The sequence below is a fragment of the Chiloscyllium punctatum genome, chromosome 28 (genome assembly GCF_047496795.1).
Source record: "Chiloscyllium punctatum isolate Juve2018m chromosome 28, sChiPun1.3, whole genome shotgun sequence".
NCBI lineage: Eukaryota > Metazoa > Chordata > Chondrichthyes > Orectolobiformes > Hemiscylliidae > Chiloscyllium > Chiloscyllium punctatum.
In genome coordinates, this window is record NC_092766.1 from 18,954,712 (window position 1) to 19,026,800 (window position 72,089).

Sequence of the window (72,089 nt, forward strand, 5' to 3'; positions counted from 1 at the left end):
GAAAAATAGGAAGACAACTGTAAAATTAACTAAACATTTGTTGTCGTCGAATATCATATATAAAAAGACAGAAAAAATTAGAACGAACTTGAAAAAGGTGAATCATTGAAAGCATGGTGTGAAATTTTGAAAACTGAGATTCAAAATGAACATTTTTAAATTGCAGAAATGTAGAATATTGGTTTTCATCAGTCAATGCACTCAACATTACAAATGTACATGATTGTTTCAGCGCAGAAATGCACTATTATTCCCTTTGTCTCTGCATTGTATTTCTAATTAAACTATTCCGTAGCTGTGTATTGGACCAGACCAGGCACACTCAAAATGATTTGAGATGGTACTTTAAAGGTAGATGTAAAGTGCGCATCCCAAATGAAATTCGACTGGTCAAAGTATTCGATGTTATACAAAATGCTATTTTAACATATAACAAAAGGATGAAGAAGTTAACTTTATTGGGTAACTTAACAGAATTATATGTGCAATTGTGGGTGGCACAGTGGCCCAGTGGTCCGCACTGCTGCCTCACAGCGCCAGAGACCTGGTTTCAATTCCAGCCTCAGGCGACTGACTGTGTGGTGTTTGCATATTCTCCCCATATCTGTTTAGGTTTCCTCCCACAGTCCCAAAATGTGCAGGTTAGGTGAATTGGCTATGCTAAATTGACCGTAATGTTAGGTGTAGGGGAACGGGTCTGGGTGGGTTGCACTTTGGCGGGTCAGTGTGGACTTGTTGGGCTGAAGGGCCTGTTTCCACACGGCATATAATCTAACACGCACAAGAAACAAATCAGGATAAAACTTTGCGAGATTAACAGCCAGAAAATATTTATTGACGCTTCCAAGCTTTTCGAAATTTCAGTAGTAACTACTGCTGAATACCAATGCCAAAAACTAAGCATCAGAAATCCTTGTCTGTGAGAGCTGGCTGCACCACATTTAAAAAAAAACGAAGCCAATGGCCTTAAACTGTTTACTTGATGGGCCTTCACTATCAGCTCTGCTCCTCTGCCTTAAAGCCTCTTTTTAAAAATGCCAAAATAAACTTTGTAAAGCCACACCATCGATACAGCTGTTATTCTCTTGCCCACTTCTCATTGAAACATACATCATGCATTGTCTTGTAACAATCCTATTCAGCTGATACCTTCTGCCTGATCCATGTTGCTAAATAATGTGTTTTATGTCACAAAAATCCATTGCATGCAAAACCTATTTGCACATATTAGTTTTAGCTTTGTTGCTTTATAATTTAATTCGTCATTATTTTCCTCAACATTCATTTCTGAATTGGAATAGGATTTTAAAATGTAAAACAGCTGGCCTAACGTCTGATGATTTCGAATATCTCGCTGAAATAGATTTTCTGTCCCCTGGTCCATGTGTGACAGTGCTGCTCGTTTAATAAGGTTTTCTTTCAGAAGGGTCGTAAAAGACACAGACTCCAAAAAGTGCACGTTGAAGGGTTTTAGGACCAATTTGATTATAGCTAACATACTTGGACAATGGAAGGAGAGTGGCAAGTTCTCCCAGTTCAACTTTACTCTGGCTTCATTTGTTTTTTTTTGGCAGTCTGGCTATTCACTACAAGCAGTCACGCAGTTGAAAAGCTGCTGTATCCAAAGAAACAGGCCCGTGATGATCCTCTCTCTGACTGCTCTCTTGTAAGACCCGTGTTTGATTTTATCTTTTGTGTGGAGGCCTTTTTATGAGGATTGTTAAAGTATTTGGGATTAATTTGGGATGATCTGTTCGGTTTTCAGATAGTTTAAGTTATTCAGTATTCTGTTCTCTTTTGTTTGTGTTTCATTTGATAATCTTGTCAAGAAATTCTGTTTTGCTTAAAATTAAATGGTTTGAGTTAGCATCCCTCCTAGAATATTTGCGTTACACTTGCTTAAAATACGAACAAAGATAGCGTCTGGGCGACTTTCTTGAAATGCGTTAAAGGGGTCTGGCCTGATCCATAATGCATTCTATCCTTAGAATTGAAATTCCTCATCATTGAAATATAATCAGAAAACTCTTCTATCCAAGAACTCCTTCCGAAAGAATCGGACAAACCTTTGCAGCTAAGGCATTATATCTATCCAGTCTCCGTACCAGGTACAAAAATTCCATGATCATGAGACCTCACAACATCTTCCAGAAATACTCTATCTGAACGGTCAGAACAGAGATTGCAATTATTTCGGAAGAAGACAGAATTTGTGCTATTTTTCAGGGAAGGAATTGTGAAGGTTTAGCAATTAACCATGAAAACTTATAGAATGTTATATTTTATTGCAAGCATAACAAAATGCAAGAGAAAGGGGTTTATTTGGCAAAGGTGAGATCACATCTGGAGTATTATACACAAGTGGCAGTTACCCTGATTGTGGAGGCATGACAATGAATTGGAAACAGTTCAGTGCAGCGTCACTGGACTCTTACCTGGAATGAACGAATTTTCAGTCAAGGTCTGGACCTTCCGACGCTTACAGGATTCTTACGGAGTGAGTTAGACCTTATGGGTCCCCGGGGGCAATTGTCTGCGTGGTGTCGGAAAGTTTGGTACATAGTTAAACCCAAATCGAACTATTTTGCTAATTCTAAAGATATGGTCTGTTCCTGTCCTTCGAAACGCCTCAGCAAATTTGGAAATTATCTTCAAAACGTAGATCCTGCTCAGCGTTTTTAAGAGCCATTTCTCTCACTTTTAATTTAACCAACCATAAGTAACTACACTTAAAGAAATTGTCTCACCTCCGTTCTATTTTTCGATGGAGGAAACTGATCAGTTCGTATTTAAATCTACTGGGTTCTTTCGTACCACAAATCTGTTCAAATCTGTCCAATACTCAGACTGGATCTGTCTAAACCTGTCTAAATCCTGGACCGGAGCCCCCAAACTGTAATGGCACGGCGGTGACTCCTTCTGTTAGTTAAACCAAACAACGAGAAATGCTCATCTCTTTTCGGAATCTGTTAAAGGATGAATGATAGAGAAGCCCCAACTTCCAGTATTAAAAACAGTACTCTTTAACTCTAAAAGTGAACGTTAAATAGCAACTGTTTCGCACTCAAAGTCTCCTTACTACTAACTGCATTTTATCTGCCTCTAACTCTATAACAATATATTGTTCCAATAAAAAACTCGATTGCAATTGCATCAAATTAATTTCAAAACCCTACAGTGCCTTTCGTCTTCAGTGTCTGTTTCTCTGAGTGTAGATCTCACTTGGTCGTCTTTGGTCTTTTGCTGCAAAGGTGTTTCAAATCAAAAAGATACCTTTGATAAAGAGTGTTGTGTTAACAGTTACTCTGACAATGGCAGTTGATCGCTCTCCCTGGCTAACTCTCAAAACGTTGTTTTCTTTCTAACCGAAGCATAGGATCGTCTCATTGGTTTGACGTTGTCAAAAACAATATATTCAAACTTGAGTAAGGTTTAGTATCCTGGGACAAAGTTTAAACTGATTGGTTAGATTCGAATGGTAGTCAAAACAACTGAGGTATCTAGTTTGCAGTCAAATGTTAGCATTTTCAATTTTCCAGTACACTGTCAGACTGCTCATCAGTCACAAAACAGGTGCTTGCGAGCATGCCATGTGAAATGGCTTTCACTCTCTCTTAACAGTACAGGACACGCCTTCAACTTTATAACAAGACAGAAATTACAACAGTTTTCTCTAACTTAGAACATTGTGAGGTTTTAGAGCTCCTTTCCTCAAAAGGCATTGAATGCAAATAATTGTTCAATTGGTCAATCAGATGAGGATTAGAGCGCCTTAGCCAACCAAAGGAAACATATACCTAAATTTGAAGCTGGTTCGACTGGGTTTTTTGGCCCAGAGGCAGATTGCTACTTTGGAAACTGCAAGTCATGATTATTTGGTTTTATGGTCTGTCATTAATCTCCAGTTATGACTTGTTGAAAGTCATGAGTAAAGAATTAAGCCTACAAAAAACACTCGAGAGATCTGTGAAAGCTGTTTGCATTGTCTAGCAACTTCAGAATTCAAGCAAAATTCCATCTTCTTTGCTTATAATGTAACTCTTCGCATTTTACGATGGTTTGCAACTCATTGTTTAGCGGTTTTTGAACTATCAACATTGGTTCCTTTTTTAAAACATTTACCACTTAACTGTGTCCCTGTGTGCGTTTAGATTGTGTTTAGCTCACTTGTGTTGTGAAGAGGTTTACATTGTTTTAAAGCTTTAAACTTGGTTTCCAAAACCTGTTATATTTAATGATCGGTTTTCATCAAATGAGCAATCTTGAAGTTTGTCAAATGTTTGAAATTGTCTCTTGCGACTTCGGTGTTAACAAGTCTCACTTTCAGATTTTATTCAGGTTAAGGTTTGACCATGGGTACCCACATTTGGTACAAGTAGTTTTGTGGAATACGTGGACAATTCCTTGTCCAGCCCTACTTGGGACCCACCTACAATTGTTTCTCTGGTGCATCGCTGACATCATTGTTCAGCTTCCCTCTCTAATCGGAAATTGCAAAAGTTTATCAATTAAATTACCAATTTTCAAACTGCTGTCGCTTTCACCGCATCCTTCTCTACCAATTCCATCCTTTTGCCTATATCTGAAGATAGGCTGCATACCGATATCAACTACGAACTCGCTGACTCCAACATTACTTGGAGTATAAGCCCTCAACCTGCTTTCTGTAAAGAATCCTTCCATTTCTCTCATTTTCTCCATTTCCATCGCATTGTTCTAGGAATGCAAGATTCAAAAGCGGTCACCAAAAAGTTCACTTTTTTAAATCTCAGAAACCCATCATTATGTTCGAAAGAATTCTCAACTGTGTCCAACCTATTTCCGTCAATTCTGCCTTCACAACTTCTCTCCCCTTCCACAGTGACAGCAACTAGTCGTTATGTACCACGACAGTAGCATCCACAAGGATCATTAGTAACCATTTCTGCCACGTCTTGCCACCACCAGGCACATATTCACCTCCCTCCCATTTCAGCCTTCTGCAAGGACCCTTCCAGTTGGACAACTTGGCTCACTCATCCTCCCATGTCTATCACACAACACGTCATAATTCTCATGCATTCAAAGAAGTTGTCACATCTGACAATTTACATTCACGATTTAAAACCGCTGGCTCATCGTCAAGGTGAAGCAGCAATTTACTTGGACTTCACTCAATGAATCAATGTACATGGCCTCTTGTACCCTGGAGACATGAAACTGCAACTGGAGCCTGCTTTCCTGATTCTTGCCAAACCACCGTGCTTCCTGGCCAGCACGTCTCTCTCAGGCTTGTTGCATTGCTCCAGCGAAGCTCAGCATAAACTGGAAGAATAACATTTTTTTTTGGATTGGGGAGCCAGCGGTCTTCCTGACTCAAAATAAAGAAAATGATTTTGGGACCTGAGCATTTTCTTAACCTTCCCCAGTCACATCAGACATAGCCATCACTTGGGGTGCCGCCACAAAAATAAACTCATTGCTCGGCATTAATCGTGTCCATTCACAATTTTCGATTCTCCCAGGTGGACCATTATCCATCCCGTTGTCTGCCAAACTGCGGTTCTCTCTCTGTTTTTCCTACGTCTTAAACTATCATTTAATCTTACCTCATCCATCCATCTCATCGTCTACTTATATAAACAATATTTACCTCATTGCAATGCGTTCTGTCGAAGATCACTGGACCTGAAAGGTTAATATGCTTTTTCTTCACATATATTCCTAAAACAGTTGCTTTTTGCCCACAGCAGTTTCTGTTATTCTTAACAATTCTGTTTTCGTCTTGCTTGTTAACCCTGGATTGTGACAGTAAACAGATTGATAACGTGCATCTGACAGTCTCTGTGATGGCTTCTCGATTAAGCAGTGCAAAAATTTCAATTAAATAGAATAATTTGAAAATTCATGGCCTCTGTCATTTACACAGAGTTATATTGAATATTTACACAAGAAAAATGCGACAGAACTAATTTGGCTTAAATCGATGTTTCGACTATTCACATGTCTGGCAAGGGTTAGCTTGCAACGCTATATATCACAGAATGAAAAAAGAAGAAATGCAAAGATTTACAGAACTACAATGATCATAGGCACCTACCTGGAATGCCAACGACAGAGATCATTATGTAGTATATTTTCCTGATACTGTGAAATGCATCCATGTTTTTCTTCAGTATATGATCTGCCCACTTCTGCTCCCGTCAGTCTCACTAAACTCAAAACTAAGGCGCTACTCACATACCATTTAATTTATACCCTGTGTTATTTCCGTGGAGACATTGACGCTTCTGCAATTACTACAAATTATATTGACGAAAGCAAATGAGCAAAAAGCTCAGACGTCCGTGTAAAATGTGCGCGGTGGGAGAGAACGGAGTATATTTTGAAAACATATTGAGTAATGGCATCATCATCACTGAAAAATTTGGAACACTTTCTATTTCCCTGAGTAATCATGTTCTTCTTTCATCACCGTATCAAAGTCTCTGTAAATAATAAGGTTTTGTTAATCATTTTTCACTTCTGTGAATTTTGCGCGATTAAAATGCAAAGTTGAAATGCAACCTCAGGCCTGCGTGACAGCAATTCGAAATTGCCAAGGTGAGGCACAATCTCAGGCCTATTCCATAGCAGTTCTGAATATGGATATTTTATTTAGGGCTGATAATGCAATTACAAATTTATATTCCGAAACAATGTATGTAGTTTCTCAAAATAGCATGGACTTCCCAAAGTACAGCCCAGCAAACTAATGCAGTTCCTCAAATCAATGATGTTCCTCACCATAATGCAATTCATGAAGCTAATATAGAGACAAACTAAATCTCTCCTTCATAATTCAATCAGATGTGAGCATCAATGAAGTTATCTGGATTCTATTTATTTGCCTTAAAATGCGATGTCTTACAAATGGCATCGTGAATCAGAACAATCCAATGTTCCATGTGTACGTGCAAACAGTGTATAGGCTGCTCAATGTTTGAAGTTTGGAAATCGCAGGTAGTTTTGTCATTTCAGAGTGTGAAACCCCAAATCAGCAAGTGCAGCTTCCTTTTCAATACTTACTGTTGAAGAGAGCTTTGCTGTCTCAGTACATCAATGGAGCAACAGCGCTTCAAAAGTGGACAACGTGATGATAGTGGCAAAACATGCAAATCATGGACGATCCATTTGTTCTCGTTATTGTTTTTGGTGATGGTGTTCCAGGTTGGATATTCTGAGAAGTGAATTCTGAGAAGCTTTTGTAAGTATCTGGATTCAATTTAGCAAAGTATGTAACATTGTCGTGAGCATGCTTCGTTGTGAAGGAAGTGAAAGGCGAATCGAGTTGATGCGTTCCAACTCAGCAGGCTGATTTTTACAGGAGGCTATCAAGCTTTTCGTGCATTGGTGTGTTGTGCTGATCTCGGCAAGGTGGTAATATTTCAACAGACTCGAGACTGAGGGGTTGGTGGACAGGCATCAGTGATCAAGGGGGTGAATCACTCAGTATTATTCCTAACATTTGACTTATACACTACCTTAAGATTGAAACACGTGGTTCTGTGCTCTCACTTATTTTCGAGAACCGCGTCTCTACATCTACCTGGTTTAATCCGAACAGAATTGTCTGGATTTCCGTGAGATCCCGTCTCAGGCGACTGACTGTGTGGAGTTTGCACGTTCTCCCCGTGTCTGCGTGGGTTTCCTCCGGGTGCTCCGGTTTCCTCCCACAGTCTAAAGATGTGCAGGTCAGGTGAATTGGCCGTGTTAAATTGCCCGTAGTGTTAGGTAAGGGGTAAATGTAGGGGTATGGGTGGGTTGCGCTTCAGCGGGTCGGTGCGGACTTGTTGGGCCGAAGGGCCTGTTTCCACAGTGTAATCTAATCTAATCTAATCTAATCTAATCTAATCCAATCTAATCTAATCTCTCTTCGGTTTTCTGAACTCGAGCGATTATCGTCATAAAGTATCCAATATCTCCTCATATGTCTTCCCGCCATCCACAGAATCAGTCTGGTGAATCTTCCTTGTACTAGTTCAGCAAACATCCTCCATTTATTGGAATAGTTATGCACACAATACTCCAGGTGTGGTTTTAACAATGCCCTGCAGAGTTGTAGTAAAACATCTCTGCTCAATAATTCCGAAGCTTTCGCTATGGAGACAAACATTCCACTTGTTTCCTTCACCGCCTCCTGGACGTGCATGCTTACTGTTTGAACGTCCTCCTTCTTTCCCAAATCTGTCACCATTCAGATACTATATATTCTACCTTTTATTTGGCAAGCAATGTGAATGTGAGTCAGAGTCGTAAAGCACAGAAACGGACCCCTCTCCAACCAGTCCATGCCGACTATAACGAAATAAATCTCACCTGACTACGCTTTTCCCATATGCCTCCAAACATTTCTTATACAGGTACTTATCTAAATGTGTTTTAAACATTGTAACGAGACTCGCATCCATCACTTGTTCTGGAAGTTCATTCCACACACCAACAACTCTCTGTGTGAAGAAATTGCTCCTCGTGTATTTTCATTTATTCACTTTCCAATGCACCTGTCATGTGTTTTCCCACTTAGTTAACTTTTGAAAATCACATTGAAGCTTCAACACATCCTATTCACAGTATTTACTCCCACCCAGGTTTGTGACATCTGCAGATTTGTAAATATGATGCTTAGTTTCCTCATCCATGTTTGGAAGAAAAGTCTCCAAAGAGTTCAGGAATCGACTAAGAAGCATAGAATGCCTACAGTATGGAAACAGGCACTTCAGCCCAGCAAGTCCACACTGAACTTCCGAAGAGTAATCCATCCAGACAAATTCCCCTTCCTCACTATTCTACTTTTAATCCTGACGAATGTACCTAACCAACGCATCCCTGAACACTATGGCAATTTGAGTTGCCTAAATCACCTACCTGGCATATCTGTGGAAGGACACCGGAGCACCCAGAGAAACACACCCTGACACTGGGGATATGAGCAATCTCTACACCGACAGTAGCTCGACGGTGGAATCAAACCCGGCTCTCTGGCGCTGTGAGGCAGCAGTGCTAACTACCGAGCTACTGTGCCGCCCCGACTTTCTGTGACAAAACTAGTGTTTTTGAGCTGGTTGCTACATCTTAAGTGTAAATTGATAATGCTCAGAGTTTCCTTGTTATAGTTGACAAATCTTTGTCACTATTGCTGCAATATTTTTAGCGCCCATATCTTTTGCAATATGTACTATCTTTAGTCATTTATTGATTTTACGTGAAATGAATTAAATTGCTTGAAGTCTGAAAGTTGTGATGCTTCGCAAATCAGCATGAGACCTAATTTAATTATCAACTAGGGATGTATACATAAACCCTGAAAAATTATGCACCTTTCCGTTTTATTGTGATGTACTTGGCTTCCTCATTGTATAATTTTGGATTTTCTCCATCATTCAGAATTGGATGTGCAGTGGGTCCTGGTTTGCTTTTAACAATATATTGCCCGCTGCTTCCATCGTTTGGCATGCATGGAATCTTCTGTTGTACTTTCACCAAACGTATATAACATTAACCATCTGACTGGTGCTGCGCCTGACATGCTAACCTGCATTTGGAGTGGAATTCCCAGCTTGTTGCTAATTGCAAAGCGGGAAGTGTGCTGCTTATGAGGTTATACATTGTGGTTGAACACATTTCCATACTACTGGTGACTCAACGATAATCAGCTTGGGTTTAGTTCGGGAAATTTCGCTCCTTACCTTATTGCACCCTATACTGAAGCTTATGTGAGTTTCAGGGATGACGTGACTGTCATTGGCCTTGACATCATCGCCACTTTTTCTTCAGAATAACAGTGATAAACATTAACCTATAAGGAATCAAGGAAAGCGAGACATAAAATTCTCCTCTCATTAGAGTCAAATATTTTCCGAAGAAAATAGGTTGCACTTGTTGGAAATCAGTCACCTGAGCTCCATAATTTTGTCTGCATTATTCCTCACGGTAGAGTCTCGATTCAAGCTACGTCCATGAAGTCCAATAATTCACTTCCTCCATCTGAAGATCCAAAATGTCAATGCTCAATTCTTATTGCTGAATGTTCAGCTGCATTCACAATTTATCTGGTCGTGAAGACTTCCTTCTCAAATATTTTCTTCCGATTCATGTACTTCATTATCCAGATTTGAGCTGACATGCAACAAGGAACAATTTTGCTACACACGTACCAGTTCAGGATAAACCTCTAACGATCTCCAACAAGAGGAATCTAATCAGATCCCTACTCAAATTCACTTGAATTTACATACTGAAATTACTAATATCAACACCATTGAACAAAAATTTAAATGGAACAGCGATATCAATACTAAGACTTAAGAAATTACCCGACTCTTTCAATCCTGTAGTGAATAACACAATTCCTGAATCCTCAAAGCCAATACATTATCTAATTGTTTGATTGTTTGATTGTCACATGTACCGACTTAAATTGAAAAGCTTTGTTTATGAGCAGTATAAGCAGATGATAGTAAGCAAGAATCTGCAAATCACCAAAAGATTTAGACAGTGGCATACAGGTTACATTGTACAGGGTGTGCACTAGGCGAGATCAACATTAGCAAGATCAGCACGTTTTGAGGCTAGACAATCGATTCATCAGTTTAACACGGCTGGGAAGAAGCTGTTCCTGATCGTGGTGGTCAGTGTGTTTAGGCTTCTGTATCTTCTATCTGATGGAAGAGTTGTAGGAGATCATAATCGTGGTGCAACGGAACTTTGCTGAAGTTGGAAGTCTATGCCACCGGCACAAGTCAGCAGTGTTGGCTTTCCTGTGAGAATGAGAGTCCAACAATAATCATGACACTATCCAAGGCAAAGAAGTCCCTTGATTTTCACCTATTCGATAGTATTTACTGCCTCAAACCCTAATGGGCAGTGGCATCAGGATGCACCATTTGCAATATACACTACTGTTATTCTTGTAAACCCACGATCATTATCATCTAGAACGGCAGGGTAACAGTTCATTGGGTATAAGACAATCCGTAAGGTTTTCTTCAAACCAAGCAGGAAGCCAAAATTGTCATGTGTTACCTTTCTCGAGTCATACAGCACAGAAACTCCCGCCTGTCCAATCAATCCATGGTGATCATAATCCCAAACTAAACTAGCCCTACCTAGTGGTAGAGGGGGTGACGGTAGCGTCATTTAAGATATATCCAGTCTGATACATGATTGGGCAAGGAGCAAAGGGATACAAATCCTTCAAAAATAGGTGACAGGTTTAGATATAGGATCTGGATAGGCACAGATTTGGAGGTCCGAAGAGCCTGTTCCTGTGCTGCAATTTATTTTTGTTGTTTTCATCTTTCTCCTCCTGGCCCATATTCCTCCAAACGTTTCGTAATCCGGTACTTCTGCAAATGTCTTTTCAATGTTGTAATTGTGCCCATATTCAACACTGCCTCAGGAAGTCATTTCACATATAAACCAACCTTCCATTTATCTTTTTCGAAATTCTGGAAGCATTATGTGCACCTAAACCAAATTGACTGCAGCTGGTCAAGACGATATCTCACCAAGAGAGTTTCAAAATCAACGTGTGGTAGAAAATATATGTCCTCAAATCCAGTCCCAGCTGTTTTCCACGCAATTCCGATTTGAGGAATCCTTCATAGACGAGCGCACCTATTAAATTCACAAGGTCTTTCGAACATTTATAAGGCACATATCAGGAACACGATGGACTAATAACTACTTTCACGACTGCTTGTCGAAATAACAACATGCCAAAAAATGATATCATCCAGAATAAAGCAACCAGCATGATTGTCTCTCTTTCACAACTAGTCATCATTATACAACTGACAGAGAGCTGAAACAGTGCATGATTTCTACATATGCTTGACATAAATTCAGCGAGTGTGCTTAGAAAGCACTTTCCAAACCGACGACAGTCACCTTCCAGAGAAACGAAGAGAAGTAGGGACGTGCAAACAACAGCACTTGCAATAACTTTCGTGTTGGGTATATTTCTCATCGTATGAACTATTACTGCAAATGTATTCATTGAATACATTGACGGTTAAAATCCTTGATTGAGTTAAGGGCGAGAAGTTTGATTGCAGAATCAAAGCTAAACCAGAACTTAGGAGTCATACGACACCAGGTTCAAGTCAATCTGAAATCACAAAATTTCAGAGTTCTTGTGAGAGGCGATTTTGGTTCAAACAATTGAGATGTGCATGACCCTAAAGACTAAGGGGAATAGAGCCATAGGGGTGGGGTAAAACAGGCTTCTCTATAATAAAGGACAAGACATGCTTCTTTTGTAAGAACATTTTGTACACTCAAAAGTGGGATAATTTAAATTGTGCAAATGCTGACATTTTGTGAGCAGAGTAAAAAAACAAGTCCTTGATTGATGAGACCACTAACTCTGACAGAGAAGAATAAGTCCTTGACTGATAAGACTACAGGATAGAAAAACAACTCGAAAGACATCTGCTACAGATTGATAAGACCACTAACACAGACAGAGAAGAATAAGTCCTTGACTGATAAGACTACAGGGTAGAAAAAACAACTCGGGAGACATCTGCTGCAGACTTTGTGACAAGGGTGCAGAATGGAAAAATACTGATGGTTTAGAATGTGAACCTCGTGACTCTTTAGAGCCAAAGAGGGGAGGGACTTGTGCTGTATATAATGAGAAACTTTGTAAGCCTCAGTGCGCCTTTTTCTCAGAAGGGTGCCCCACTCTGCAGACTTGCTAATAAAACTTTGTTTTCCTGAATTTGTCTAGAGCGATTATTAAGAAGCGATTTTCGTTTCGAACAGTTGTGTTCTTCCATCAGGTGAAGTGAAAGGAAGCACAAGCACAGAACTGACAGGCGTACAGATCACGAGACAGTACAAATGTGGAGTGTCGATGTGCTAAATAACACATTTTGCAGATGATCAGAAGTGTGAGACAGGATGAGTAAAGTGTCAACAGCTGACTGGCAAGTGAAGGTATTATATTGATCTGATTAGTTGAGGCAGAGAGATAACTACAAAAACTAATAAAAATAAGATAGTGCTGGAGACATACCCAATGGCTGGAATAACACGATGGGCATAAGAGTCACATGCTGAGTGTCTACCCAAAGTAACAGGTAATCCAGAACTCGCTAAAGTAGTGGGATTCATAACAAACTATTGAGGTGGTAGTATCGAAAAAAATGGTAACACAAATTTTACAAATACAGAAGTGTATGTAGAGTTACCTACAGTGTGACATGAATCTAAGAGCACAGCTGAGGCCGTTTCTCATGCCTATGGAACTTGATTATCAGATTTTCCTCGGCGATTCTGCATTGTTGTGTCTCTTGAAGGCTGCTTTAGGGGCAATCCATTCACACCATTTGTACCATTTCTTGATCTCTCCGCCAAAAGTTCCGTGCCTGTGTGTTTCTCTCCACTTTCTGCAGAGATGCAGCGCTCTGAAAGCTTCTGAGTTAAAACAAACCTGCTGGACTGTAACTAGGTGTCATATGACTTATGACCTTGTCCTCCCCAGAACTCTTCCACACCAAACCAGAAGTTACTGAGTGAATGAGTAGCTCAAGAGGCTACATTCCGTGTGTTTTCTATCATTTGTGTGCTCTTATTGGAAAAATAAAATACAAAAGAAAGGTGTGCTGAAAATTTTGAAAAGCAAAGGATAAATAAGTCCCCTGCACCAGAAGGGATATACCCAAGGTTACTATGCGAAGTGAGGGAAGGGATTGCTGAACATTTGGTGATAATCTCTGCATCCTCACTTTCCCCTAGAGGAGTGCCAGATGAATGAAGTGGGGCCAATGTTATCCCTTGTTCAGTACACGGAATAGGGATAACCCTGTAAATGGCTGACCAGTCAGTCTTACGTCAGTGATGGGCAAATTATTGCAGAGGATTCGGAGAGACAGGATTTATGCATACTTGAGAAACTATAGTCTGATCAGAGATCGTCAGCATGGATTTGTGAGAGACAAATCACACCTCACAAGCCTTACTGAATTCTTTGCGGATGTAACAAAACACATTGACGAAAGTATGGTAGTTGATGTGATGTACACGGATTTTAGGACGGCTTTTGGGAAGGTTCCCATGGTAGGTTCATTCAAAAAGTAGGGATGCATGGGACGCAGGGAGATTTGGCTGTCTGCACAGAATTGGCTGGCCCATAGAAGAGTGAGGGTGGTAGCAGCCAGGAGCTGGGTGACTAGTGGTGTTCTGTCGTGATCTGTTCTGAGACCTCTGCTCTTTGTAATTTTTATGATTGACTTGGATGATGAAGTGGAAGGGTCTATCGTAATTTGACGATACCACAGAGGACGTTGGAGTCGTGGAGAATGTGGAGGGCTGTTGTAGGTTGCAATGGGACAATGATAGATGTAGAACTGGGCTGACAAGTGGCAGATGGATTTCAAACTGGAAAAGTGTGTAAGTGATTCATTTGGGAAGGTCAAACTTGAATACAAATTGCAGTTTTAAAGGCAGAATTCATTGCAGAGTTGAGGCACAGAGGGATCATGGGCTCCACGTCCATAGATTCCCTCAAAGTTGCCACCCAAGTTGGTAGTATTGTGAAGAAGACAAATGGTGTGTCGGTTTTCATTAACAGGGGATTGAGTTCAAGAGCCGTGAGGTTGTGCTGCAGCTCTTTAGAGTACTGGTTAGACCACGCTTGAAATATTGTGTTCAGTTCTGGTTTCCTCATTGCAGAAATGATGTGGACGTTTTAGAGAAAATGCAGAGGAGATTTACAAGGATGCTGCCTGGAATAGAGACCATGTCTTATGAGGAAAGTTTGAGAGAGTTGAGGCTTTTCTTATTGGAAAGAAGAAGACTGAGAGGCGACTTGATAGAATTGTACAAAATGATGAGAGGCATACATAGAGTGAACAGTCAGAGAAGAATAGAATGAAATAATAAACATCTAACACGAGAAACAATTGATGTTTAATGCTTGAACTGAGGCTAACAAAATATTTTCCTGAATTTCTTTGTGTAGCAATTATGTTTTTTTTTCTTTTGGTTACATCTTTGTTCGCTTGTGTGAGTGGGGATTTTTACAAAAGTAGAGAAGTTATAGAATCAACTTGCTACATTGTGCTGTTTCTTGAAAACAGTTTGAATACTCCAAATGCTGTATGCATTCCTTGTTAGTTCAAAATACTTGTTGTGCATATTCTTTGTGTATCTGTGTAGCTTGGTCTGCAGTAGACACTGCCGATAATTTGTAATGACACTTCATCAATATTAATTCCAATTATGCCATATAGACTTAGATCGTGAAAGAGACATAGGGGAAGAGATGTAGTTTTCATTTTGATGCCGCACGTTAGATTTTCATAATGGCCTTCCACAATCTAACAACAAATTGTTGGCTCTTTTGAACTTCAGACCTTTTATAGTTAAGTTGGAACTTAATTATTTGTTTGTCTCACTAATTTACTGAACGCAAAATCCAAGTTATCACGTCATGACTTGGAAATTTCAATTTTTATTGATACATTTGTTTTTGTATTGTTAAATGTTCTACGTGAGAATTTGTTTTTGTACTACCAACATTTCCTTATAATACGTGCCTAGTTGCACAATGAGATGAACAAAGTCGATTCCTCTTTCGGAGCTCTGTGTGATTGCCTCCGATTCCTCATCAGGATGTCATCTTTAAAGTTTCAACCACGTGGAGCATTTCGACCTTGAACATCAATGTGACCTTCCTCTATTAGTTCACAGTTTCAAATAGATTGCTGTTGGTCTGGAGTCAAATGTAAACCAGACCAAATAAGGAAGATAGATCTTCTTCTCAAAAGAAGCGTTCATGAACCAGATTGATGCTTATGTCAACATGCATTGATTGCATTGTCATTACACTACAGCCTATCATGATTGGATTCGATCCCATGTCCTCAGAAAATTAGCTTCGGCTCCTGGATCACTAGCTCAGTGACATTATCAATAGGTCACTACTTCGCACATTTAATGAAATTGCAGTCACTCTTGGATGTAAAACTGAGTTTGAAACATAATAATTCAGGGAAGGATTTATTGAAAAACAAAGGAAAGTGAAAAATCTCTATGCAAAAGGTAAAATTTCAGTCACGAATTCTAGCTGTGAGCCTATTCTTCTGGTTCCATGCATACACATTTGGCATTAGTATGTATCAAACTATATTGGCACAGAATAACATTGATTGATATTTGCTTTAAATGTCGCTTAATAACGTATTTTACTTCTTTCTGAATGCGAAATAAAAACAGGAGATGTAGATGAACATTCCATATCTTGCTTTGTTCGATGACATCGTGTTTTTTTTTCACATTAGATTGTCTGTTCTGCTGTAAATGCAAGGTCCGCATAAAGAGTCTAAGGGAGAAAACATATAATATCAATAACCAAAGCAAATAGGAATTGCTTGTTTTCGTTGATCCTTATCCCTGACACTTGGACATTTGTCAATTAATCTGTATATCCATATATATATAATGGCATAGGGTCCCGTGTTATAGTCGTAAATCACTGGGTCTGGGAGAGAAAATCTGCTTTCAGGTCCCATGTACACCACACATGTGTCTGAACATGATGTTTTAAGCAAATAATAAGAAGTTCACTAATTCCTCTGAAGCAAATTTTCGAGTGACAGGGCTACAGAGCACACAAATAACGCCCTTCCGTTAAATGATTCTATGCCAGTAAAAAACAAACAATTCTAATTTTCCCAGTCCCATTTACCAACATGTGCCTCTTGGATTTCTATACCTTGGTACTGCAAATGCACTTCTTAGCAATTCTCATGTTGTGAAGATGTGTATCTCAGCCAGACTTATAGGTGCTAAAGTATAGATTATCGCCTCACTGTATCTGATAAAAGGTAAAATCCTTCACCCAACTCTGAACTTGCTGCCTCTTCTTTGAAATCTATGTTCCCCGTCAATTGTTTGTCCACGAAGGGGAAAAGGTTTCTTCCCATCCATACTGTCTAGTCCCCTCATTGCCTTTGACTTCATTAGCATTCAACTTCTCGATATCCTCTGTTTGAAGGAAAGCGAACATTGTCTATCAAACCTCTCTTCATAATTGAGGTAAAAATATGATTTTGGAACATGATTGGTAAGGAACGAATAGTATTTGCTTTAGTCCAGGTATTTCAAATACAAAGTTTACCTGCCTCGTTCAACATATTTGATTGTGTTGAGTTAAAATGTCTATATACAAAACGGTGTCAAATTGAAAACCAAATGACTATCGTTTAATGTACTGCACCCAGCTACAGATATTATATTAGATTACTTACAGCGTAGAAACAGGCCCTTCGGCCCAACAAGTCCACACGGACCCGCCGAAGCGTAACCCACCCATTCCCCTACATTTACCCCTTTACCTAACACTATGGGCAATTTAGCATGGCCAATTCACCTGGCCTGCACATCTTTGGACTGTGGGAGGAAACCGGAGCACCCGGAGGAAACCCACGCAGACACGGGGAGAACGTGCAAACTCCACACAGTCAGTCGCCTGAGGCGGGAATTGAACCCGGGTCTCTGGCGCTGTGAGGCAGCAGTGCTAACCACTGTGCCACCGTGCCGCCCACCACTTCTACCACTTCTCTTTGTAACAGATCAAACATTGTAGAATCCTGATCAGAATTAAACACTCTATTTTCCTTCGTTACACACAGAAACATTATTCAGATTTTTGCACATTTCAGCAAAATTACAAATAAGGAGAATTCATACCAATGTTTTCAGCTATAGTTGTGGGACCAAAACTTACACAACGCTGCAGTGTGGCATTCATTGTGATTTTATTTTTAGGGAGATTCGGAGTAGCAACAATCTGTCTGAAGTGTTATTTCCCAACATGTAATAAGAATGACAGTCTCCCTGCACTCACCTCCTTTTGTTTGTCACGATGTCTCGAATCTGACAAGTAATAATTCTTGGCTCTGTCACCTAATGCAAAGGGAAATATCAGCATTTGTAATTTGCAGAATGAAATGCGTCTGCTGCCGTTTAAAAACAGCAACAACAACAACAAAAAAATCCAACTGCAATGTGTATGATTTCTATTAAAAACACAGGGACACCACTTCTTACCTGCGAGTTGATTTGTGCAGCTCCATCTGGAATGTGTAGTTGATAAGATAAGGAGCAGAATCATTATAATAGAAGTTCCACAAAGCAAGAAAAGGCAAATGTTACGTCCTGGTTCTGAAGAAGTACAAATGATAACATTAAAAGTTCCATCACTTGAGCTATCACACAATGGCAGAAAGTTTAGGGAAAGCCATGAACATCATTTTGAAATAATGAGTGATTGTAACTTATTAAGTCTCCACAGGATTCGTCAAGAGTATTCTTATGACACAAACCATCAAACTTTTTTTCTGCAATTGATTTCAGTTGCCACAAGTCTTGAAGTACCCATTTGTACGGATTGGCAAAGTATGATGCTCATCTGCTGAACGTGTTTGAAACTAATGTCAGTAAATGTCATTAACTTTCCATCATCAAAGTTTATAAATGATCAAAAATGTCTTCTCGATCTTGGATTAAACATTAAAATTCACACAACGCCAGATTATAGTGCAACAATTTTATTTGGAAATACTAGCATTCGAGGTGTTGCTTCTTCCTCAAGTATTCATAAGGTATAATATCATAAGACGCAATAGTTATAGCTAAATGAGTACAGTGTCATGGAGAAATAATGATACATTAAACAACTTTAGATCAAGTCTTTTACCTTTTATTATAGGGTGTGTTGGTTTATACTCTTTGATACACAAATCCCAGAGCCTCTTTTAAATTACATTTTAATAGCATGACACTGTGAACTTTTGCTATAAATTCTGTCTTATGATTCCGCCCCCACACTAGTTACCTGATGAAGGAGCAGCGCTCAGAAAGCCAGTATTTCCAAATAAACCTGTTTGAGTATAACCTGGTGTTGTGTGTTTTTTATCATTGTCCACCCTCGTCGAACATCTTCCCCGATAAGTCTTGGATTTAATGAAATGACTCCCATTACATGAAGGTCGAAAGCTTACATGTCTAATGAAAGTATCTACTTCTTCTCTATTTGACAAATTCTTAGATCGATTCACTTTTGCAAGGAAGATTAAGGAAATCAGACCCCGGCATTAATTTAAGCCAATGGAGGGTAACAGTGATTCGAACGTTTGGGTTCACAAAGTAATAAATATATTGATATTGCGATAGGAAGTGCAGATTAGTAATCACTGATTTCCAGTTGGAGAACATTCAAATTACGAGGAGCAGAAGCTGCCAAGCATCTCAGGACCACAAAGCTTAATTCACCTGTTGGGTACTGAAAAAATAAATTCGGATTAAAATGTTAAATAGGTGAAAAGTAAAGAACAGTCTTCAATTAATGAATATTTTACCAGAAAGTTGCTTCCTACAAAATAATGTCGGAAGGAAACTGTGGCAAAAAAAAAGTGGTGTGAAACATCGCAGAAATGCCTGGCATCGAAGTAACGTTTAGAGACAGGGACTTGACAGACTCAGGTAAGAAATCGCAGCAAATATTATGCTAAACTGAATACTGCTTGACAGAATGAAGTGCAAGATGTTACCGAAATTCGCAGGTGAAATAGAATTGGATATCTTTCTCTTCTGCTTTTATGATACATTTTTGAAATTTTGGTAATGAGATTTTTTGCAGTAAACTTAGAAAAATACTGGATTTTCCTGTCATTCATCAAAATTGGTCAGGTGAAGTAGTGAATGTACCTTCTCTGTATATGCTTGCGTGCATGGTAAAATAAAATGCACTTACGACTTTTGAGGTTGAGTGTTCGACACACAAACATAATTATAACTGCAGTCAGTGTGCTTAGTTTGAACAATCAGTACGCCACCGCAAAGCTGGTGAGAATAGCTATTTACCACCCAAAGTTAGTGCAACAAGTTGACACAAAGACGAGGTCATTATTAATGTATTGAAAGGAGTAATGAGTATGGTAAGTGTTGAGAAGAGAAGTCTCACTAAATACGCCTATGTGTTTGCAGAATTCGCACAGAAAATTTATGTATGTAAAATCCATGCTGCTTGTATTCACGCAGGGGCTGAAATAAAGAAGCACGCTGTTGATATCCATGTTGAGTACAATGAAATTTTTAAGAAGTGTATAGTAAGGAAAGTGGTATAAAAGAAACAGAGCTACAGTAGTTGAAACGTTTTGGAGTGCTGCATTGAAAATTTAAAGGCAGACAACTATCAAAATAACGTAGAGAATGTTGAAAGAGAGCACACAGTATCTTGAACATAAGGATAAAAATGAGTAATGATTATCACTACGTTATATTTGCAAAAGTGCAGGGAATATAACGCTGAAAAAGAAATTACCATTGCTGGTGGAAACAAACGTTTATTCAAAGATGTTTGAAGAAATAACAGCTGAGTTTGCGAGAAATCAAGTACTCTCCTGCGTAATGAATTACAACAGCACTGGAATGAGAAAGATTGATCGTTTAACAAAAATGCTCGGACCGTGAATATAAGGAGCTGTATTCCGTGGGTATTTCGAAAGTCATTAATTAGACAAGTCCCCAGGGCCTGGTGCTATCCCAGCTTACTGAAGAAGGCAAGGGAAATGCTTGCTGAGACCTTGACAGAGATCTTTATATCCTCTTTATCGAAAGGCGAGGTACCATAGGACAATCAAATACCCTGGATTAATCCTTCGTTCAAGAAGGGAAACTAGGATAACCCAGGAAGTTGTCGTCTGCTGTGCCTTAAGTCAGAGGTAGGGAAATTATTGGAGAAGATTGTTAGAAAGAGGAACTGTTGTAGATTGAAGTAAAATGAACTTATTTGGGATAGACAGAATGGCTTTTTGCAGTGGACTTCCTGTCTTTAAAACTTGATATGTTTTTGTTTGAACAAGTGACAAAAGGCATTGATGATGGTGGATTTTATCTACACGGACCTTTCCAAAACATTTGAGAAGGTTCCTCCTGCTACGTTAGTCAAGAAGGTCAAATAGGATCCAATCATAGTTAGTTTGCAATTATTCAATAAAAATAAAAGCCTTGACCACAGAAAATAGGGGGTAGCTGCGGAGGGGTGACTGGTGATGTGCTACAAGTCTCATTGCTGAGTGTTCTGTTGTTTTGAGATGATTTTGATGAAAGTGTCAGTGGTTTGATTAGTGAGGTTGTGGAATGCAGAAGTTGTTAAATTGTGGGTATTAAGGAAGGATATATAAGAATGCAGCAGGATATGGTTCCACTGGAGGCTGGATTGAGAAATGCCAGACGGAGTTTAATACAAAGTAATGTGAGGTGATGCATTTTGAGATTTCAAATGATGGATGAAAATATACTGTAAATGGCCAGAACCCTCAGAAGATTGATACACAGATGAATCTTTGCTCGCTGAAAATTACATATCAAATGGATAAGATAGAAAAGAAGGCACTCCGCATCCTCGCTTCATCGTCGGGGAATTGAATAGAAAAGTTAACATATCATGCTGCAACTGTATAAGACGTCTATCAGGTCACAGACATTTGAATTACTGTGTGTAGATTTGGTCTCCAAAAACAGAAGAATGACGGGAAGACTCTGGAGACTGGACAGAGGAGATTTAACAGCTATGGGAATTTTCCTCATTGTGTGGTATTGAGATCACAAAGTCACCAGTTGAATGTTGAAGTGGATTTAACAGAGACACTGTTTGAAACACACCAGGGCCAGATAGCTGAAAAAGACAAATATTTTTAGATTAGATTACTTACAGTGAGAAAACAGGCCCTTCAGCCCAACAAGTCCACACCGACCCGCCAAAGCACAACACACTCCCCTACGTTTGACCCCTTCACCTAACGCTACGAGCAATTTAGCATGGCCAATCCACCTAACCTGCGCATTTTTGGACTGTGGGAGGAAACCGGAGCACCCAGAGGAAACCCACGCAGACACGGGGAGAATGCGCAACCTCCACATGGTCAGTCGCCTGAGGCGGGAATTGAGCCCGTGTCTCTGGCAATATGAGGCAACAGTGCTAACCACGGTGTCACCGTGCCGCCCAGATACGTTAACAGAGTCACAGCAGAAAGCTGAAAAATTTCAGCAATTGTATCTAAAGACATGCACAGAAAAAATAATCCGAATGCATGCCTGCATGTTTTTATCTTAACAGTTACATCTTAATCATATATTCTGGAAGATGAGAAATGGGCAGAAGTTCATCAATTGTATTGCCAGCGAGTTATGGAAAGGAGGCAGTGCAAGTGGGGCATGAGCTGCCACTAGGGTGCTATTTATGAATGAGAAAATCTCAACTAAAATACAGCGACAATTTTCCTGTCCTAGACTGCACACGCACGTAATTGACCTCTTCCACGCGTGTCATGAATGTCAGGTATTTGGAAAACAAATGGCGATAATAAAACCCGCACATTTACAAACTATTCCTGCATGGAGGAAGACTCATTCACAAGACTGTTATTGATTGCATAAAACTCTTACCTCAAACAAAAAGTGTGAATCAGTATTTGTTAACATCAATGGATGTGCCTACTAGACTTCCAGAGGCCATTCCATTATGCAATTTCACAGCAAAAAGATTTGTAGAGGAGTTACTGAATTTTCTCATTAGATACGGATTTCCCACAGAGATATAATTATATTAAAGGTCAAACTTTATATCAAAATTATTCAACGAATTTATGAACAACTGAGGAATAAAACAGTTCAAATCCATCCAGAACCGCATGGAGCGCGAGAAACGTGGCATAAGCCATTAAACAGTGAGGGATTATAGTCAGGACGATCATCTTGATAAGGGAATCCCACTATTTGTCATCAAAGTAATCGACCAAATTCAGTCCAGTTGAGTTAGTTTTTTGGCCTGAAGTGACAGGAAAACTGAAACTGTAAAGGAGAAATTGGTAATTCAGAATTCAGAGACCACACATTGGACTATGTGTCAAACTTTCATGAATGATTAAATAGAGCGGGGGAGTTGTCTAGACAATTTTTAAAGGTACAGCAGAATACAATGAAACGTGATGCAGACAAGAAATAAGAAATTCACAACTATGTGATCGGCAGTCATGTTATTTTACTTCCAGTGATAGGTGAACCTTTAAAAGCAAGGTTTCATTGATTTCATTAAGTGAAAAGGAAATTGATTGCGGTGAACTATTTGATGGTGACTCCAGACAGAAAGAAATCTCACAGAGTGTGTGATGTGACTATGCCCAAAAAGTATTTTGACAGCGAGGTAAAGCAAAATGAGACTGTGTTATAGAACAATACAGCACAGAACAGGCCCTTCGGCCCACGATGTTGTGCCGAACCTCTATCCTAGATTAAGCAGCCATCCATGTACCTATCCAAATGCCGCTTAAAGGTGGCCAATGATTCTGACTCTACCACTCCCACGAGCAGTGCATTCCATGCCCCCACCACTCTCTGGGTAAAGAACCCACCCCTGACATCTCCCCTATACCTTCCACCCTTCACCTTAAATTTATGTCCCCTTGTAACACTCTGTTGTACTGGGGAAAAAGATTCTGACTGTCTACTCTATCTATTCCTCTGATCATCTTATTAACCTCTATCAAGTCACCCCTCATTCTTCGCCGTTCCAATGAGAAAAGGCCAAGAACTCTCAACCTATCCTCATACGACCTATTCTCCATTCCAGGCAACATCCTGGTAAATCTTCTCTGCACACTCTCCAAAGCTTCCACACCTTTCCTAAAGTGAGGCGACCAGAACTGCACACAGTACACCAAATGTGGCCTAACCAAAGTTCTGTACAGCTGCAACATCACTTCACGACTCTTGAATTCAATCCCTCTGCTAATGAACGATAATACACCATAGGCCTTCTTACAAACTCTATTCACCTGAGTCGCAACTTTCAAAGATCTATGTACATAGACCCCAAGATCCCTCTGTTCCTCCACCTGACTAAGAACCCTACCATTAACCCTGTATTCCGCATTCTTATTTGTTCTTCCAAAATGGACAACCTCACACTTGGCAGGGTTGAACTCCATTTGCCACTCCTCAGCCCATCTCTGCATCATATCTAAGTCCCTTTGCAAACGACAAATGCCCTCCTGACTGTCCACAACTCCATCTATCTTCGTATCATCTGCAAATTTACTGACCCACCCTTCGACTCCCTCATCCAAGTCATTAATAAAAATTACAAACAGCAGAGGACCCAGAACAGATCCCTGCGGAACTCCACTTGTAACTGGGCTCCAGGCAGAACAGTTACCATCTACCACCACTCTCTGACTTCGACCGGTTAGCCAGTTTTCTATCCAATTGGCCAAATATCCCTCTATCCCATGCCTCCTGACTTTCCGCATAAGCCTAGCATGGGGAACCTTATCAAATGCCTTACTAAAATCCATGCACACTACATCCACTGCTCTACCCTCATCCACATGCTTGGTCACCTCCTCGAAGAATTCAATAAGACTTGTAAGGCAAGACCTACCCTTCACAAATCCTTGCTGGCTATCCCTAATCAAGCAGTATCTTTCTAGATACTCATAAATCCTATCCCTCTGTACGCTTTCCATTACTTTGCCTACCACAGAAGTAAGACTAACTGGCCTGTAATTCCCGGGGTTATCCCTATTCCCTTTTTTGAACGGGGGCACAACATTCGCTACTCTCCAGTCCCCTGATACCACCCCCGTTGACAGTGAAGACGAGAAGATGATTGCCAACGTTATTGCAATTTCCTCTCTTGCTTCCCACATAATCCTAGGATATGTCCCGTCAGGCCCGGGGGGACTTGTCTATCGTCAAGTTGTTCAAAATGTCCAACACATCGTCCTTCCTAACAAGTATCTCTTCTAGCTTACCAGTCCGTTTCACGCTCTCCTCTTCAACAATACGGTTCCTCTCATTCGTAAATACTGAAGAGAAGTACTTGTTCAAGATCTCTCCTATCTCTTCCGACTCAATACACAATCTCCCACTACTGTCCTTGATCGGACCTACCCGCGTTCTCGTCATTCTCAGGTTTCTCACATACGCATAAAATGCCTTGGGGTTATCCTTGATCCTATCCGTCAAGGATTTTTCATGCCCTCTCTTTGCTCTCCTAATCCCTTTCTTCAGGTCCCTTCTGGCTATCCTGTATCCCTCCACTGCTCTGTATGAACCCTGTTTCCTCAACATTATGTAAGCCTCCTTCTTCCTCTTTACTAGACATTCAACCTCCCTCGTCAACCAAGGCTCCCTCACACGACCATTTCTTTCCTGCCTGATAGGTACATACATATCAAGACAGAGTTAATAACCAAGTCAAGAGGACTCTGAATTCGGCATTCCTCAAATTAAATTGGAAAGTGAGGAGGTTGTCAAAAATTAGGATAAATTATTGAGTTACCTTCCCGAAAAAAATCGAAATGTCCTGAGAGAGTTATTACTATCATATGGGTAGGTATGTGGAAATAAGATGGGCAGTACTAAGCTAATTATGCATGATATCGATCCAGGAAGCGCTGTTCTGATTAAGCAAAATCCTTACAGGCATTAGACTGTAAAGTTGGCACAGATTTAATGTACGGTCGAAGGTGACATAATCGGTGACAGTTACAATGACTGGAGTTCACACATTGCAATTTTGCCAAAACCAAGTGGCACTAAATGGTTATGTGTGGACTGTCGCAAAGTAAATGCAGTTTGAAAGATTGATGTATGCATGATTCCCCGATTGGAAGAGAAGGAGGGGTAAGCAACATATATTTCTAACTTGGATTGGCACAGAGAATACTATCAGATACCTTCGTTCGAAAGGATGAAGTCAATTTCGGATATTATAGCGCCGAATGGACTGTATCAGTTTAAATGCATGTTCTTTTGTATGAAAAATGCGCCAGCACCGCTTTAGAGATTAATCAATGCTGGATTACCCTATGGTGCCGTATATATGGATGACCTGGTGATTTTTGGTCATTCATGGAAGGAAAATTTGAAACATTTATCAGACTTGTTTGATCGACTTCGGGAGGCAGGCTTAGTGATAAAGCTGTGTGAACTCCAGTCATTGTAACTGTCACCGATTATGTCACCTTCGACCGTACGTTCAATCTGTGCCAACTTTACAGTCTAATGCCTGTAAGGATTTTGCTTAATCAGAACAGCGCTTCCTGGATTGAATTTGCTAAAACCCAAGTAACGTTCCGAGGCCATGTTATTGGACGTAGACAAATGGCCCCCCTGAATTCAAAATCAAAGGTGATTGGGGAGTTTTCATTACCATTAGCAAAAATGAAACAATCCTACAGTTCCTGGATTTCAGTGAGTTTTGTCAAAACTTTGTACAGAATTTTAGCAGTGTGGCCTCTCCATTCACTGAATTGCTAAAGAAAAGCAATATATTTCAGTGGACAGCAGACTGTCAGAAGGTGTTGGACAGCCTGAAAGCTGCGTTAACCACTCCCCCAGAATTAGCCACATCTAATTACGCAAAACAATTCAAGTTGGCTATCGATGCAAGTACAGTGGGCGTCGTTGCTGTACTCTCACAGGAAGACAAGAAGATAGAAAGACATGTTGGGTATTTCTCCAGGAAGTTGAACATTCGTCACAAGAAATTGTCGACAGTTGAGATGGAGGCCTTGAGCTTGGTGTCGGAGTTACAACATTTCAATATTTCTGTTACTAGTAATGCATGTGAGATAATCATGTACACTGACCATAACCAATTGAAGTTTATGGAGAAATTGAAGGTCAAAAATGCCAGACATTTTAGATGGAGCTTCTTGTTACAGCCATTCAATTTGAAAATTGTGCATGTGGGAAGAGGAGAAAGCGTGATTGCTGACGAAATGTCGAGACTTTAATGAGAAACAGAATTGTTCAGTGGGAGAAGTACAGCAGACGGAACAGAATGAAGTTGTGCATGTTTCCATGTTTACAGTCAATGTAATGAATATGTATGTTGTACGGTAATAACAATTTAAGGTTCAGCAGTTCTAAAATGAAGCCATCTTTGGATATTGATTGTTCTTACTTTTTTTGGGGGGATTGGCGTGTATTGCGATGTTGCTTCTTTAACAAGGTTATGTTGCCTTTGTTTTTTTTATTCACGGAGGTTGTAAAATACACAGATTCCAAAAAGTCTATGTTGAAAGGTTTTAGGGCCAATTCGATTATCGCGAACAGGTACTTTGTCAGGCAAAATACTTTCAAAGTTTAAAAATATCTTGTACAATGAAAAGGCAGTGACCAGTTCTCCCAACTCTACTTAACTCTGATTTGGTTTGGTTTTAGCACAGCAGTGATTTGAAGCTGCTCGATCCAAGGAAGCAGATCCACGCTGACCCTTTCTCTCACTTCTCTCCTGTAAGACTCTGTGTTTGATATTACATTTGTACCAAGGGGTATTCATCGGGGTTCTTATAAGTATTTGGAACAGCAGCATTAAATTGTGATAATCTGTAGGGCTTTCGGACATGTTAGGTTATGCTGAATTCTGTTCCCTTTTATTTGTATTTCATTCAGCAGATTTGTAAATAAATTCTGTTTTCTTTTAAAAAAATAACTTGGTTTGATCATCTGCATCACACCTGAAAAACCCACATTACACTTAAGTAAAACCACTTGAAAAGTTAGGGTCTGGGCCAACCTTCTTGAAATGTTTTGAGGTTGTCTGACCTCGTCCATGACAAATGGAACTGTATTGAATGAGTTCAGAAGAATGACTGATCTACAATAAAAATCGGAGAGTCTAAGAGCCCCAGGCAAAGTATACGAAGTAAAAGTGTTTCCCATGTTTATTTACACCTACAACAGGGGTCAAAGTCTGAGTATAGGGTATAGGATATTAAGATAGCGATTATGATGCAGTTCTTCCTGGACTTTAACAATCAACTAGTTAAATACTCTACCAGGGATGAGTCTGAACGTTGGATCACAAAGAATACGTTTGATCGATGTATTCTTTTAAATATTCAAGCCAGCAAGAAGTACAGAGAGGATGTGGGAAAATGGTGAAGAGATAGATGATTAGCCTTTATCTTACTTGGTCAAAGAACAGACATATCTGACCCAGAAGCGTAAGGTTTTTATATTGGATATCAGGCCATAACTGAGAAATGATCGAATGTTATGTAAAAGAATAACACCATCACATCGACTACCCATGGCCTTAAACCAAAAATGAATTGGCGACTGTTCCAGTTAATTAAAGACGGGAAAAATGATCAGACTTCAATTACACTACATTACTTTTGTCCATCTTTGGGGATAATGCCAACATTAATCTATGAACAACTGGCACTATTGAAACACTCCACACGTGACATAGAAGTAGAAGACATTTGCAGACAGGAAAGTGAAAGGCAATGATTAGGAATGGGGCCAAATGAAAATGCCAGAATTTAGCTTGGAATTGGTTAATTAGATGACAATGTGGCAAACAAATGGATGATGATACTGTCTTTTCCTGCATTCCTCGGACTTGTTTAGATTAAGAGTTGTACATTCTCTCCCTGCGTTTGTTTGATTAAATTATCAACCTTGATTAAATTATCAACTTGAAACTCCTGTGGTATATTATTCGATGTAACCACAGCAGTGCAATTATCATTTTACATATTTATTTTAAGAATGAATATGAAATCAAAAGAATGTCACGACACCGGGTTACAGTCCAATGCGTTTATTTGGGGTAGGGATTTACATATTGATAAATCTAAACTTGCGCCTTCAATCGAATTGATTAAAGACTTAATAGCCATCTATGTATGGACAATACATTCACGAAAGTTATATGACCTTTTGATCTTTTATTATACATTATGTGTCCGATGTATTTCATTAGCCGCCTGATGAAAGAGCGGGAGGGTTGGGGGGGGGGGGGCGGGGGGTGAAGGAGGGGGCTGGTGGCTCCAAAAGTTTGCAGTATCAAGTAAACCTTTTGAACACTAATCCGATGTCGTCGGATATTTGACCTTGTCCACCCTAGTCCAACACCATTCCCTCACGTAATGGATATAAATGAACTGGTGAATGTTGAAAATGATTTGCTAAGTGGAATCGGGCATATAATACTTTGCAATTGTCTGACTGGGATTTTTGTTTTCTTTCCGGAATTGAAAACAGTTTTGTGATTTTGGCAGAGTTCTTCAGATTATTTATGAACTATTATTTAATAGGAACTAATAAGGAAAGATCTTTCCATGTTTAAATCTGCCCAAACCTCGACTCCAATGCATGTACATCAGTTACAAAGGTAACCAATAAGGATCTTTTCAGAAATTTTCTTTACTCACGTGGAGCTTAAAATGTACACATCTCTAGAACAACATTAATTAGAGGAACAAGCACTGAATCACCAAAAAGTAACACAAACGGATAAAAAGAAAAGTAAGGGAAAAATAGCCATTGATTGTGAAGATAATTCCGAAATATTTGTCAGAAGTTTTCACAAAGCAGGACCGCAGAATTGATCTGTTTGTTGAAATCTGTTGTTTTAGAATTTTGGACGCGTTGGAATAGACAAAGCCACAGAGATGTAGGGTGAAAAAACGCCATGAGCAGGATTTTTAATTTAATCTTTGAAAGTATAAAAAGAACCTTGCCTTCAACTGTGCACGTGTGTCCTAGATGCACAGATGAATGCAACCATTTAGAAAGGAAGATAAACGCTACAGAAAGGCAAGAAAGTAAATGAAATGATAATTGGTCATTAACATTGAAAGAAAGCGATTTTTGATATACAAGCAGCTGTTACTAATATTCAAATATCTCATCGGAATTAAATAAAAAACAAACTGATAACATAAGTTGTTACCTGTCCGATGTGAGTAATTTTCACTGATAAGATTTACAGTTGAGTTGATTTGAATTGAGCAAGTACATTCAAACCAATTGCTGTGCTTGTTTGCTTTGAATCTGATTTGACTGCTGACACTGTAAACCCCGGCAAGAATTATTACTTCGGTATCACGCCATTCCTCGTTATTCTGTGATGAAACATTCCAGCGAATGGTGAGATAATTAGTGGGCACGCTGCTCACAAAGCACATCAATCTGATACCTTGCTGTGAATGAATTTCATCTGATGGTGAATGCAAGAGTGTTATGGTTGGCGAACCTGCAGAGATTTGTATGTAAGACATATGTAAAATCAATATAAATATATGTGCATTTACAGTAAAGTGATATAAAACAAGTTTCATTCTTACCTAAAATAAATAATTCAGATCCATTACCAAATATGAAGGGTGTTCCACGAAATGTCCTAGCAGCACAGTAGTAAATGCCTGAATCATTTCTTTGAATATCATCAATTACAAGAGTATAAGTAGTCTCTTCTTCATTAATCTCTCCTGAAAATTTTCCATTGTTACGGATAAGCTTTATCACGGTGAAAACGAGTTGTATATGTTTTCCTGGCTGATATTTATACCAGTGAACAACTCCAGCTGTGAGCCATCCGGTGTGGCAATGCATCTTACATGTACTTCCAATTGAGGCGGTTTGAATGATTGGAGTCTGCGGGTACACTGCCTGAGAGACAATAACTGAAAAACAGGATATGTCATGTGAATTTCTTGTGAAATAGGAAATTATGAACAATTATAGATCAAAATCTTCCGGACAATTAAGACTGTCTTCAGCGTTGTTTATCTTGCATACGTGGAAATGTGGTTGTCCCCCTTTCACACCACAAGATTCCACAAATAAAAGGACGATGAAAGAATCAGCTAATCTCGTTTTGTGATATTACTGAAAGATGCATATTGTCTTTAGACGGTGTTGTGGTTTCAAACGTGCCTGACATATTAGAACATTTGACCTAATTGTAATAGATTAACAACAGTCAAGTTTTTAACACAATGTTAGTATTAAACACTGACAGTCAGAACTTGCCGCATGATTTTTTTTTCCCGTGATTTTAAACCACAAATAGGCCATCAATATATAGAAAATAATCTTACCTGGCAATAGATGGAAAAGTTCAAGCAGAGTAAAGAGGATCATTGTCTGCGACCAACTTATTGCTTTAAATTTCACACTGGCGTTCCGTTTTTCTGCTTTATTGTTCACTCGATCTAGAGCAGAACATTCACGTAAGACACAGATGAGAAAGTGTTACGTTCTCAAAAAAATGATCGGATGGAAATTGAGCCATGATGTAAATGATAATTGTGGGTTTCCTGTTTACGCATTAACTGCACACACAGAATTGTGCCTCAAAATAACATGAAAGTTTAGTTTGATAACGCATTAGAAAAGGTGTGTGGTCCAGAATAATAAAAATAAATTACAAATTAATGACATCAATGTTTGTGCTATTTTGAATGCTGCTTTCACATTCGCCTTGACTTCAATGAATCATTTAAGAAATACGCAATTGAAGCAGTTTTAATAAAGATGAATGATATAGTACAAGTTCATTTACTATTCCAGTAATATGTGAATTTCTACTTCCCGTTTGCTTTTCTGAGTTAGCACTCACGGAGAAGCCATCAGAACTCCTATTATGCTTCATATCAAAACACAATGCCCAATGTAGAGATAAGAACACCAATTTTAGGATGTTTCCACTGTCTGAACTGGAAGAGTTGTCTGAGAGATTAAGATAAGGTACAGTCACATCCGATCTGGTCGTTTTAATATGTCACAGAAAGTGAAGGAGAGTTTCCACAATGGACTGGACAAAACAACATTGTACCATTACAACAATACGGGTAAGGTCCTGTCATACGAACTTGATTTGTTTGAGAAGGTGACGAATGTGATCACTGAGGGTAAAGCAATGGAAGTTGTCGACATGGATTTTTGAAAGGCTCTTGACAAGGTCTCGTATGTTCGGCTCATCATAAGATTAAAATGCATGGGATCCACGGTGACTTGGCTACATTGATTCAAGATGTGCTTTCCTCTAGAAGGTAGAGGGTAATGGTAGAAGTGTGCTTTTATTTCTGGCTGGACGTCTGTGATTGGTGGCGTTCTGCAGGGATTCATACTGGAAAAATGTAATGGGTGAACTACTAAATTTAAAGATGATTTAAAAAAAGTCAGACCTGCAGTAGATAATGTAAAAGGTTGTCAAAGTATGCAGTGGGACATAGATCAGTTGCAGATAACGATGGAGCCATGGCTGATGGAGATGACCCCGGGTGAGTACGAGGTGCTGCACTTTGGAAGATCAGATGTTAAGGACCCTAAATAGCTTTGATATATATAGGGATCTTTGGATTGAAGTCCATTGCTCTCTGAAAATGGTCAGGCAAGAGGATAGAGTGGTAAAGAAGGCATATGTCATGCTTGCCTGTATTGGTCGGGGCATTCAGTACAAGAGTCAGGAAATCATGTTGTTCTTCATAAGTCTTGTTAGGGCACACTTATTTTCTTGCGTGCAGTTCTGTATGTATATTTCAGGAAGTATATGAAGGCTTTGTGGAGGATGCAGAAGAGGTTGGCCAGGATGTTGACTGAATTAGAGCGAGTTGACTGAAGTAGAGACTTGTAAAACAAGGGTTGTTTTTTTTTTCTGGTGATGCGGAAGCTAAGGGGAGACTTGATAGAAGTCTGTAATATTATGAGGTGCATAGACAGGTTTGACGTTCAGAATATTTTTTTCTCAAAGTTGACATGTCGAACATTGAGGGGGGTAAGTTCAAAAGAGTTTTGAGGGGCACGTTCATTTTTATACAGACAGTGTAGGAGTATGGAACACTCTGCTAGGGATGGTGGAGGTGGAAGATATGTAGAGATCCATAAGGGAGCTTAAAGTAAGTATATGAACATGCAAGGAATAGAGAGATATGGAACAAAGGCAGGCTAGTTTAATTTGGCGTCAAGTTTGACACAACATCATGGATACAAGGGCCCATGCTGTCCAATCTATGTTCCATGTTCAATGTAACAACAGCAAAAAAAGGATAATAATTCATTTTAATTTGTCCGAGTTCACCTGGAAAAATTCCTCTCTTGTATTCAGGGACGCATATTTGATGAATAATCATGCATTAAATCGAAAAAGAAAATGTGTGTTTGTCTGGTTAAGTTCATTTCCCGCTCTCTATTGCACGGATCCAGAAGGTGGCCAAAAGCAGCCACAGTGCATGCAGAAAAGTTACCCCTTCGCCTCAAGATATACTAGGTAAAATGGCACGTTTTAAGAAAGATGAACAATAAGTGATGCGAGCCATTTTAAGTTACTCACTTGGAAACGCTGCATAAGTAATATCCTCCACACATTGTACAGTCGTCACTAACATTTCTTCCTGATGGAATGAACAATCGCTAAGATCATAGATTTAAAATAAGGAGCAAAATGTTTCGTGGAGATGTGAGAGAAATAGCTTTACTCACACAGAGAACTGTACGAACTGGGAACTTTTCTCACTGGAGCTGAAAAGGTTGACGGGTGACGTTTCAGAGGTTTGTAAAATCATGACGGGGGCAGATAAGCTGAATAGCAGATGTCTTTTCCCGGGAGAAAGGAAGTTCAAAGGTAACGGGCATAATTTTAAGGTGAGAGAAGAAAGATTTTAAAGGGTCTTGAAGGATAGTTATTTTTTACACACATGATGGTTCATTTGTGGAATGAACTGCCAGAAGAATTGTTAGATGTAGGTATAAGTGCAACATTTGCAATTCATTTGAATTGGTACTTGAACATAATGCTTTTGAGGGATATGGTCCATGTGCAGGCAAATACGACGAATTTAGTCAGTCGACTCTGGTCAGCAATATGGCATTGGAAACAAAGGATATGCTTTGATGCTCCATGGTTCTATGGTACTATGAAATACTATATCAACGCTCTCATGGATGACAACACTTTAAAATCCAAATCATCTTCCCTTTTTTACAACTGTACACTTTCGAAAAATCTAGTTCATTCTTACACATCATTAAGCAGCAACGTTTTACAATAGTTACCTGTGGAATGATATTTTAAACTTTCCTTCAATGTGACAAGCACTATTCCGCACTGTTCCATTTCCTGCCGTGCAGTGTATGTTGTGTATTGGTTCATTTTGACTCTTTTATTCCATGACGTCGAACTCTGTCCACAAGCACTTTGGTGCCACTTCATAGAAAAAAAATTAAAAGCTTTGTTTACATATGTATCAAGGGCAATAAATTAGCAATACTGTTCTCTGTGGTACTCTATGAGACACCGCTTTCAGTCAAACCTACTACACTCTGTCTCCTGCCAATAACCTAAGTTTTCAGCCAACTTTCAAACTTACCTTGGATCCATGATTTAACAGTGTCCCATCTGGGAACTGGGTCGAGGCTTTGCTGGAAATCACAAGAATGCATCAGAAATTACCAGCCCTTCACAAGGCAATGATGACTGTCTCGTGCTACCTTAATTCTCTCTAAGCGTCTATTTATTTATTATGCATTGGAGTCTCCATCACTTTCCCCGGCTGATTTCAGGCTGACACATGCGTAGTTACCTGGGCCATCTTTGCCTCCGGCTTAAAGAAGGGCAACATACTTGCAACCCTCTAGTTACCATATATGAATCCTGTATTCTCAGAGTCCTGGAAGATTTCTGCTTATGGTTTCACAATTTTCTCCCTATCTCTGTCAGCAATTAAGGAGCCAGTACTGGGGACTTCCATACCTAAAGTCCTGCCTGTCTTCTTCTCTCCTTTTTTTTAATGCTTAACCATATTGCTGAATTGCTGAGCACCCATTTTTAAACGGGGCCATTGTCACCATTTTCCAATTTGGTAAGAGCAAAAGTAATCAATTAGTACCTCTGCTGTACTCTTTAATTCAACCAGCAGCTGATTGGCTTGTTCCTCGTGATCCCTCGCTATCCTTCACTAATCATTCACCTTTAAGAGGTTTGAAGTATATTTATCTTTTTTTTAGCACAGGGTGCCATCTTTTCTCGTGCTTCCTCATATCTTCATTTATTGCAGTCTTTGCGTGTTCTGAATGACAAACAAATGTATTCCTGATTTCTAATTGCTATTATCATTATGATATGCGTTGCATGCATTCTTTATCTTCCTTATTTTCTCATCAACACCATCAGGTAACCAAGATATTCTAGGGCGCTTGCCATTTGAATGCAGAACTGGCTAGAAGTGAGAAGACAGAGGGTGGTGGTGGACGGTTGCTTTTCAGACTGGAAGCCTGTGACCAGTGGTGTGTCACAAGGATCATTGCTGCATCCGCTGCTTTTCATCATTTATAAAAATGATAAGGATGTGAACGTAGGAGATACAGTTGGTAAGTTTTTAGATGACAACAAAATTGGAGGTATTGTGAACACGGAAGAAGTTTACCTCAGAGTAAAACGGGATCTTGTTCAGATAGGGAATCGGTTGAGGAGTGAAGCAGGGAGTTTAATTAAGATAAATACGAAGTGTTACATTTTGGAAAAGCAAATCAGAGCAGGACTTATACACGTAATGATACAGTCTTCAGGAGTTTTGCTGAACAAAGAGACCTGAGAGTGCAGGTTCATAGTTCCTTAAAAGTAGAGTCAGAGTTGGAGTAGTGAAGAAGGCATTTGGTATGCTTTCCTGTATTAGTCAGTGCATTGATTATAGTATTTGGAGGTAATGTAGTGGCTGTACAGGATATTGATTAGGCCACTTTTGGAATATTGAGTTCACTTCTGGTCTCCTTCCTGTTGGAAGGATGTTGTGAAACTTGGAAGGGTTCAGAAAATATTTACAAGGATGTTGTCAGGGTTGGAGTATTTGAGTGAGAAGGGAGGCTGTATAGGCTGGGGCTGCTTTGCCTGGAGCGTTGGAGTTTGAAGGGTGACATTATACAGGTTTGTAAAATCATGAGGGATATGGATAGGATCAATAGACAAAGACTTTTCCGTGGTGCGAGTGAGTCCAGAACCAGAATGAATAGTTTTAGTTTAGAGCAGAAGGATATAAAAGGGACCTAAGGGTCAACTATTTCACGCAGTGGGTCGTGCATCTATGGAATGAGCTGCCAGAGGAAGTGGTGAAGGCTGGTACAGTTACAGCAGTTTAGACGATTCTCGAATTGGTTTATGAATAGGAAGGGTTTGGATGGATACAGGACAAGTGCTGGCAAGTGGTACTACATTATGTTCGGATATCATGTTGACATTGACTAATTGGACCAAAGACCTTGATTCCGGGTTGTCCATCTCTATGACTCTATGCTTGAATAAACCATATTTTATTCTCATTGTTATGTACTTAGATTGCTGGCTATTCTTCATGCTTTTGAATGTCTACTAGTTTTCCTCCATTTGCTAGAGAGAGAAAGAGAGAGAGAGAGAGAGAGGGGGCGGGGGTATCATTGCTTGTTTGAGGATTGGACAAGTAGTTGAGTAATTGGTTCCTAGTTTTAAGGTGTAATTGGTAAGATTCGCTGTAGCAGGACAATTTGGAATCATAGAAAGCTTCCTTTGCAATGTGTGGGATAATCAAGGACACTTCCAGTGTCCATGGTGAACTTTGATGCAGGAAATGAGGAAATGTGGTCAAGTGAAGCTCCTTAATACATGCAACCTTTGCAGCTGCTGGTGAAATTATTATGGAGCATCATTGGTATCACGTTTCGGAAGCTTGTCACATTCCAAGTAAAGGTTACACAGGCAGAAAAGGGTTATGTATCCACCAGGAAGATGAACCAGACTGAGCTGATTGTGGAAATGTCTCCTGTGGCCAAACTCTTCGCAAATACTACACTATTTTGGAAAATGTTTTGGGGTGGTGTTTGGCCTCTGAGGCGAAAGCTCTCAGACTATTTGTGGCACCATGGTTGATTCTATTGTATGGCAGATGAGAAAAAAAAACTGTCAGAGAGTTTTGTTGAGAGCGGACTGTATTGTAAGAGGAACAGAAAGACAGTCTGCGATTGCCTTCCCGGTGCTGAGATCAGGATGTCTCAGAGCAGCTGTTGTGCCTTCTAGAGGGAAACCGTGAACAGGCAGCAGTGGTCGTACATGTCAGTATGAATGCCATGATTAGAAAAATGAAATACGCTTCTCCAGCACAAATTTACAGGGGAGGGTACTGGATGAAAGGGGGAGAATATGGTGTTTGGAGCCTTGGGACGACATTCCATGTTACCTGCTACAGAATACAGGAAGAGAAAGATAAGTCAGATGTGTGAAAGTGATGGTGTTGGAGTGAAGGATTTCAATTTCTGGGTCATTGAGGCAAGTTTGCATTTGGTCGAACCCGCAGAAGCTGGACAGGTTTCACATGGACCAAAATAAAGATAGAACAAAGAACAGTACAACACGTGAACAGGCTCTGTGGGTTTACCAATTCTGCATTGACACATGAACATCCTTTTAAAGCACAAAAATCTTTTTGCTTCTATTCCACGACACTTTATGCTTCTGTCAATATACCTCTTTAACGTTGCCATTATGAAGCACATCCTTGAGCATTTAACACTCGGTTTAAAATAAAGCTTGCCTCTCAAATCTCCATTAAGCTTTTCCCTTTTTACTTAAAACGCATGTTCCCTCGTGATTACATTTTATCCTGGGAAAAAGACTGCAGATCCATTGGATCCATGCCTATGATAATTTTGCCAAATTTTACAATCACTCCTCAGCCTCCGACTTCCAAATGAAAACAAATTAGGTTAGTGTAATTCGATTTTTCCACATAGTTATTGTCCTCTATAGTAGGTAAATTCTGGTTAACCTTTTCTCTACCTTCTCCAAAGCCGCCACATCCTTCTGTTTGTGTGGCCTAACTAATATTTTTTACCGACACACTGTGACTTGTTGCTTTTTGTACTTTATGAAGGCTAGCATTCATACGCTTTCTTGACCACCTTGTCCCAACAAAGCTAAATGGCCAACTTGTGTTCCCATTTTAAGGAACGAGAAACATATTTTATATTTAATGCTACAAGAAGTACCACCATTTACTGCACGTTTCGCTCCTGTATTCGATCTTTAAAATACAAGACCTCACATTTGTCTGGATTAAATTACTACTGTTATTGCTCTACCCAAGTCTCCTGCTGTCGTACAAACAAATAGCTTCAATATTCACTCTGGAATGTTTGCTCCTGCTGTTGTGAAGGACTCAAACAGATCTAGCAGAGGAATGGACTATAGAGGATATTTAAAATCAGGAGCATGGTCCTGTCTGATAACCAATAAATGTTCGGACAATCCAAGAGGTGGGCAAGACATGGGTGGGATAAGGCACATGAGAGATCCAGGAAGCTAATTTGCAACTATTTTAATAGAAGAAGATGACATACTCCTGGGCTTGTCTTTAGTGCTTTCATGCTAGCTTCGGTATTACTACTTCGTTAGAGGTGTTCCGACTGAAGACAAATATGCCCCTTGAGTTATGAAAACATTTCACAACACAGAATTGTATGAATAAACAAAATTTACACTACCACATGTTAGCAGGTACAGTGAAAGCAGACCAACCATGATGTTAATAAGTAAGGTAAAAGTTCGGGAGAAAGAGGCAATACGTTTTCTGATTGAAGTTAGATTTTGTGCCGACATGTTTAAATGTCCGTTTGGCTGGAGGAGAAGAAACAAAAATGAGATTTCTAGCGAGGCCAGAATTGAAGTAGAATAGACTCCTTGAATATCTGATGGGTACTTTAGATGGAATGGCAAGCTATTCATAAAATATTTCATGAATTTGCAGAATTATGTATGATTTACGAGCTTTTGAAGTTCATGGAGTGATAAAGGATGACAGGGAATTGCTGAATTGAAAACAAAAGCAAGACAATTGAGGAGTTGAAAGGAAAGGTGAAAATTGACACCATTTTCTGGATGGGGAAAATACTGCCAGCAAGTTTATTAATGAACACAATTTGGTTGGTGGGCTTCACTTACTCAGTCGCAGAATCATAAAGCTGTACAGCATGGAAACAGACTCTTCAGTGTAACGGGTCCATGCTGACCAGATATCCTGAATTAAACTTGCCTTATTTTCCAGCATTGGCCCAATGACACTCTAAACCCGACGGAGCTATATACCCATCCAGAGGACCTTCAAATTTTGTAATTCCAATACCTTCCACCACTTCCTCTGGCAGCTCATTCCATGCACACACTACCATCTGTGTGAAAACATTGCGCCTCAGGTCCCTTTCAAATCTTTCCCCTCTCAGCTCAACCTATGCCTCGTAGCTTTGTATTCACCCCATCCTAGGAAAACGTTCTTGGATATTTACCCTACTTATGACCCTCATGATTTCACAAGCTTCTACAATGTTACCCCTTCAGCCTCCAAAGTTTCATACAAAATGGACCTAGCCTACTCAACTTCGCCCTATGGCTTCTATCTTCCAACGCTGGCAAAATCCTTGTCAGTCTTTTCTGAACCATTTCAGAGTTCACAACATCCCTCATATGGAGGGACCAGAATTGAATGCAGTATCCAAAAAGTAGCCTTACCAATTTCCGAGCCAAGCAAATCATGATCTCCCAACTCCTATACTCAATGCAACAAGCAATAAAGGCGACCATACTATTCACCATGTTGATTATCCTGTCTACTGGCAATTCGACTTCCAAGGAACTATGAAGCTGGATTCCTTTCCCCAGCTCCAACACTACCATTTATTTCTCAGTCCCCTTGGCCCACAGGCCTCACTCCTGATGAAAGACCTATACTCGAAACTTCGATTCTTCTGCTCCTCAGATGCTGCCTGACAGGCTGTGCTTTTTCAGTGGTACATTTTTGATCCCTCGCATCTGCAGTCCTTACTTTCTCAGAGTTCATTATATCCTTACCGAAAAGCACTTTCCAAGGATGCCTACTTTGAAGAAGTTCTCCTCCCTTGACAAGATCTCAGAGAGTCTTTTTCACATTGCATCCCACAGGTCATGGCCTTGACTCTGAAGCTCTTCAGCCACTTTCTGAAGCAGACTCGCTACCACAACAACATCTCTTTCCTCACAGCTCGCCTACAGAACCGACTGATCCTATAGGGACCCCAGATCGCATTCAGACCATTGCAATTTGGACCTGATCAGGACAACCAAAACCGACAACAAATCCAAAGTCTCCAGAAACGGTTCTCCTTCCGGAAAATTGTAAATGAGAGTATGAGAACACTTAAGTAGAGATTTAACAAATAGGAACTATTTGCTCGTGTCCCTCACAGAAATGCATCTACTGTTCTTGGTTGATCTGGATTACATATTTTCCAGGAACACGAACATGCAGATTATTCTTTGCTATGTTTTATAGTTGCTGCCAAGAAAAAAAAAATCTTATATGCATGAAACATCTACAAATGACAGTAAAGAGATAGAACAGACTTTTCTGCTTTGGTTATGAAAGCAGAACTTCTAACAGATAATGTACCTTTAGCGCCGCTGCAAATTCGACTTGAAAATCTTGGCACATGTGTCAACATTGGGAGAGTTGCCCTACAGTCTTCTTAAGGAACAGCCAGAGCTCTTCATACTCAGAGAATCATGCTGGTACATATACATTCCGAATCATCACCATCACTAACATTGGTTATATCCTGTCACCGCACAGCATAAATTCAGCAGAGATGGAAGTCTCTTGTTTTTGTAGTCTGTGGGAGTTGCCCTGAGAATCAACGTTTTTTTCTTCTTTTATTCGCTTGTGAGACGTGCACATGTCTGGTATTACAGCACTTATTGCACACCACTAGTTGACATTGTGAAGGTAGTGGTAAGCTGCCTTTTCCAACTACTTCACTCCATGTGTTGTAGGTAGACACACAATAGAATTGGAGGATGAGTCCAGAGATACTGAAGGCTCGATAAAATGTTTCCATGTCAGGATGGTTGTGGATTTGAAAGCAGCTTTCTAAGGATCGTTAGTGAAATTATGTTCTGTTATATTACATAGTACACGTTACTGCTATGAAGCATTGAGCGTGGAGAGAGTGGATGTTTGTGGATGCAATACCAGTCAAGATCGTTGCTTTGTTCTGGATGATGTCAAGCTTCTCGATAGCTTCTCTTTGTTGTTGGAAATGCAATCCTCCACGTAAGAAAAGCTTCCTCCATCGAGCCCTGTAGATATTTGGCAGGTATTGGACAGTCAGGAGGGAATTTACTCATTGCAGCATTTCTATCTTATGGCTTGCTGTTGTAGCTAGTGTATTTAAATGGCGACTTCAGCTGATGCCTGGTCAATCCAGATTGTCTCTGGAATGTCGCCTGGAATCGAACCAAAGGCTGGAATCGAACCTGGAACGCTGGAGCTGTGAGACAGCAGTACGAATCACTGAATCACCATGCCACTCGCTCGCAGTCTTCTGTGCATTTTGTGGAGTTGCAGCATGACATTACAGCTCTCGAACTCAATAAAACCTAACACAATGTACGCCTTCTAAACAGCACTATCAAACTGGATGGCAACTTTCAGGAATCTATGTAAATGGACACCAAGATTCCACCGCACATACACACTACCAAGAATCTTTCCATTGATCGAGTATTCTGCCTTCCTTTTATTCTTCCCAACGTGAATCACCTCACATTTAGCTGCGTTGAACTCCATTTACCACCTATCAGCCCAATTCTGCCGATTATTCAAATCATCTTGCAATCTGCAACATTCTTCCACACTGTCCACCATTCCACCGACTTTAGTGTCATCATGCTAACGCATTCCCCTTATACCTGCGTCTAAGTCATCTGTGAAAATGACAAAGAGCCGTGGTGTGTAATGGAAAATTATCCATTTACTGTGAAATCAATTATCCATTTACTGTGAAATTTGAAAGAGAACGCTTTTATTTAACTTAATGCTGTGTAAGCTAAACAATACCTTGTTGCAAGCCTGTAGTCAGCTAATCTCTGTTTGAATGCTGTAAACATTCAACTCGACCTTGCAATACTCGAACTCAGTGAAAGCTAAAGAACTATTATGTCTAAGACCAGCAAGTGTCTGTACCATGCTAAGGCACTCCTTTACATTAAGGCATCTAGTATTTGTGTACTGGAGTCACTTCTGCAGAATTAAAAATAAAGGTCCTATCTTTGATCTTGCTAATAGTTGAGTCAAGTCGATTTAATTTCCACGACATGTGCAAAATTGTTGTTTGCTCGATGAGTATAAATCCTATCTCTTATAATCCTTTCCAAATTTGTTCCTACAACGGACGGAAGGCTCACTGGTCTATAATTACCTGGGTCATCTCTACTGCCCTTCTGGAGCAAGGGCACAACATCTGCATTACTCCGTACTCTGGCACTAAACCTATATAAAATGACGTCTCAAAGATCAAAGCTAAAACTCCAATTCCTCCCTAGCTTCCCAGGGAATCTTCGGATAAATCCTATCAGGACCACGGGACTTGTCTACTTTTGTTCCTGACAGAATTATGTATTAGGCAAAACTTTCAAAAGCTGTTTGGGGGCAGATGTTCGTAGGTAATGGAGCGGCTGGAACATTGGCAGCCTTTGGGAATGAGATAAGAAGAATACAGAGAAAGTACATTCCTGTTCGGGTGATGAGAAAGATTGGTTTGTATAGGGAATGCTGGATGATTTGGTTAAGAAAAAGAAGAAAACATATGTAAACCGTAGACAGGATAGATCGAGTGAATCCTTAGAAGAATATAAACGCAGTAGGAGTATATCTAAGAGGGAAATCAGCAGGGCAAAAAGGGGTCCTGAGATAGCTTTGGCGAATATAATTAAGGACGATCCAAAGGGTTTTTATAAAAGACAATTAAGGACAAGCGGTTAACTGGGGAGTGAATATGGCCCCTCAAAGATCAGCAAGGCTGCCTTTGTGTGAAGCCACAGAAAATGGGGAAGATACTTTACGAGTATTTTGCATTAGCATGACTATGGAAAAGGATATGGAAGATATAGAATGTAGGGAAATAGATAGTGATACCTTACAAAGTGTCCATATTACAGAGGAGGAAGTACCGGATGTGTTGAAACGCATAAATGCGGATAGATCCACAGGAACTAATCAGGTGTACCCTAGAACTCTGTGGGAAGCGAGAGAAGTGATTGCTGGACCTCTTGCTGAAACATCAATTGTCACAGGTGAGGTGTCAGAAGACTATAGGTTGTGTAACGTGGTGCCACTGTTTAAGAAGGGTGGTAAGGACAAGCAACTATAAACCAGTGAGCCTGACGACGGTGGTGGGCAGGTTGTTGGAGGGAATCCTGAGGGACAGGATGTACAGGTATCTGGAAAGGCAAGGACTGATTCGGGATAGTCAACATAGCTTTTGCGCGGGGGAAATCCTGTCTCACAAACTTGATTGAGTTTTTTGAAGAAGTAACAAAGAGGATTGATGAGGGCAGAATGGTAGATATGTTCTATATGGACTTCAGTAAGGAGTTAGACATGGTTCCCCATGGGAGACTGATCAGCAAGTTTAGATCTCACGGAATACAGGGAGAATTAGCCATTTGAATACAGGCCTGGCTGAAAGGTAGAAAACAGAGGGTGGTGGTCGAGGGCTGTTTTTTAAGACTGGAGGCCTGTGACCATTGGAGTGCCACAAGGATCAGTGCTGGATCCACTACTTTTTGTCATTTATATAAATGATTTCGATGGGAGCATAAGAGGTACATTCGTAAGTTTGCAGATGACACCAAAATTGGAGGTGTATTGGACAGCGAAGAGGGTTACCTCATATTACAACAGGATCTTGATCAGGTGGGCCAGTTGGGCTGAGAAGTGGCAGATGGAGTTTAATTCAGATAAATGAGACATGTTGCATATTGGGAAAGCAAATCTTAGCAGAAGTTCTACACTTAATGATAAGGTCCTAGGGACTGTTGCTGAACACAGAGACCTTGGAGTGCAGCTTCATAGCTCATTGAAAGTGGAGTCGCAGGTAGATAGGATAGTGAAGAAGGCGTTTGGTATACTTTCGTTTACTGGTCAGAGTAATGAGGACAGGAGTTGGGAGGTCATTTTGCTGCTGCATAGCACATTGGTTCGGCCACTGTTGAAATATTGCGTGCAATTCTCGTCTCCTTTCTATTGGAACGATGTTGTGAAACTTGAAAGGATTTAGAAAAGATTTACAAGGATGTTGCCAGGGTTGGAGGATTTGAGCTACAGGGAGAGGCTGAACAGGCTGCGGTTGTTTTCCCTGGAGCATAATTGGTTGAGGGGTGACCTTATAGAGGTTTAAAAAATAATAACGGACATGGACATGGTAAATAGGCAAAGTCTTTTTCCTGGAGTGGGGGCGTCCAGAACTAGAGGGCATAGGTTTAAGGTGAGAGGGGAAAGACATAAATGAGACCTAAGGGGCAACATTTTCACACACGTGTAGGGAATGAGCTGCCGGGGCTGGTGCAAGCTCGTACAATTGCATCATTTAAAAGTTATTTGCATGGGTATATGAATAGAAAGGGTTTGGAAGAATATGGGCTGGGTGCTGGCAGGTGGGACCAGATTGGGTTGGGAAATCTAGTCAGCATGGACGTGTTGGACCGAAGTGTCTGCTTTCATGCTGTACATCCCTGTGACTCTATGACTCTGATGGATAACACCTCTTCCTACTAACCTCGATCCTTTCTAGTCTAATATCTCGTATCTCATTCTTCTCCTCTACTATACTCTCCTTTTCCTGAGTGATGAGAAATATTCATTTAGCATCTCTCCGATCTCCACAGGGTTCATGCACAACTTCTCACTTCGGTCTTTGACTGACCCTATTTCTACCCTAATCATGCTTTTATTCGTCACTGAGAGAAAGCTTGATGTTTCTCCTTCATTCTACCTGCTAAAGACTGCCTGTGTCCTCTCTTTGCTCTTCCTAACTAGGGCGGCACGGTGGCCCAGTGGTTAGCACTGCTGCCTCACAGCGGCAGAGACTCGGGTTCAATTCCCGCCTCAGGCGACTGACTGTGTAGAGTTTGCACATTCTCCCCGTGTCTGCGTGGGTTTCCTCCGGGTGCCCCGGTTTCCTCCCACAGTACAAAGATGTGCATGTCAGGTGAATTGGCCATGCTAAATTGCCCGTTAGGTTAGGGGTATGGGTGGATTGCGCTTCGGTGTGGCCTTGTTGGGCCGAAGGGCCTGGTTCCACACTGTAAGTAATCTAATCTCACTATTCTTTTTAATCCTTCGAAGATAGGTGGAGTTGTGGGCAGCGAGGAGGGCTGTTGTCGGCTGCAGAGGGACTTAGATATGATGCAGAGCTGGGCTGAGGAGTGGCAGATGGAGTTCAACCCTGCCAAGTGTGAGGTTGTCCATTTTGGAAGAACAAATAAGAACGCGGAATACAGGGTTAATGGTAGGGTTCTTGGGGTCTATGTACATAGATCTTTGAAGGTTGCCACTCAGGTGGATAGAGTTTGTAAGAAGGCCTATGGAGTATTATCGTTCATTAGCAGAGGGATTGAATTCAAGAGTCGTGAAGTGATGTTGCAGCTGTACAGGACTTTGGTTAGGCCACAGTTGGAGTACTGTGTGCAGTTCTGGTCGCCTCACTTTAGGAAAGATGTGGAAGCTTTGGAGAGGGTGCAGAGAAGATTTACCAGGATGTTGCCTGGAATGGAGAGTAGGTCGTACGAGGATAGGTTGAGAGTTCTCGGCCTTTTCTCATTGGAACGGCGAAGGATGAGGGGTGACTTGATAGAGGTTTGTAAGATGATCAGAGGAATAGATAGAGGTGACAGTCAGAAACTTTTTCCCCGGGTACAACAGAGTGTTACAAGGGGACATAAATTTAAGGTGAAGGGTGGAAGGTATAGGGGAGATGTCAGGGGTGGGTTCTTTACCCAGAGAGTGGTGGGGGCATGGAATGCGCTGCCCGTGGGAGTGGTAGAGTCAGAATCATTGGCGACCTTTAAGCGGCATTTGGATAGGTACATGGATGGGTGCTTAATCTAGGTTAGAAGTTCGGCACAACATCGTGGGCCGAAAGGCCTGTTCTGTGCTGTATTGTTCTATGTTCTATAATCTGTAACCTTCAATCGCCTCATCTGAACCATCTCATCTCATCGTCACAAAAGCATTCTTCTTCCGCTTAACATGAGATGCAATTTCTGTCGTAAATCACAGATACCTCACATTATTACTTCCTCCATGCCTGAACAGGGACACACCTACTAAGGACACACAATATCTGTTCCCTAAACTAGCTCGATTGTTCCCATTCCCTGCATTTTGCTACCTCATTCTATGCCTCCTCTGTCTTGCCTAATCGCATTATGATTGTCCTTGCCCCATCGATAAATTTTGCCCTGCGGCATGTACAAATCCCTTTCCATCGCTAAACTAAACGTAGCAAAATTATGGTCACTTTCTCCAATGTACTCACCTATCACTAAATCAAACACCTGGCCTGGTTCATTTCCATCCAGATGCAGTGTGGACTCCCCTCTTGTCAGCCCTTCAACACACTGTGCCAGGAAACCCTCCTGCACATTTTGCACCAAAACTGATCCATCCGACTTACCAGAGTTATAACATTTCCAGTCAATGTTGGGAAAGTTCAAGCCCCCATAATGACCACCCTGTCCCTTTCGCTCCTTCCTAAAATCATTTTGTCAATTCTCTCATCGATATCCCTGGAAATCTTCTGAGGCCTACAAAAAACTCGCAGCAGTGTGATCTCTCCTCTCCTGTTTCTAACCTTCCCCCATACTAGCTCTGTAGACGAGTCCTCATCAAAAGTTCTTGCAGCCACCGTTATACAGTCCTTGACTAAGCAGTCCACACCTCCCCGTCTTTTACCACCTGCCCTGTTCTTAATGAAAAATCTAAACCCTGAAACCTGTAGCATTTATTCATGACTCTGCTCTGTCCATGTCTCCGAAATTGCCACAACATCGAAGTCCCAGGTGGCTATCCATGCTGCAAGCTCACCTACCTGATTTGGGATACTTCTGGCGTTGAAGTATACACACTTCAAACCTGCTTGCTGTCTGCCAGCACATTCCTGTGATCGTGAAATGCTGTCCATGTCGTCCCTACTCTCATTCTCCTGTGCACTGGAACTACTTCTTAGGTTGCCATCTCCCTGCTAAGCGACTTTAATACCATCCGAGTATCTCCAGCTCGTCTGGATGACAGTGCTCTTCTGTTTCAAGTGAATACCATCCTGTTTGTAGAGGTTCCACCTTCCCCAGAATGCGCCCGAATTATCCATGCACCCTACCCTATCTCCTGCATCTTCCTGGCAACCACATGTTCAGCTGATATCTGTCAACAAGGCTGATTTAATGTTTTCATTTTTGATTTACCGAATCCACAATTTGTTGTTATTTTCCATCCACTCTGACCAAAGTCTAGCAAGTTCATATTTTGTTGCTATCGATCTCTGCATATTTTCTGCAATATGCCCTGATACTTTATCCTGCTTCACATAATTCTCTTCAGTTAGTATAAAGTATCCTTAAAGCTGTAATAAGGTCACATAAAGAGCTCAGTCTAGTTCAACATTAACAGGATCTTTTCACTTCTGAACTATCCCAGATGCATTGTTCTAAGAACTCACGCACCATTATTTCAGTCATGCATTCCTCTGTGTATCTTTCTTTTTCCAGACTTGCATTCAAATGGCAATGTAGGTGATCTGACGATTAAAATAAGTAATGTATTATTTATTAAAATCAAACCGAGCTGAATTATATCATACTTGAAGTATTGCATCCATCATCCTAGTTATGCCTGATATAACAACAGCTACGAAGTGTCTTCGAGTGTAAACGTGATATCTCCATGAAGATCCCGGTTTCATGGACTCTCCACGGTAGGGCTCGGTTCCGATACCGACACTTCATGTAAAAGGTGATACTTGCAAAACAATTCATTCTTCAGATCATGGGAACATCTTGGAGATCCCAGCCACGAAAGGTCTGGATGGATTATTTTAAAATTGCCCCCTTCCTCAAATACTAATTAATAACTTAGTTAATTTTAGTAACACTTATAAATATTGGAAAATTTGCTTTTAATTTTCGTCATATCACCAACCAGAAATTTGGCGTTCTCACTAATGATTTGCAGAAAAATGCAAACAGTTATAAAATGTTTTAATGAAGGTAAATGGCATTTATTTCGAAAGGGATACAGTGAAATTTCAGGCTGGAGCTGAAGAAACTATAGAAGGCACGAATGAGGGCGCAGCTCGAGTATTGCATACAGTCTTGTTCCATTTCAATGAGGAGGCAAGCAGTCGAGGTGGGGCTAGTGTTCAAGGTGGCTCATGAATTTGTATTATAAAGAAAGACTGGATAGTTTAAGCCTATACTCACCCGAGTTTACAAGAATGAGAGGAAAATTAATTGACGTATATGAGACATTAAAAGGGATTAAGAGACGTGGTTTGGATAACTCCCCTTATGGAGCAATCCAGAATAAGGAATCATTGGTTTGGAGTGGCAGATTTACAACACAGAACATGAGGAATTGACTTTCTCAATGAGTCGTGAATCTGTAATAAAATATTACTTCCAATTGTGGTGGAATTCGGGCCATAGAATAAATTTAAGGCGAAAATATACAAATTTCTAATTATTGCTGTGTTGATGATTTAAGGTTTCTCTGAAAATCTGTAGCTTGAGTTTTGGTGGAATTTGTTTGTTTCGCCGGACTGGTTGATTTTTCTGCAAACATACTATGTCCCAACTTGGTGCAATATTCCGTGCTGTATAGCCACAAAATGAAGCGCCATTGTTATTTTCTGCTCATAATTTATATAGCTCTGTTGGTCAAGGCAAGTGGTTCTAATTACAGTTGTAGAACACAGAACATAAAACACAACCGTGCATTACATACCCTTCAGGCCTCGATGTTGCACCAACCTGTGAAACCAATCTGAAGCCCACCTCAGCTACATTATTCCATTCTCGTCCATATGCCTATCCAAATGACCATTTAAACACTATAAAGGTTGGTGAGACTGCTACTGCTGCAGGCAGCGCGATCCACACCCTGCTACTCTCTAGGTAAAGAAACTACCTCTGATATCTGTCATATATCTATCACCCCTCAATTTAAAGTGAAGTCCTCTCGTGCTTGCCATCCCCATCTGAGGAAAAAGGCTCTCACTCTCCACCAATCTCACTCTCTGATTATCTTACATGTCTCTATTAAATTACCACCCAACCTTCTCCCTAACGAAAAACAGCCGCAAGTCCTTTCTCGACGATAATAAATCCTATCTCTTATAATGCTTTCCAATACTTTACCCACAACTGAAGTAAGGCTAACTGTTCTGTAATTACCAGGGTTGCCTCTACTACCTTTCTTGAACAAGGAAACAACATTTGCCACCCTCCATTCTTCTAGCACTATTCCTTGGGACAATGATGACATAAATATCAAAGACAAAGGCTCGTCAATCTCCTCACTCGCTTCCCAGATAATCCTCGGATAAATCTGATCTATCCCAAGGGACTTGCCTATTTCCACACTTTCCAGAATTGCTAACACCTTCGCCGTGTGAACCTCAAGCCCATCTGGTCCAGTAGCCTGTACCTCAGTATTCTCCTCGACAACATTGTCTTTCTCTCGCGTGAATACTGACGAAAAGTATTCATTTTTGCCCTTCCCTATCTCCTCTAACTCCACGCACCACTTCCCACAACAGCCTTGTTTGGCCGTAATCTTACTCTAGTCATTATTTCACTTCTGATATACCTGAAGAAAGCCTTAGGGTTTTCCTTGATCCTATCCATCAACGACGTCTCATTTTCCTTCCTGCTCTCTTTTTAGGTCGTTCCTGGTTAACTTGTAACTCTCAAACGCCACAACGGAACCTTCACATCTCATCGTAGCAGACGTCATCTTCTTCCTTTTGAGAAGAGATTTAACTTCCTTAGTAAACCACAGCTCTTGCGATCGACAACTTCCTCTCTGCCTGACAGGTACATTAGTTACCAAGGATTTGCAGTAGCTGTTCCTTGAATACGCTCCACATTTCAATTGCGCCCATCCCCTTCAGTTTCCTTGCTCACCCTATGCATCCGAGACCTTTTCTAATCGCATTGTAATTTCTTTTCCTCCAGCTGTAGCTCTTGCCATGCAGTATATACCTAGATCTTTCCACTACTAATGCAAACATAACCAATTTGTGGCTACTATCACCAAAGTGCTCATCTATCTCCAAATCTAATACCTAACTGCATTCATTACCCAGTACCAAATCTAATGTAGTCTCACCCGTTGCTGTCCAGTCTATATACTGTGCCAGGTAACTCTACTGCACACGTTGAACAAAAACTGATCCATCTCATGTATTCCCAGTCAATATTTGGAAAGTTAAACTCCCCATAGAGCAATTACAATCTCACTCTTGTTCCTATCAAGGATAATCTTTGCCGTCCTATCCTGTACATCTCTGGAACTGTTCAGAGGCCGATAGAAAACACTCAGCAGGGTGATCTTCCCTTTACTGCATCTAACCTCAGCCCATACTACCTCAGTAGATGAGTCCTCAATCGTCCTTTCTACAACTGTAGTAATGACCTTGATTAACAATGTAATACCCAAGTTTTGGAACATTTTTGCTGGTCTTATGGAAACATCCAAATCACGGAACCTGCAATAGCCATTTTCTGTCCCTGCTCCTGCTGAATTAGTTTAAACCCAGCCGAAGAGCATTAGCAAATTCCCCCTGAACCCCAATATATTGGTACCCCTCTGGTTCGGTTGTGTGCAATAGTTGCCTGTAGATGAGCTCTTTTTCAACATATGTGTTTTTGGAAACACAGGATGAAGATCAGACCTCCAAGAATTATCGAACTTATTTATGTATTGCGTATTTCCATATCATAATGTTGGCCCGGTTGAATTCGTGCCCTTCATTGTCAACGTGCATTGAAATGAGGGAAAACTGTTCTTGTCGTTTCGTTGCAATCTGATGCGCATGTATTCTGGTGCGATTTCCTTCTCGTTTGATGTGTGATGTTTCTGGCAGTTGCTGCATAGTGTTTTGTATATCACATTCGTCTGCATGTTGTGGGCAGGTGGTCGTTTGTCGAGCATTGTAGCTGGCTAAGTGTGACTGTTGGTTTGTGTGCTGTTATTATTCCCAGAGTGCGTAGGAATCCAATAGTTAGACGAATTTTAAAAGTAATTGTTTCAGCTTCTACAAACCCTCAGCCTCCGATGTATCAGGAAAAATGACCCAGCTTATTCAGCCTGTCCCTGTAGGTCAAATCCTTCAAGCTTTGTAACATTGTTGTAAATCTTTTCTGAACACTTTTAAGTTTCACAACATCCTCCCTATTGGGAGATCAGCTTTGCATGCAGTATTCCAAACTTGGCTTAACCAATGTCTTGTACAACTGCAAAATGACTTCCCAACTCCTATACTCTCTGCACTGACAAGATAGGCAAGCATTCCAAACACCTTCACTCTCCTGTCTACTTGGGATTCCACTTTCATCGAATTATGAACCTGCATTTAAAGGTCACTTCTAGAAAATATAAACTTTTTAAATTCAGGTTTAGTCTAGCTTACTGAACAGAGTAAATTCTCGTGGTTTCTTTTTCTATTCCATTCCCATCGCCAAGCTGTTAAATTTATAGACAATCAATCATGTCGTTTATAGCTGGCAAATGGCCTTTGTCATCCGTAATTGGTCGCTCGTTAAAAGATCAATCAACTACTCTTCAACAATCAAATCTCTATCTGAAAACAGAAAATCTTCCCTTCACTTCGTCTGCAACTGAGGGGACAAATGTTGCTTCTTTAAATGGCTGTTCAAATAATGCTCAGCACGAGTGTAGGAATACTTGCTTTTCGAAAGAGGCCAGCATTGTTTCGTTGATTCCAGAGTTTTTTTTTCATTTTAGTGTACACGTTTTGAAATGCACCCCCAAAGCTTCCAACAGTGCCTATAAGTGGAGTTACCCTCAAGAAAACGAACGACAATTTCAATACGTGTTTTACTGCAATGACTCCTTCCACTTATTTAACCACACACAAACTTATAATTTTATTAACCTTTAACTTCTTTAGAAATTTTAGTTTAGAGAATGTATTGGCAATTATATTAACTTTTCCACGAACATGAGTATTCAATGCTTTTAGATTAGATCACGTACAGTGTGGAAACAGGCCCTTCGGCACGACAAGTCCACAGTGACCCGCCGAAGCACACCCACCTAGACCCATTCCTCCACATTTACCCCTGCAGCTAACACTAGGGGCAATTTAGCATGGCCAACTCACCTAACCTGCACATTTTTGGACTGTGGGAGGAAACAGGAGCACCTGGAGGAAATCCATGCAGGCACAGGGAGAATGTGCAAACTCCACACAGACAGTCGCCTGAGGAGGAGAGTTGAACCCGGGTCTCTGGCGCTGTGAGGCAGCAGTACTAACCACTGTGCCACCGCGCCGCTTTAAAGAAAGATTTCTGCAAATGACTCAATCTCATCGTCTTATATTCCAAAAAATAATGTTTTCAAGGAAGGCAGAGGATAAGTGCTTGTGAAAGGCTATATATGGAGATACAGAAATGTCTAATTGGAGCAGGGAATCCGTGGTCAGCAGTCAATGAAATGAAGCATGCAGGTACAACAGGCGTTCAAGGAGGCAAAATAGTTTTGTGGGCTTCATTGTGGGAAGAGTTCAGTACAGGAGCAGGGAAATCTTGCTGCAGGTCTTTCAGACCTTGTTGAGAGCACACCGAGATGTTGCTTTGAAATGTTGGTCTCGTTGTTCGAGGATGGGTGTTCTTGTTATAGAGGAACAGCAGCAACTGTTTATTCGATTGGTTTATGAGACGGCAAGCCTGACAGCAAAGAGATTTTCACTCGTTTAGAATTATATCTGTTAAAATTCAGAAGAATGAAGGAAGCTAGCACAAGCAATCGTACAGCATAGGAACTCGTCCTTCAGCCTTCAAGCCTGTATCGACACATGACGACTTTCTAAACCAAAACATTTTTGTCTCTATGCCGTTACCATCCTTATTTTTTCCATTCTATTCATGTGTCTGTCAAGATTTCTATTAAACATTCCAATTATTTTATCTTCTAACACGTCCTGTAGTAGAAACGTCTGAGCACTTCCCAGATTTTGTGTAAAAAACCTTACTTCTTACATCTTTTTTACCTTTCCCATTTTATCTTAAACCTATATAACCAACAATTGACATTTCTATCCTCTCAATAAAACACCGACTATCGATTTTATTCATAGAACATAGAACATAGAACATTACAGCGCAGTACAGGCCCTTCGGCCCTCGATGTTGCGCCGATCAAAGCACACCTAACCTACACTAAGCCACTATCCTCCATATACCTATCCAATGCCCGCTTAAATACCCATAAAGAGGGAGAGTCCACTACTGCTACTGGCAGGGCATTCCATGAACTTACGGCTCGCTGAGTGAAGAACCTACCCCTAACATCAGTCCTATATCTACCCCCCCTTAATTTAAAGCTATGCCCCCTTGTAATAGCTGACTCCATACGTGGAAAAAGGTTCTCACTGTCAACTCTATCTAACCCCCTAATCATCTTGTACACCTCTATCAAGTCACCCCTAAACCTTCTTTTCTCCAATGAAAACAACCCCAAGTGCCTCAGCCTTTCCTCATAGGATCTTCCTACCATACCAGGCAACATCCTGGTAAACTTCCTCTGCACCCGTTCCAGTGCCTCCACATCCTTCCTATAGTATGGCGACCAAAACTGCACACAATATTCCAGATGCGGCCGCACCAGAGTCTTATACAACTGCAGCATGACCTCAGGACTCCGGAACTCAATTCCTCTACCAATAAAAGCCAGTACGCCATATGCCTTCTTAATAGCACTATTTACCTGGGTGGCAACTTTGAGAGATCTGTGTACATGGACACCAAGATCCCTCTGCTCTTCCACACTTCCAAGTATCCGACCATTAGCCCAGTACCCCATCTTTTTATTACTCTTACCAAAGTGAATCACCTCACACTTAGCTACATTGAACTCCATTTGCCACCTTTCTGCCCAGCTCTGCAGCTTCTCTATATCCCGCTGTAACCTGCCACATCCTTCCTCACTGTCTACAACTCCTCCGACTTTCGTATCATCTGCAAACTTGCTCACCCAACCTTCTAACCCTTCCTCCAGGTCATTTATAAAAATGACAAACAGCAATGGTCCCAAAACAGATCCTTGCGGAACACCGCTAGTGACGGCACTCCAAGATGAACCTTTGCCATCAACTACTACCCTCTGTCTTCTTCCAGCCAGCCAATTCCTAATCCAAACCTCCAACTCACCCTCAATGCCATATCTCTGTATTTTCTGCAGTAGCCTACCATGGGGGACCTTATCAAACGCCTTACTAAAATCCATATATACCACATCTACCGCTTTCCCCTCATCTACCTCCTTAGTCACCTTCTCAAAGAATTCAATAAGGTTTGTGAGGCACGACCTGCCCTTCACAAAACCATGCTGACTATCCTTGATCACATTATTCTTATCCAGATGTGCATAAATCCTATCCCTTACAATTCTCTCTAAGACTTTGCCCACAACAGAAGTGATACTCACTGGCCTATAGTTACTAGGATTATCCCTACTCCCCTTCTTGAACAAGGGAACCACGTTTGCTAGCCTCCAGTCCTCTGGCACGACTCCTGTAGACAAAGAGGACACAAAAATCAAGGCCAATGGCTCTGCAATCTCCTCCATTGCTTCCCAGAGAATCCTAGGATAAATGCCATCAGGCCCAAGGGACTTATCTATTTTCACCCTTGCCAGAATTTCCAACACCTCTTCTCTACATATCTCAAAGCCATCCATTCTACTTATTCGTGCCTCAGTATTCATATCGACAACAATGTCCTGTTCCTGAGTGAATACTGACGAAAAGTATTCATTCAGTGCCTCCCCAATCTTTTCAGCCTCCACACGCAGCTTCCCATTACTATCCTTGATTGGACCTATTCCTACCCTAGTCATTCTTTTATTCCTAACATACCTATAGAAAGCCTTAGGGTTTTCCCTAATCCTACCAACTAAGGACCTTTCATGTCCCCTCCTTGCTGCTCTTAGCTCTCTCTTCAGGTCCTTCCGGGCTACCTTATAACTCTCAATCGCCCCTATTGAACCTTCACGCCTCATCTTTACAAAGGCCGCCCTCTTCCATTTAACAAGGGATTCCAATTCCTTATTAAACCACGGCTCCCTCACACGACCCTTTCCTCCCTGTCTGATAGGTACGTACTTATCAAGGACACTCAATAGTTGCTCCTTGAACAAGTTCCACATATCAATTACGCTCTTGCCTTCGAATCTACTTTTCCAATCCACACATCCTAAGTCATGCCTCAACGCATCATACTTTCCCTGCCCCCAGCTATAACTCTTGCCCTGTAGTACACACTTATCCCTCTCCATCACGAGTGTAAAAATCACCGAATTGTGGTCACTGTCCCCAAATTGCTCACCTACCTCTAGTTCTAATACCTGGCCTGGTTCGTTACCCAGAACCAAATCCAGTATGGCCTCACCTCTTGTTGGCTTATCTACATATTGTGTCAGGAAACTCTCCTGCACACATTGCACAAACACTGACCCATCTAACGAATTGGAGCTATAGCTTTCCCAATCAATATCAGGAAAGTTAAAGTCTCCCATAACAATCACCCTATTACTGTCACTCTTCTCCTGAATCATCTTCACAATCCTTTCTTCAACGATTCTAGGACTATTAGGAGGCCTGTAAAAGACTCCTAACAGGGTGACCTCACCTCTCGTATTCCTAACCTCAACCCAAACTACCTCAGATGGCAAATCTTCGTCCATCTTCCTTTCCACCGCTGTAATACTATCTTTGACAAGCAAAGCCACACCCCCCCCTCTTTTACCCCCACCTCTGACCCTACTAAAACATTTAAACCCTGGAACCTGCAACAGCCAATCCTGTCTCGCATTATATCTCGCAATCATATCTCGCATTATTGTGTTAAACTCAGCCTTTGGCCTTCAAGTGAAAACCAACTCAATCTCTTTTTTTTCCCAATCTCTCCTCATTGCAAATTTCATAGAGAATTAGAAAATTCCGTATACTAAACAGGAAGATGTTCTTGGTGACAGCTGAGAGTCCAGAATAAGGGCTCAGAGTCCATCAACGCACGCAAGCCATTCAGCACCAAGCTGAGAAAACAATTCTTTATGCAGAGAGTAATGAACCTCTGGAATTGCTACCACAGAAAGCAGTCAAAATCATTGTATAAATTCAAGGAGAAAACAGATAGACTATCTGGGGCTGAAGGGATCAAAGAACATCAAGACAAAAGTGGAAACAAACTATTGAGTTCGATTGTTGGTTATAATGAATGGTGAAACAAACGGAAAGGATCACGTGGTCTGCACCTGACTCTTTTTTTCCCTCGATGTTTCTAAGTTCTTTAAATGGTTATTTTCAGATAAATAAACAGAACAAGTAAAGTCTACCGTTGATGACAATAAGAAAACACAGGCGAAGTTCTGAATAAACTGAATAAGTCTGGCAGTGACTTTGGAGAGAGACGTTGTGTTAATGTTTCGGAGCTGAAAAATGTGTTGCTGGAAAAACGCAGCAGTTCAGGCAGCATCAAAGGAACAGGAGAATCGACGATTCGGGCATAAGCCTAACTTCAGGAATCCTTCAGGAAACATTCTTCATGTTAATGTTTCGGGCCTACTGTGTATCGTTCTTTGAAATTAACTCTTTCACTCTCTGTGGACGCTGCCTGATGTGCTGATGTACTTCAGTGCTTTCCATATTTTCATTTTGTTGTTTACAGGTATCTTACCTCTGATATTGTTTACTTATCACTAAGCTAATTTCAAAAATGTCGTGAACTATGTTCACTTATTGAGTACTTTGCTAATAATATCACAGAATGATAGAATTTTATCCTACAGAAGGAGGCTATGTGGCCCAATGCGTCTCTAACAGTTTCTAACAAAGCAACCCAGGTAGCCCCATTCTTTTTTATTCCTTTTTTTCTAAGCCCTCGAAATTTACCACTATTAAATATATACACAGCTGTCTTTGAAAGCTCCTATGGAAGCCACCTCCAACACACTCCCAGCCAGTCCATTCCAAATCATAGTAAATATCTCAGTAAATAAATTACTCCTCGTCTCAATCCTAGTTCTCTTGCTGACAATCATGAAATTGTTACTTTATTTGCTGAAAGGCCAACCAGTGGACGTCGAAAACCTTTATTTTCTGTATTCAAAATGTTGATAGTTTTAAACACATCAACTGTTTATCTTCGCTGCTCCAAAGAGAACAAGATCAATTTCATGAATTTTTCTTTGTATCCAAAAACTTCTTCTTGGTAACATGCTGGTAAATACCCTTTACACTGCCTCCAGAATTGTAAAATTCTTCCTTAAATAAGTTGCCCAATACTGAGCATTATACTCGAAATGCGATCTGACCAGTGACTTGTAGAGAGCAGTATCCTTTACTTCATAATCACAGCCTCTATTTATAAACTCAACGTTTCATAAGCCTTCCATTTCAATTGTTTCAGCTTTTCTGAACACATCTATTGAATTATGCACTTGAAACCTGAGTTCTCTTTGCTCGTCTACCACGCTCAAATTTCAACCATTGAGCCTTTATTTTATCTTTTTCATGCTTCTTCTATCAACATGGATTACCTCTCAGAACTTTATGTTGAAAGTCATCTGCCATGTTTCTCAACGATATCCTGAAGCCTCTCAGAATCATCCTCACACTTTGCTCCTTTCCTTAGCTTAGTATGACTTGCAAATTTAGCAAATGTTCCCTCAACACTCCATTGTCCCGAAAGTTATTTACGTAAGTCAGTAAAAGCAAAGGGCTGAAAATGTGTTGCTGGAAAAGCGCAGCAGTTCAGGCAGCATCCAAGGAGCAGGAGAATCGACGTTTCGGGCATGAGCCCTTCTTCAGGAAAGAAGAACGGCTCATGCCCGAAACGTCGATTCTCCTGCTCCTTGGATGCTGCCTGACCTGCTGCGCTTTTCCAGCAACACATTTTCAGCTCTGATCTCCAATATCTGCAGTCCTCACTTTCTCCTAGTAAAAGCAAAGGCACTGGCATTCATCCCCGAGGAACACTGCGTTAAATTCATCCTCACTCTGTGTATTTCGCACCTATATATATTATCTGTTACCTATCTTTTCGCCAAATTCAAATCCACTGTGCCAAAGCTAAACAATCCCATCATTTCTAAACTACTGACCAACCTGCCAGATCTCACCACATTCAACTTTTTCTGAAAGACCAAAGAAGCAAGATCCGCAGGATGACACTTTTGTAATCCCTATGTCAGCCTCGCCAAAGAACTCAATTAAATTTGTGAGACATAACCTACTCCTGCTGGTCATAGTCTTTGACAGATGTCAATTTATCTCATCTCCAAGTGAGTGCTTATCTTATGTCCCATTATGGCTTCTATTAATTTTCCCACTATTGATGTCAAACTATGGTAATCCTTTGCCATTTTATTTAATAATGACCTCACATTTGAATTCCTCTCGTCTCACAGTACCAATTCTGTGTTCAGAGACGGCTTGAAAATTTCTAGCAACAGCTGTGCAATTTGCTTCATCACTACCCGCAGCAATCTTATATGCTATCCATTGGGCATGCTGACTTTCCTATCTGGAATGCTGTAGCCTTTGTTGCATCTCTTCCTTTGTAATTGCTAAGCCGCTCAGTTGTTCAACACCAATTTTTCAATTAAGCCATTGTCACCGTCTTTTAATTTCGTAAAGACTGTTACAACATATTAATTTGGTACGTCTTCCATGCCTATTGCTGAACTGAGCATGTTACCCTGCTTGTTCCCAATGTGACCTTCCCTATCTTTTTTTTTGTGGGAAAGAAAAACAAAAAGACGACCAGAATACATTTTCATGCATTGTTTTTGCCAATTATTTACACCAGAAAATAGCGTTGGATTAAGTAATGCACCTTGCTATCTGGTATGATGGAAGAGTATGAGGGAAGATTTAGTCGGTTTGGTTACTAAGTGTACAGTCACTGAACAGTAGTACCTTTTTCTTGTCCATAATGCATTTGACTTTGTTTGATGAGAGGAGTAAATAATTTATCTTGGTTTCCTTTCAAATTAAGTCATTTTCTCTTTATAAAATATAGATTATCACTCGAATCCAGTTTTATTGCAATTCTGAGACAACAAAGAGGAACAAAAAATATTGAAGGAATGCCAGGCAATCTCTGCTTAAGAGACAAGTGTCAATAAATAGTTGTACAAATATATGAGTTAAAAGTAATATTAAATAGGAAATAATTGACAAGAAGGAGTACACTGCAATTGGTTAATACAGAGACGACATCTGCGGCGATATGGAGAACACCTGTGTTTTATGTAACATGTAAAATGTGCAGTGTTTTATTAAATCACTTTATACTGGATTGGTTTATCGAACTAAACAACTTGCATAAGCAGGGAGATGTTGAGGTGTCTACAAAACTTATATTAATTGTTTATACAGAAGAGAGAGAGCTAGATAGATACGTAGATAGATGGATAGAGACACAAATACATGATAAATAGAGAGATTACAGAGATAGGAACAATAGATGCTTTTCTTAAGATCTTGCAAAGCACTGTGGTATGGTGTTGTTTCGGTTGGAAGTGGGGTGTGGGTGGGGGCAGATGACATCGAATTTGGCATACGAAGAAAACTATTCCTCAAGCACTCATCAAAACACAAGTTTCTTGGAAGAATCTTGTAGTTCTAGACATCATTGACACATAACTGACATTAATTTAAGATATGAAGAAGAAAAATTTGTCTAATTGAACGTGAGAATGCCGCTAATGGAACATGACATTATAAAATGTTAATTACCAGTTCCTTGATATAAAATATGTAAACCTGCATTATTGGTCGTATGATAGGCTGTTCTGTACGGCAGCAATCCAGGTGAGCCATCAGCAGCCAAAAACAGAAAAGCTCAGCAGCTCTGGCTGCATCTGAAGAGAAATCATGGCAACGTTTCAGATTGCCTTCCTCAGAACATGAGGAGACGTTGTCATCAGATTTGCATGGCAATTCTTCTACACGTGGGGAATGAAGAAAGTTACGATGTTGCTGAAATCAAATATGGAAAGTGGAAATATATAGTATATTATAATTGGAAAAACATGTTTCAAAATTAACTCCTCATAGTTTTCTTCCCTCCTCAATGATCCAAACGAAATAGTCGAGACCTGTATGTCTAAACATTTAGGACATATCATTACTTCGACAGTAAGTACATATTTCACAGCATTTCACTGCCATTTCAAAGAGCCCAGTACAACTTATTTTCCAAGAGGATGCACATAAGTAAAATTTATGCCGAGCATGAGAGAGGTACCAATGTGCCAGCAGATGCTTAGCTGAGCAAATTATGTGAACTTCAATCATTTAACCAAACATTAGCAAGTCTTACTGAGAAATTATCTCATCTCAAAATTATCTAAAGCAATGATCATTAACGTTAATATAAGATTTATTTTGGCTGTGTCAATTTACACCATTGCGCATTGATGTGTAAAAAGTGATATGATAGAGCATCTGATGGAGAAATTAGTAAAGTAATATTGGAGAAAAATGTGGAGACACACACACACAGACACAACACACACACATACACACACAGACACACACACACACACACACACGCACACACACACTTCAGCCACAAGAAAATCGATAGACTGTAAATTGTTTGTTCAGATGTTTTAACGTGGAAGCAAAACGAGTTGCCAAATTAAGTGCTTCGACAGAGCATTGGAAAGTACAACTGGAGGATAAAATGAGGGCAGAAAATTGAACAGATTTTATGCTTCACTAAAGTTGCGCACTGGAAATACCTATAAATTGGAAATTGATAAATAAGTCACAACTCAAGAATACTGCAATTACCAACACAGAAGAACTGAATGATTTATTAGAGCTGTGAGTTTACAAGTCCAGAAATATTGATGGATTATATTTATATTCCAAAAAGACATAGCCAGTGAAATTGTTGATGTGTTGTCGTGAATATCACAAAAGAATAGAATAGACTCTTTAAAGGAAACATTATATGAGGATGTATAATTTAAGTAACAGTGGGAGGAGGTGGATTTTTTGTTGGATACTACTGATCAGCTTTTCACTTGACATGAAAACAGTTGTCGAGGAAAGAAAGAGGGTTTCAGAGAAGCACCAAGTGAAGTTGAGAGCATCGTCAAAAACGAAAATGAAATATATAAACACTTCTCAGTCTGGAAGACAGAACTAAGTAGGACTGATGTTGTCATTGATGCACGAGAGAGAGAGAGTTGTCCGTGGGGTCTGAACTAGGAATGGAACAAGGAATGTTCTATGCGTTCTAGAAAGAAGTGCATAACTGGGTCCCATGCGGGTAGACATGGCCACACAGTTGTTCTAACGAAAGTGGTTGGAGTTTAACGAGTAGTTGTTCAAAGTGAGGAAGAACAGTGCCAGGCAAAGGTGAATAGTGGTGGACGAGGAATGTCCAGGCATTCCTTCCAGCATATGTGCGTGTGTGTGTGTATGTATACGCGTGCAAGCATGCGTCTGTGGGGGGTGGGGTTGGGTTGGTTGCGTTGGTGCATGTGGGATTGTTGGACAGAGAAAGGCACGTCCACGTCCATGGTAGAAAGGCGGCGCTGGAACACGTGGACTCATAATTCTGAAGCTGACATGAAGTTTTAGAAGGATCACAGGTGTAGTTGGTAAAGGATTGTAAAAAAAGTGAAAAGAAAATCGTGTCGACGTGGAAAATGATCAATTTTGTGGGGCAGGAGTCAACAGAAACAATGAGTCTGCCTGGACAGTCCCATTTGTGGATTTTGTGAAGTATATTTAAGTGGGCTTTGCAGGGTTGGGAGAATGTGAGACTGAAAGCATTTAAGGGAGATCACCAGATGAAATGAAATTAATGATGTTTGTGGACACAATATGTTACGAATAGGCTAAAAATCTGACAATTCGATTCAATGTTTGAAAATTGGGAAATTGGCAGAAACAACAAACAGAATCATATTATGAAAATTGTGAAACGTTACACAGCTCTGAGATGTAGAGAGATCTGTCTGTCCTAGTACACGGATCACAAAAGGTTTGCATGCAGATTCAACAAATAATTCAGCGAGCTAAAAGATTTTTTTGGATTGTTGTGAGGGGAATCATCATATCTAACACTCTCAAAGAAAAGAATACGAAATCTCTCAATAAATAATAGAGTAGATATGCACAGCACGTAGAGCCAAAACATTTGAAACAACATTCAGAAGTTTTATACACAACATTAGCACTTCAATTGAAAAACATCTGCACATCGGGAATTTATTTGGGCGACTTCATTAAAGTCGCCTTTGGTTAAATGTTCTTATAGTTTACTGTTTAATGTAGTACATATTGGCTGACTGGATGATGATTTTTCAATGATATTTTTATTCACTTCTGAATGCCGTTTGAATTCGCATCAATTCTGTGCAATTGAAAAGTATTATGCCAAATTTCGGTCTCAACTTCAACTTTATGTGCAATTGTACAGCATATTTCCGAATTTATTTTTATTAAAATCAGATTTAAAGCTAGCCAGACCTACATTATCCTTAACTACGGGAGTGCAGCTGATAGCTGTTAAGTTGTGAATATTTGACTTAACATCTTAATTATTTTCAATAGTATGTAGTGAATTTTAAACAGCTTTCCTTCTCATCACTTGAAATGCTGTCCCTGCTCACACAAAAGCTGTGAACAGAACATAGCATTCTTATATGTTGTGAATACCATAGTCTATTGAAATGCATATGAGGACTTACAGAATTAAATTTGTCATGCTGCTTCGAAGTATGTTTTCAAAAGTGTGATAAACACTGATTACCAGTATGAGGGATTGCACTGTCAATGCCCGACATATTCCCACCCTATATCACAAGCTAATATGAGAAAGAACGTCTTGAACTTGTTTACTCGCTTAAACTCTGTTTTGGATGAAGGACATAAAATAATTATATTGTTGTGATCTATTCTATTTAAATCAATAACCCGAGATATGATGTATGAACACAACAATGGACAATGATTTTGGTAAAATAGAAAATATTCTACACTTTTTCTTTGGTGGATAATTTTGAATTTTAGCAAACAATAGAGTGGCACTTAACTTGCTGAAGTGTTCTTAAACCGATGAAAATGTCTTGTTATTCAGATATTCTAAAATTGTGGTTTGACAACGAAAATAGCCACTGAAAAATTCAAATATGAACTCAGAATAGCAAAGCACATGATTTCATCACCGACTTCTTTGTTCTCAATTGTAACGTGAAGAAGGGAAAGAACGAATGTGTAAGAGGGCAGACCTAGGACACCATGACTGGAATGAGTGACTGATGTGCTGTCAGAAGCTCATTCTTGTGGCAAAACTGCATGGTGTGATTGCTCAGTTCAGGTGAAAAGCTGCAGATTTTGAGAGCTGGTAGGGAGGGGCAGTTCCTGTTGAAGGAACATGACTGAGATACTACAGACTTTGCTACAATACAGATGGCAGAATGAGATATGCTGATAGTCAATATTGAAAGGACTTGTATTATCAAAAGGGGTAAACTGGAGGAGAAATTTACTGAAGCATCTTAGGTTCAATGTTGGTAACATTTTCCAGTGATAGATTATCAATAAAAATGGGATATTTCACTGACAAAAGTCTGGGAACTGCTGCACTATTTGGTGTAAAGCAATGATGTGATAGCATGCTGAAGAGTCTGCTGTCTTTTTGGTGCAAAACGAGCTTGACCAATTTGCTATTTCACAAATATTTCCTGAAATGATGACCTAGAAAATTTATTTTTCACGTGCAAGACATTATACAGAACACCCATACTATTGTTGCAGAAATGCACGCGGGGATTATGACCCGATCACATGATTACACAAAAGGAGTAACTGGTTAAGTTGAGATGTGAGTTTTTGCGCCCAGGGAATGTTCGAAATTTGGAATACACGATCTCAAAGGGATGTGGAGACAGGTATTCTTGTAATATTTAAAAAAAGCACCTGCATAAACATTTAAAATTCCAGGATTAGTAGAACAAGTGCAGACATATGGGATTAGTGGAAATTGATATTTGTTAAATATTGATCAGAATAGACATGCTGAGTTGAAGGGACTGTTTCTAGGCTGTATGAGCACTGAAGATAATGTGATGGCGTGCTAGTTGAATATCTCACTTGAAGTTCTAAAGCCCGAAGTGTGAACCATTTGTTCAGTACCGAGATTGAAAGAGTTTTCTACTTCCGCTTGTATTGTCTGCATTGGGACCTTCTGCCTGATGGGAGAGATTGATGCCTGCAGATTGACGAAGATATGCAGAAAACGAGATAAGAGACAGGCGATTTTTATGCTCCATGTGAAACAATTGCTAACTTTATAAATACGTGGATGATTACATCTTTTTCTCGTCTGATACTGTCTATAGAGTCAACAATTGTGTCTAGGGATTGCTTCCATTAAAAGAGAAAAAGTTAAAACATCATCTCGACTAACCTGTTCAGCTCACAGCAAAGACACATTCGGGGATATCTGTCAATATCGGTTACACTGATCGTTTTTGCTTCGTTTTCATCTGCAGTTGCAGCACAGACCAACTCTTTGTGAAAAAACAACTTGAATTGATGACCTTTTGCAAAAAGAATAGTGTGTGGGCTTTTCATGCGAAAACAGGAAACCCACACTGACTATTTTATCGTGCTCTATTTTCCATACAGTTATTTTGAAAAGCATGTTTCGCAACCCTGAGTTTCACAAATGTTGCAACACAGAGAGAGCACATTATACAGCAGATGTAAGTCTTTGTGTGAAACAACACAGAAGAATTACAGTCACAGGCAAGGAGTTTTTTTTCAACTCTTTGTGCATTTTAGAATCTCTATCCAGATTAAGGATTCTATAAATGTTAATTATTTTGAAAATACACAAACTCGCATAAGCTAATCATGGTTTATATATCTTGAAACATATGGAGTTATTGAGGGTTTTGACAACGCAATATCTGAGAGAATGCTTCCTCTCACAAGAGGTTGTAGGACTGGAGAGCAGGTTTGGTTGGGTTTAAGTGACGGTTGCGTTGTGTTTTCGCTAGACCATCAATCCAAAGACCATATGGTGTCCTGAGAACCTCGGTTCAAATCATACCATGGCAGATAGTGGAATTGAAATTCAATAAAGAACTGGGATTAAGTATCTAACGATGAGCTCAAAACAGTTCCCGATTGTGGAGAAGCACATCAGATTTGCAGCTTTTAAGAAAGGAAATGTGCCATCATTACCTGATCTGGCCAGCATGTGACTCTGGACCCACAATGATTTGATTGATTCTGGGCAGTAGGGGTTGACAATAAATATTGGCTGCACCAGAGACATCGACATCCCGTGAATGATTTGTTTTTAAAAGCGTAGATTAAGCAATGAGCAAATTGAAGTACGTGTAATGACGTTTGATAAGGAAGTGGAACAACGGACAGCTCAATAATCTTTGAATCTCGACAGTGTGGAAGCAGGCCCTTCGGCCCAACACGTCCAAGCTGATCTTCTGAAGAGTAATGTTTAAGCAGACACATGAAAATACATTGGAGGGAGTGATATTTACCATGTACAATTGTGTGAGAACAGTAAGAATAGCATCGTGTTCAGAACACACATGGTGGTCCAAGGAGCCTGTTCCTGTGTGTAATTGCTCTGTGTTCTCAAAACACTGCCTACAAGTCTCACAGCAGTCTGACTTGCAGCATTATTAACTCGCCCTTTTTAGTATCTCTGCTCAAACCGTAGATACTGAAGGCACTGTGCCTATATCTAACCTGTTCGAGTACAAGGGTTCATAAAGGTAGCCTGCCACCATTTACTCAACGGCCATTGTTGGAGGCCAAAAAGTGTACGATAGCTATTTATCCTTGCATTGGATAAAATGCATATGCATGGGGAGTCAATGGCCTACTGGTTTCTTAGCTGGCCTGCTTAATGAAAGACCCAGGTAATATTCTAAGCACGCAGGTTCGAATCCTGCTATGGCAGATGAGAAAATTTGAAGTCAATGAATATGTAGAATTAAAGATCGTCTGGCTATTATCAATTCATTGTGTGGAAATCCTATCTGGATCACTAAGGTCCTTTAGCGAAAGAAATCTGCCATCCTTACTTTGTCTAGTCTACCTGTGACTCCAGGCCCACAGCAATATGTTTGGCTCTTAACTGCCATCTGGGCAATTAGCGAAGGGCAATAAATGCTGGCCTAGCCAGTGATGTCCCCGTCCCATGAGAGCAAATAAAAAGCCGAAAGAAAACAATTGCTGTTCCTCCACCTTGTACTGAACTTTGATGGAAGAATGCTGAATGCCCAATATGGAAATGCTGGCTATGGAAGACAGAAAGAGAGTTGAACGAGAGATTTTGGTGTGCATGTCCATAAGCCCCTGAAAGAGGAAACACAAGAGGGTGGCATGATGAAGAATGCAGACGATATTATTGCCTTCATCCCTCAGGGCAAATCATGCTGAAATTGGTTAAGACGTAAGTAGACTATGTTGAGTATTGTGTGCATTTCTGTTCATCAAACGGTACGAACGATGTGAAAACTTTTAAGAGGTTAAACAGGACATTACTTGGATTGGAGTGAATTGGCTATAAGGAGAGTTTAGAAAGCTTGAATTGTTTTTGCGAACACAATAGTGACTGAGGGGAGACCTGATAGCAGTATATGAAGTAAAGCGGGGCAAGAATTGGGTGGATAGCTGGAGTCTTTTTTTCGAAGGGATTAGATGTCAATTTATCGGAGGCAAATGCTTGGAGTGAGAGGAGAAATGTTTAAGGAGATGTGAAAGGCAAGTATTTTTTTTAAAACTCAGGTTATGGGAGATGCCTGGATAGTAGTGCCAGGGAAGGTTGAAGACACATACACAATAGCAATGTTTAAGACCCTCTCTCACTAGTATCCTTACATACAGATAAGGAAGGACACCACTTCGACTTGGACAACACATCCATTCCAGAACAAGCCAAACAGAGACACACACGAGAATTCCTAGAAGCATGGTTTTCCAACTGGAAATCTATCAACAAATACATCGGGTTAGACCCTATCTCACAACCCCTGAGAAAAAGTACAGGAAATGACATCCCCACAGGAAAGACCTCACCACAGGAAATGACATCACCAACCCAAAGAAGCCAAAACATATAAATAGAAAGCCTGAATCAGCCCAGAGGCCCACTGAAGATGTTAACTAGTATGGTAACAAATCGTCTGGAAATGAAACTTCCAGATCAGCGAGCAAACCTACATCCACAACCACAGCCTGAAGAACACATCTTCTTAAAACTCACTAAAGAATCACTTTTAAGGAGAAAAGGACAAGATACACCTCTGAGAAAGACATTGTAGATTTTAATGGCTTCAGTTTTAAAAGCTTTAGTCTCACCCAAGTAGGATATTGTAATACATATGTATTACAGTGACTCCTGATACACCACAGTTTCCAGGTTTTTCACAGGCTTTTTAAACACAGTAGCCAGCACTGACACCAATAATCTATAGAATTTCGCTGAGAACTCCTCTATTATCCTATCACCACATCACTACCTTTCAGCGGCCTCTCCAACCTTACGTTATATAATGGTACACTTCTCTTCTCATCGTCTCATTCTATATATGACCACTCTTTTCTCTTAATCTCATATCTTCTCATCTCTCACCATCACAGATTGAATTGCTCCTGCATATCTGCATATCTTAACATTAAAATTTGTTTGCCTGCTCTTCTTTGGCATGAGAGTAAGCCTTACCCACGTAAGTAAATTCTTTAAAGAGAGCTGCCACTTTCTTCCCAAACATCTCTCCAGATCAGGTTGTACACGTTTTTGCAGCCTTTTGACTTCAACAGTGTTTTCCTTTTCACTTCAACAAAAGTCTTTGGTTTGTCGTGTTTTCCCACACTCGTCTTCCCAGTGTTGGTTTTTCTAAACCACTGACATGCGACTTCTTGTTGCCTACTTTATTACAATGAGCTAATTTACTTCTCTTTTCAGCACATGGATTTCCTTACTAGCACATGGTAAACTATCTTTACTATCTTCAATGAGATATTACTTTTCCTTAACACGGGAGGACTTTTCTTTTCCACAAATTCTATCTCTCATAGATTGATTCTGACCAGAAACTCTACTTTATGAAATAACTCATGACCATACGATAATCTAGAAGTCTTTACTCTGCTCTTCTACATGATTTCTGAGCACCTCAGGAATTGAATTTTGATCTCCTCCAAAATAATCGTCTCTCCACAAGTAACATGTTTATTGTTTCATTGCCTTTATTATTTGATCCTTTGAAACTTAATACATGTTTGACCAGGGTCCCACCTTAGGTTCATGAAACGTTTTCTGTAGGCTTCTGGTACTTAGCTCATATGCACCGAAGATGGAATTTTTCACTTCATTATACTCCCCAGGCAACTTCTTTGTCAGTAATGAAAATGCCTCTCAATCATTTTCATTTGGTATCAGCAATGCCTACATGGTCACTGAAATTGGCGGCTTCTTGTTCCCTACTTTATTACAATGAGCTAATTGCTCAAATGAAATTCTCATGAAATTTCTCAAATTAAATGTAAAAATTTCCGATATTATTTTGGTTGGACTTATGCATCAATTCACATATTAAAACAGATCCAAAGCTGATCTCTACCTTCGATGTCATTTCTCTGCACCACCGTTCCGCTGTTTCACCTCTATTACCACAATTTTAAGTCGACTTTGAGTTATCAGTTCCAAACTTTCGAGGTCAAAAACCGTCTATTTCTACTTTTCTCATCCAACTTTCTAGATCTCTCTGCTCGGGTCCTCCTTTCTTTTCCTAATTCTAACTGTTTCGTTTCCTGATCATGTTCATTTTGCTCCAGTTACAATTTCATTTGAGCCATTTTCAAAGATTCGGATGGCATCCCTGGTTCTTGAATATGCTATACGACTGCCACAATTATCTCCACTTTCTTCACAGATACACAGGACACCAACTTCAGCTTGTTTGCCATTTTATAATGCTTTGCCTTGCATACTTCTTGCAAAACTCCTGAGGTCACTTCTTCCAGCCCCAAGAAACTCTTAGTGACCGAAAGACCCATTATTACACAGGATACATCTGTTTAAATGCACCGAATTCAATATCTGAAGTTAAAAAAAACACTAACCCTCATTATTCATTGCTTTTGACTCCAACAGTCCTAAACCAAGCCTGGAATTACTGATTTTGGTCCCAACAAGAGCCCCAATGTATTACGGACAAGGTCAAGACCCCTAACAAATAATATCGAAGGCAACCTAGACTCTAACTTCACGAATGTAAAGAGAAGTGCAAGGTGTTACGATCCTGATGCAATTCGATTTAAAGCCTCTCATTGTTTAAAAAAATTTTAAAAAAACTAAAATGCACCTCTTAAAACCATCACAGTAGTGACTTGGAAAGATATGACTATTCCTTCACTCTCACAGTGTCAGGATCCATAATTTCCTCACAAACGTCACTGTGGGACAACCAACTGCTCGTGGTTGCAGCAGTTCAAGAAGGTAGTTCGCTCCCTCTATCATCAGGGCACCAGCAGATGGCAATAAATACTGGCCCACCAGTGACGGCCATGCCCCGGGATTGAATAATAATAAAACATCCAGCCATTTTCTTTTGCTTGGTTCTGCTTGTCCTTCCTATTAGACTTACTTGAGTTAATATGAAGTTTCTCCTCAATCACTCCATATTTTGACATACTGCTCCGTTTCCTAAGTGCCATTACATCGATTTAAGTTCATTGAAGGCGAATTAGAACATCTCACTGAAAATATGTTGATACCGCTCAACATTAGGATTAACCCATCCATCTTGTGGAAGTCCAACGGACTCTGGATTAGGTTTAAGAATGCAGATTTGTGCATCCCTCCTTCCAATATGACCTTCTTAGCCATGTGTTAAAGTGCATTGCCTTCCTATTTTCGGCCTTACTAGCACGAGTTACAAGGAGTCATTCCAAGACTAAAACCCTCAAAGTGCTGCTTTTCACCTTCCTACACGACTCCATGAATACCCTTTGTAGACCATTCCTCTCATTTTGCTTCTGTCTTTTGAACAAAGAAACAACCATGAGCCCTGCCTGCTCATCTTCCCTTCTTAGAATATCCCGTACATGTTTCAAGTCATCCTTAATTTTCCCACAGCCAAGTAACACATTATTTTCGAGTCTAACACATGGCCACAGAAACGCCTATCTGTGCCGCTGACTGTATGATCCCCTATCACTGCTGCTCACCTACACTTACACCGTTCTTGGTATATTACAGTTTCAATCCTGGTATCACTGATATGACTTTCTTTTCCCTGTATGTCTATTGCTCTTACACCCTCCCACTCATATCCAAAATAGTATATCTGTTTCAAAGAAGAATGGCTGCAAAGGAATCTAACACTGTCTCACCATGCCTCCTTGTCTTCTCTATCAGGTTCGCCCTTCTGGAAGACGGAGCACATAACTAAACGTACGATTCACGCCGTTATCAGACTCCTGGATACTCCATAGTCATTCTGTCCGCAGCTCCAGGCATAAATAAAGAACTGCAGCAGAACACGCTTCCTGAATGCATGGTTAAATTGGACAGTGCAGATTTCCCTGATTTGTCACTTAATGTATCAGGAGCATTCTACAGGTGAAAGTGGGTATTACAGATGCTGGAGATTAGAGTCAAGATTAGAGTAGTGCTGGAAAAGCACAGTAGGTCAGGGAGCATACAAGGAGCAGGATAAACGGCGTTTTTGACAAAAGCTGTTCGTCAGGAATGACGCTGGGAGCCTCCAGGGTGAAGAGATAAATGGGAGTGGGATGGGGCTGTGGGGAAGATAGTTGAGAGTGCAATAGGTGGACGGAGGTGGGAGTAAACATGATAAGTCGGAGAGGAGGATGGAGTGGACAGGTGGACCGGAAAATGAATTGGCGGGACAGGTCATGAGGACGGTGCTGCGCTGGAAGGTTGGAATTAGGGTAATAGTGGGCGGAGTAAAAATGAGGAAACTGGTGAAGTTCACATTGATGCGATGGGTTTGAAAGGTTCTAAGGCAGAAGATGAGGCGTTCATCCTCCAGGAGTCGGGTGGAAAGAGAGTGGCGATGGTGGAGGCCCGGGACTTGCATTCCCTTGGCAGAGTGGGAGAAGGAGTTGAAATGTTCGACCACGGGGTGGTAGGGTTGATTGTTGCGGGTTTCCAGACATGTTCTCTGAAGTGCTCTGCAAGTAGGTGCCCAGTCACTCTAATGTAGAGCAGGCCATATCGGGAACAACGGATGCAGTAAATGATAAACATGGAAGTGCAGGTGAAACTTTGATGGATGTGGAAGGCTCGTTTGGGGCCTTGTACAGATTTGAGGGGGGAGGGTTTGCAATTCCTGCAGTGGCAGTGGAAGGTGCCGGGAGTGGAGAGTGTTCTACATTTCCGAGTTCTTTCGCCATCTTGTGTCTTATCAACTAAAGACAATAAAACAATTGGCAAGCTTACTCATTATTGACCAAAATTAGGCTACTCACTTTCCTTCTCTTTTCCTCTTGTACTATGAAAACGTAAACCCTTCGAACTGATCATCAAACCAAGGAACCCTTTATCTATCACAATGCTTCCATCTAGTACAATCTCTTGTTCCAAGGCACCTTTCAGCAAACACATCTAAATGTTTATCAAATAAACTTTCTCCATTTACGAGAGTAACACCACAGTTTGAACAAAAAGTTCAAAAGAAATTTTAAAGAACATGGACATTTTAACTGACGTAAACTCACCATCTCACAGCTGTTGCAACTTCCAGACAATTAACTTCCAACACACCTAGTTGCAAGTAAATAGCCCTCTGACCTGAAGAGCACAACATCTAATATGATAGTAATGTCTGCTAGATAAACTAAGCATGTCGAATAGCACGTCTGCATGGAGAAATTGACTTAAGTCACATTGACCACGAGTACTGATGCTATTAAATTTGCCAAGTCTCTCCAATGCTGTCTTTTCTTATTGTTTCAGATTTCCTGAATCGTTAGTGTACAACGTAAGTTGTTGCACTCCCAAAACTAACCTCTTCAATACTTATTTGCAGCGCATCATTACTTGTCAGCAGCCACACTGATAAAGACATCTGCACCCC

At 40.4% G+C, this 72,089-nt stretch overlaps 1 protein-coding gene across 1 annotated transcript; it reads right to left on the reverse strand.

Annotated features, from left to right (window-relative positions):
* Positions 1-15,867: 15,867 nt before the first annotated feature.
* Positions 15,868-34,433, reverse strand: LOC140453914 (uncharacterized). Its single transcript, XM_072548769.1, has 8 exons — positions 34,425-34,433; positions 34,212-34,263; positions 30,942-31,055; positions 30,186-30,524; positions 29,792-30,094; positions 18,082-18,195; positions 17,879-17,937; positions 15,868-16,351 (listed from the first exon to the last, which is right to left on the reverse strand). The coding sequence occupies exons 1-8, from the start codon at positions 34,431-34,433 to the stop codon at positions 16,307-16,309; spliced, it is 1,035 nt and encodes a 344-aa protein (XP_072404870.1). The 3' UTR covers positions 15,868-16,306.
* Between the last annotated feature and the right edge of the window lie 37,656 nt (positions 34,434-72,089).

Excerpts from the sequence above, each read along its gene's own strand:
- LOC140453914 (XM_072548769.1), bottom strand. Across the intron at positions 30,095-30,185 it reads ATCTGAATTATTTATTTTAG|GTTCGCCAACCATAACACTC; the intron begins GTAAGAATGAAA and ends AAATCTCTGCAG. Across the intron at positions 18,196-29,791 it reads AAATTACTCACATCGGACAG|AACCAGGACGTAACATTTGC; the intron begins GTAACAACTTAT and ends GTACTTCTTCAG.